Source organism: Oncorhynchus keta, chromosome 23 (genome assembly GCF_023373465.1).
Source record: "Oncorhynchus keta strain PuntledgeMale-10-30-2019 chromosome 23, Oket_V2, whole genome shotgun sequence".
NCBI lineage: Eukaryota > Metazoa > Chordata > Actinopteri > Salmoniformes > Salmonidae > Oncorhynchus > Oncorhynchus keta.
The window spans coordinates 46,498,525-46,570,613 of NC_068443.1; the positions used below are offsets into that span (position 1 = coordinate 46,498,525).

The 72,089-nt window shown below is 40.9% G+C and overlaps 1 protein-coding gene across 1 annotated transcript; it reads left to right on the plus strand.

Moving 5' to 3' along the window:
* The first annotated feature begins 1,037 nt into the window (after window positions 1-1,037).
* On the plus strand, window positions 1,038-46,070 carry basp1 (brain abundant, membrane attached signal protein 1). The gene is made up of 2 exons (XM_035800599.2): window positions 1,038-1,206; window positions 42,386-46,070. The coding sequence occupies exons 1-2, from the start codon at window positions 1,074-1,076 to the stop codon at window positions 43,072-43,074; spliced, it is 822 nt and encodes a 273-aa protein (XP_035656492.1). The 5' UTR covers window positions 1,038-1,073; the 3' UTR covers window positions 43,075-46,070.
* Window positions 46,071-72,089: the final 26,019 nt, after the last annotated feature.

The window sequence follows — 72,089 nt, forward strand, 5'->3', positions numbered from 1 at the left end:
CAGCAGGATCACAGTGGAGAAGGTGAAAAGCTTGAAGTTCCTTGGCGTACACATCACAGATGATTTGAAATGGTCCACCCACACAGACAGTATGGTGAAGAAGGCGCAACAGCGCCTCTTCAACCTTCGGAGGCTGAAGAATTTTGGCTTGGCCCCTAAGACCCTCACAAATGTTTACAGGGACCGAGAGACTGAAAAACAGTTTCTATCTCAAGGCCATCCGACTGTTAAATAGCCATCATTAGCTGGCTACCACCTGGTTACTCAACCCTGCACCTTAGAGGCTACTGCCCGATATACATGGAATCACTAGTCACTTTAATACATACTGCTTTACTCATTTCATATGCATATACTGTGTTATATTCTACTGTATTTTAGTCAATGCCACTCCGACATTGCTTGTCCTGATATTTATACATTTCTTAACTCCATTCTTTACTTCAGATTTGTGTGTATTGTTGTGAATAGTTAGATACTACTGCATTGTTGGAGCTAGGAACACAAGCATTTCGCTACACCTACAATAACATCTGCTAAATATGTGTATGTGACCAATAACATTTGATTTGATGAATGAAAGATGATAATTGTACAAGATGTGTAACCTCGCCTTTAAGGGGGCTGTGTAAGCTGCTTTGTAAACTCGTTAAGGGCAGCTGTAATGGCAACGGTTTCACAGACATCATTGGGATTAGGGCAGAGGGCTGCAAAAAAACGCAAGCAGTTTTACAAGCAGTGTGGTTTGTGTTGTTCATGCCTGTGAGGAGCATCTAATTGATCAGCACTCTAGGCTCCAAAGTATGACATTAGGTGAAGTCAAGAGCAGGTGCTGTGCATGTTTGACCAATGAGCAGAGTGCATCTTGTAAACCAATCAACCAATGTTTTAACGAGAACATTCGAGCTGATAACAACCTGGACCGATGGTCTCTACACATAATCGAATGCCTATCGTGGCCCACGTGAAAGCATTTGTAGATCAGCCCTCCACTTCTAAGCAGCGTCGCGCGCCCAAATGATCGCCAGAATGGAGTGAACCGTGTGCGTGCGTGTGCGTGCGTGGACGCGTGCATGACGCCAGAGAAATGCAGAGTGAGCCACGCAGAACACTACCATAATAGGCACAAGCTACCACGCGCACAGGCGAAGCCGCTTGTTAAGCTACACTTACTGAAAGGAGGGCTTTGTAACTTCACTGTCAACGGTAAGAATCACTCCATTGAATATTTATTTTTGAAAATCATTAACAATTGCTCAAGTTCGCTTTTTCAAACCGTTTTATTTTCCTGGTGTGTAGATTTTTGCTTTTCACCTATCCATTTGGATAGCTAGAGCGCACGTTGGATAATGGGGTGTATTTGACACAAAAAAAAGAGCACTTCTGAGCAAATGGACTTGACAATGATTACGTGGACAAATCCTAAAAATGTATGAGTAACGTTGTTTGCAATGGAAATGTCATAATTAGTCCGTTTTCCCTTCTATGCAATTCTACCGACAAAATGTCACGATAAAGGGGTGTGTTCTCTTTCTCGTGCACAATGTCTGGTGGAGTGTAGACCTTTTCCTCCATACAAGTGTTTTACATGTCTTGATGATAGTGTAGTTTATTAATGTATGAGCTCTTTAAAAGTAAATATGACTTATTACAAACATTGTGTGATAATGATGCACAAAGATCACAATTTAGGCTAACCAAATGCACAGAAACTCCACATTTTATAGAGATTGTGGAACATCTCTCCAAATGGAAATGATAGTAATTCCAGAAATAAGATTATTTGCCCCACCTCTTTTGTGTATGGAGGTGTGACACATTAGCTGTGCTATATGTAACACACACACACACACACACAGTCTTATCTGAACGCGACCGAATTGTCATAGGTGACTGATTTATTAATATCATATTTCATCTGAATGTGCACAAATAGGAGATGCTCAGTTCTTGGGTGGCATGTGTGATGAGAAGGGGGTGTAGGCTACTAGAGTGCCTATCCTTTCGCAAGACCTCTTTAGCATCATTAAAATATTTAGCATCATATCTGATTCTGTTAAATAATAAGTCAAATATCGTTATCATTTTTAGTGTCCATCGTTGCAATTACATCTCAAATACTATTGGGTTGGAGTCAAACTTCGATTAGTAATGCCAAGTCCTTTGTTTGGTTGGGACGCATGCGCATTGCTTTTAGGGTGTGGATGCATGATATTCCACCTTGCTTATCAATTGCCTGTCGCGTGTGCCGTAGATCGGTATCCTCATCGATAGCCTAAAATAATACTTTATTTCGAAAATCGAGAGATGTGAGAATGGGTTCTCTTTTTTTTACGACAGTGATTAGGGCGGGAATGAGACATTTCGAATTGACATATTATATTATCAAATGTATGACCTAAACATTTGGGTATTATTCAATGACAATTAAAATAGTTCGGTTTCCTTTAATGCATTTTTGTAGGCAATGCAATTTTGGTTTCTGCATCAAGCTACACTGTCACCTATACTTAAGCCACCTGTCAAGAAGCAGCAAAATGCATTTCAGTAACTGCTCTGCTATGGATGCATATTATTTTAACTCATCATTTTGGTATCATCATTACATCTGCAGGAGGGGAATTGGCTATAAATTGGAGACTACCTGGTGTCTTCGATGTTGCTATGAAATTATGTCTGAATAACTCATCCCATAAACTAAGATATAGCCTAGTGGGCACCATCCAAAGTCCATGGACTTTAAAATTTGGTCCGTCTGCCCCGGCTTTGATTTCAACGTCCAAAGTAATCCCTTTTTTCACCGATTGGGACTGGCCTTAATTTCAAACTCCACAGCCGTCTGGTGCTTCACTATAGTACTCTGCTGTGATCTACTGTCCAAACTCCACAGCCGTCTGGTGCTTCACTATAGTACTCTGCTGTGATCTGCTGTCCAAACTCCACAGCCGTCTGGTGCTTCACTATAGTACTCTGCTGTGATCTACTGTGCTGTCCAAACATAAACGTCTATGTTTGGGCCAAATCAAGGCCATTACAGACAGAAATACTCCTCAGTCCCCCCCCCTATTACTTACAATAGCATTCACACTGATATAAGGGCTATGGTTCAGGGACCGGTTTCCCAAAAGCATGTTAAGTTCATCATTAGATCCTTCGTAGGATCATCGTTAAATCTCCGAGCTGTTTCCCAGAACCAGCGTTAACGTTGTACTTGAAAACGAACGCAACCGAATGCCTGCCTCAGCGCTTTGTCATATACTGTTTTACCCTTTTTATTTATTTTACCTTTATTTAACCAGGCAAGTCAGTTAAGAACACATTCTTATTTTCAATGACGGCCTGGGAACAGTGGGTTAACTACCTGTCCAGGGGCAGAACGACAGATTTGTACCTTGTCAGCTCGGGGGTTTGAACTCGCAACCTTCCGGTTACTAGTCCAACGCTCTAACCACTAGGCTACCCTGCTGCCCCAAACCCTCCTGTGTCACTTGATTTATTTTTCTATCTGTGACCAGATTACTTCAGAACAAAGTTGACTGCAAATACAAAGTTGCCAATGTCTTTGCAATTGATACAAACAAGTATAAAAAAAATATGCTTTAAATGAGAACTGAGATGACTGCGTTAAAATAAACAGTAGGCTATTTGAATTATATTAAACATTTCATATTCAGTCGAGTTCTATTACTTGTAGGCTAGGCTACTGTCTGTAATTTGTCTCAATATATTTAATGATGTGTAGCCTAACGTGCCAAAACTGATCAGTATCGACATGTGCTCCCAACGATGCACTTAGTGACCATTCTATCTGTGTGATGTTTTGGGAAATGTATGTTACATATTCAGTCATTGTAGGAAAGATGCATTGTTAAAACCCTCGTAAACCTAAGATTCATCGCTATCGGGGAAACTGGGCTCTGCACAGAACAGTAATGTTCATACAGTAAATTAAGTGTGAGTACAGTATAGTAAAGTTCAGTATAATGTACTATATTGTACTGAACTCCACTCTACTTGACTGTACTCTATGAAGTAAACTCTACTGTAGGCCTACTCTACTGTATTGTGCTGAACTAAATGCAACTTTGCTCTACTGTGCTGTATTGTACTTAATCTATGATTGGTTCAGATTTGGCCCAAATATGGTCTTGTTTGGGGGTGAGTTCATTTAGAATAATACTCAGCATGCTTTGAAAGAGTACATTTACATTTGAGGCTTTTAGCAGAAATGTATCCAGAGCGACTTTTACAGTCAGTGCCTTTAACTAAGGTAGATAAACAACCACCCATCATATTCACAGCAAGAAACACATTTCTGTAACTGTTACGGAGAACGTTACTGATTAAATTGTGAAACTGTTGCAAAGTAGACTAAATGATTACGAATACAGGAATGGTGTTGCTGTAAGCTTATGGCTAGCTACATATGATCTTTATTTATTTTTGGGGTTTTGATGTTACCGGTAGGGTGCAATGCTATGTCTTATTTAGGGGATCCAATTCCACGGGTGGAAGCAGAAAATTCAACACAAATGGCTTCTTTGTTGGACTGCCAATGAATGGGATTATGTGTTTCACGTTCACATAATACTGTTTCTGTTTTAATTGAAAACCAAGCAGTTAGCACACTTGGACAGAGGGTACAGAGAATGTAGTAGGAACATGGACAGGTGCTCAGGACATTGCCCCTCACTGCTAACTCTAGCCACACCCACTAAACCTCTAATTAGCTTTTGGCTGGGATTCATGCTAATAGGCAGAATGTAAGTATATTAATTTAGATTGACAAACAAACAACCCAAACCAGTGTTGAAATAATCTAAAATGGCCCTTTGACTGCTACATTAGACCATTTTACAGTTAATAGGATGGGTTCCTTAGAATTTACTTGGAGTCATACATAGGGAGTATTTAATCATATAATGTTTATGTTTCTCGATCTAGAAAAAACAAAACAATTGAACAAATAGTATCCTGCACTCATGGTAGCCTATAGGCAATATGATTCCCTTCTCCTGCAAAATGTCTAAATGAAAACATATACACTACCTTTTCAAAAGTTTGGGGTCACTTAGAAATGTTTTTTTGGACCATTTAAAAAAAAACATCAAATTGATCAGAAATACAGTGACATTGTTAATGTTGTAAATGACTAGTGTAGCTGGAAGCTGCCAGTTCAGGACTTGTGAGGCATCTGTTTCTCAAACTAGACACTCTAATGTACTTGTCCTCTTGCTCAGTTGTGCACCGGGGCCTCCCACTCTTTCTATTATGGTTAGGGCCAGTTTGCGCTGTTCTGTGAAGGGAGTAGTACACAGAACTGTAAGAGATCTTCAATTTCTCACATGGAATAGCCTTAATTTCTCAGAACAATAATAGACTGATGAGTTTCAGAAGAAAATCCTTTGTTTCTGGCCATTTTGAGCCTGTAATCGAACCCACAAATGCTGATGCTCCAGCTCCTCAACTAGTCTAAAGAAGCCCAGTTTAATTGATGCTTTAATCAGATCAACAGTTTTCACCTGGGCTAAAATAATTGCAAAAAGGTCTTCTAATGATCAATTAACCTTTTAAACTGAAACTTGGATTAGCTAATACAGCGTGCCATTGGTACACAGGAGTGATGGTTGCTGATAATGGGCCTCTGTATGCCTATGTAGATATTCCATTAAAAATCAGCCGTTTCCAGCTACAAGTCATTTACAACATTAACAATGTGTACACTGTATTTCTGATCAATTTGATATTATTTTAATGGACAAAAACCATGCTTTTCTTTCAAAAACAAGGACATTTCTAAGTGACCCCAAACTTTTGAACAGTAGTGTATGTTTTATGCCCACTACGGTCATGCTTCAGATATAACAGCAATGCAACATTTCCTCATCCCCAGTCTCTATACTGTGAGCACCATCTGTCACACAACACCCTGTCTGCCAAGAAATCATGACTGCAATACAAACTGACAATGCGATTTAATGCAGCCAGAATTGGCATACCCTCAAACCGATTCAAGATACCTTGATGTGACCATATCCAAGACCGAGCCTAACTTTTAACCAAATTTGCTCTGCATTTGGTGTCAAATTCATCATTATCATTATATTTTCGGCTGGCACTAAGGCGGCACTAGTGTCCAATGCACGTTACTTTGCAATCGTCATGCAATACTGCCGCACTGGCATTTTCCAGCCCTAACGTCAGGTTTGGTCATTTACCTGTCTTACGTCAGCTTGCTTGCGCTCAGATGGGGGGGATATTTGAGGTGTGCCCTTAAACATGATCCAAATTGCTAATTTCAGGCAGCGCTGATGGATATTTAAGACTAACCAAAGGCTGCTTTTAGTGGTAATGCTGTTTGTTATATGAATAATTAATGTAATCTTGCTTATGGACCATGTCATGATTCAATTCACAGTAGGCCTAGTCCTTATATCAATGCGAATGCGATTGAAGCCATGCTATTACTTAGAACTATGTGGACTGCAAATTAAGTTAACCCCGAACTCCACCCCTACGCTAAATAGGTTAAGGTTAATATAGTTAGTTGAAATGTTACTGATAGTCTGTAGAGCATCTATAGATGGACTATCCAAATCAAGTGTAACTAAATGTCTTATTCCCTTCTTAATGCTTGGTAAAAGCTTAGCAAATCTGGTCCTAGGTTAGAGGTAGAGAGAGAGATGAGTGGCTTAAATCATGTAAGATATGATGGGATACCGTTGTGAGTCCTAGTTAAGTCAGCTTTCATTTAGTGTGTGAGTGTTCAAGAGTGGGTGCTGAAGAGAATATTACAGTATTTTCTCAACGTTTTTTTTTTTATAGGGCAAGAGGGGAATCAAAGGCTTGTCAAAAACATTCAATTGTGTGTGGGGGAGGGGTTATAGATGTGCATGTTGGGGTGAGTGAGCATTGTGTGCTTTGAGTGTATTGCAGAGAGAGCGAGAGAATGTATCTGTGTGTTAACAAGAAAGTGTGTGTGTGTGTGTCCGGACCCCTCTCTAGCATGGGGTTCGGAGTACAGTACCCGGTCTCCCAGCGCCTCCCCTATCTGCCTGGCCACTCTGCAGACCTGACCACTGTGTTGTGGCTTTGCCCATGTCTGCCCTGATGCTGCCCACTCAACCACACAGTGAAAGGGTCAATGAGAAGCTGTCTTAATAGGACCAGCCCTGTCAGTCAGAGGTAGAGTGATTTTAAATGTTTTATTTAACCTGTATTTTGACAGGGAGTCAAAGGTCTCTTTTCCAGATGAGCCCTGTATAGTACCACAAGATACATTAAACTACACATTCATATACACAGTAAAATATTTGTATTTTTTAGGGAAACCCATTGGCTGCTAATAAAACAAAAGAGAACATTATTATACCACTACATATCTACAATACAAAAATGTATAATACCACCATACAACAATATTACAATATCTGTTTGTATGAGTGTGTCTGCTCCTGTATCTCTTCAGTCTCCACTGTTCCATAAAGTGTATTTTCATCTGTTTTTAAATCTGATTCTACTACATCAGTTTCTTGATGTGGAATAGAGTTCCATGTAGCCATGGCTCTATGTAGTACTGTGTGACTCACATAGTCTGTTCTTGACTGGTGGCATGTCTTGTGGCGTATGCATGGGTGTCTGAGCTGTGTGCTAGTAGTTTAAACCGACACCTTGGTGCATTCAGCATGTCAACACTTCTTACAAAAACAAGTAGTGATGAAGTCAATCTCTCCTGTCATGAATGTTAGCTGTCTGTGTACTTTTAAGGGCCAGCCGTGCTGCCCTGTTCTAAGCAATTTGTAGTTTTCCAAGGTCCCTCTGTGGCACCAGACCACACGACTGAACAGTAGTCCAAGTGTGAAAAAACTAGAGCCTGTAGGATCTGCTTTGTGGCATGTCTTTAGTAATGCCAGTGGCATGTTTTTAGTAAAGATTGAAAAAAGCAACGGGCCTAGACGGCTGCCCTGGGGAATGCCTGACTCTTATGTTGAAGAGGCTTCCATTAAAGAACATCCTCAGTGTTCTATTAAACAGGTAACTGTGTATCCATAATATAGCATGGTGTGTAAAGCCATAATACATACGTTTTTCCATCAGTAGACTATGATCAATAATGTCAAATACCACAGTGAAGTCTAAAAAAACAGCCCCCACAATCTATTTATCATCAGTTTCTCTCAGCCAATCAGTCATTTGTGTAAGTGCCATGCTTGTTAAAGTGCTTCTCTATAAGCGTGCTAAAAGTCTGTCAATTTGTTTCTGTAGTATAGCATTGTATCTGGTCAAACACCAAGCTTACTAAGGGTTTATAACAGGCTGATTTTGGTTGGCTATTTGATTATGTAAACGGGGCTTTAGTATTCTAGCGGAATGACTTTTGCTTCCCTCCAAGCCTGAGGGCATACACTTTCTAGTAGGCTTGGATTGAAGATGTGGCAAATAGGAGTGGCAATATCGTCCGCTGTTATCCTCAGTAATTTTTCGTCCAAGTTGTCAGACCCAGGTGGCTTGTCATTGTCAATATCATCAGTAGTTTTCCATCCAAGTTGTCAGACCCCGGTGGCTTGTCATTGTTGATTGACAACAATATTTTTTTCACCTTTCCACACTCTTTACGGATTTCAAAACTACAATGCTTGTCTTTCATAATTTGATCAGTTAAACTTGGATGTGTAGTTTCAGCGTTTTGTTTCTGGCTTGTTTGCTAATCTTGGCAATAAAAAAAAAAAGTTTGTGGAAGCTTGTGGTCCAGGGCTTTGTAAACAAAACGTGCGTAATGATGTTATCTACGTTACTTCAGAGGTCCAGCCAACCTTTTGTTAAAGAATACAGTGATGAGTAATCAAACTTTAAGGGAGATATGAAAAACACCATCCAAGGGTTTAAGAGTAGAGACAGCTGCACTTTGACAAATAGTATCAACTATCGGTATGAACAAGAACCGGTAGAAGGGTTGCTCTGCTTCCTGTTGACTAGAGAGACAAGATCTCGTTCTGTAAATAAAGCCCAATTTTAAATCTCAGTTTCTTAACCAGCTCAATTGTATGTTTAAAAAAACAAAACAAATCATTGTCAATCCAAATAAAGTTATTTGTATACAGGGACTCGTTTTGATTACAGAACCATCCGATGAGTGAAGATGTAATCCATCTGAGACAACTTCCGAGAACTTAAAAACATGTATTTAGTTTTGCCCGTATTATGTAAGAGTTTTAAATCAGTAAGTGCACAACTGGACTCTAGCCTTGTCACAGCCAGGTCAGCATTTAGGGCAATTGCGGTCATAATATTAGCATTTGCAATTTTTATTTTTTCATTGTTGCAGATTGACCAATAGCATTTATATAAATAGTGAAAAGAACAGGTGCTAGTACCACCCCCTGTGGAACACCTTTATGTACTTTAAGCAATTTGGACTTAACCCCATCAATCACGATAGCCTGCGTTCTGTCACTAAGATAATCATGAAACCATAAACAGGCGTCAGAGCTCAGGCCTATCGAGGACAACTTATTCAATAAAGTAGCATGACCAACAATATTGAAAGCTCTTGACAGGTCCACAGACAAAGCAGCACATTTTATTTTAGAGTCTAGGTAATGAGAGAAGGAAGTGGGGTGGGGGTATGCTGTCGAGCCACGTTTATACCTGGTATAATATGCGTCCTTTGTCCTGATCTTGTCCAACTGATCTTGTGCCTAACTACCTCCATATACATTGTAGACAGATCTTGACCGTTAAACCATTTAAATCATCATTATCCAGCTTTCTGAAATCATTGACAGGTGGCACCACACTTATGACATAAATAAGTATCATTTTGAAGAACATCTGTCAAATGATTTGCGTACAGGGAGGCACCAGGACATTTAGCATGTGTAGATGCATATATGAAAACGTGGGCACAACCAGAATGTGAACAAGTTCGGGACAAAGGATTCATGTTAGCGCCAGGTATAAACAAATCTTCAATTTGGGTTAAAAGGCAACAGGCCTAAGGGATTGGCATGCAAAAAAAGAGCGTAGTGCGGGATGTGCTATTTTAAGACTGTATCGCTGAAGCGTTACAGATTGTGCTAAATGTATGAACTAACATATGCACCTTTTACCGTGAATGCAGTCAACGCTAATGCGGGAACATTATCTTTAGTGGATAAAAGCAGTAGGCCTGAAGCAAAATGTGTACCTTACGCAAAAACGCAATGCAAGAACGCAATTAGGATCGTCATGCTGTGTAGGTAATTTGTTTTTTTTGCATTGCGTACTTGCGTAATGTATAAATTAGTCTTAAGAGACACAGCAGGTAGACACTGGGATGTAGGTGTGCATGAGTGGCGTGTTGGAGGCAGCTGGGGGATCCAGTCTGGAGTAGTATTGCTTGACAGTGGATGCCTAGACAAAACCAAGGGATGCTAGTCATCAGGACTTTTCTTTACAGTGATTGTGGGAAGCCAAGTGGCGACCCTATATACCTGTACATACAGTTGAAGTCGGAAGTTTACATTAACCTTAGCCAAGTACATTTAAACTCAGTTTTTCACAATTCCTGACATTTAATCCTAGTAAAAATTCCCTGTCTTAGTTCAGTTAGGATCACCACTTTATTTTAAGAATGTGGAATGTCAGAAAAATAGTGATTTATTTCAGCTTTTATTTCTTTCATCACGTTCCCAGTGGGTCTGAAGTTTACATACACTCAATTAGTATTTGGTAGCATTGCCTTTAAATTGTTCAACTTGGGTCAAAAGTTTCGGGTAGCCTTCCACAAGCTTCCCACAATAAGTTGGGTGAATTTTTGCCCATTCCTCCCCCTGATAGAGCTGGTGTAACTGAGTCAGGTTTGTAGGCCTCCTTGCTCGCACATGCTTTAGCAGTTCTGCCCACAATTCTTTTTTTTTTTCTGAGGTTATGGCTGATTTTCTTTTGATTTTCCCATGACGTCAAGCAAAGAGGCACGGAGTTTGAAGGTAGGCCTTGAAATACATCCACAGGTACAACTAGCTAGCCATTTCACATCCGTTACACACCTTTTCCGCAGCAACCAGTGATCCAGGCCAACAGCATCAATAGGCAAAAGGCAATGCTACCAAAATACTAAATGAGTGTACGTAAATTTCTGACCCACTGGGAATGTGATGAAGGAAATAAAATCTGAAATAAATAATTCTCTATTCTGACATTTCACATTCTTAAAATAAAGTGTTGATCCTAACTGACCTAAGAAATACAGGGAATTTTTTTCTAGGATTAAATGTCAGTAATTGTGACACTGAGTTTAAATGTATTTGGCTAAGGTGTATGTAAACATCCGACTTCAACTGTATAGGCTTATGCGTAAGCTCTAATGTGCATATGGGTCTTTTTGAATGAATCATCACCTTTTTTAGAAAGCACTGTTCATTTCCCACTCAGTTTCAACCTGTTGTTGAACTTTTATGATACCGTTTTGATCATAAGTGTTTGATTTTTCGATTGCATTTGCATTGATGTCAGTGGTTCGAGGGACAATGGGTCTCTAATGGCATGGCACTCAGCGCTCTAACAGTTGCTAGCGAGTCGGGTACTACCAACACATGTACATAAGTGGAGTTTACCGGGACTCAACAGTCATGTGGAATTTGCTGTGTGGCTGTAATAAGGTCACTGCAACAGCCCTAGCCATACCGTATTTGTGGGCTTGAGAACAAACGTTGCGACCCCGCCTGAAACTCCTTCCATTCACCTCTGTTATGGTAACAAAACTGCCTCATTTGCGATATGATTTGGAGATTTTGGCGCAATTGGTATGGGCAGAATGTTAATCTTTTTGTAGTGATTTTTTTTTCCAATGAAAAGAAAATGCATTTTGCCTATAGCGAGTGCCAAACACTGACTGCACATTCCTCAAGATTGTCTATTCGAACAATTTAAAAGTATATGCTACAGCCCATACATGCTACATCCACACTACAGCCCACACAAATTTGTTCAATATTTTGTTTATCAAAAGATAGAAACGCAGTCTCCTGCCTTGATAAAGGCTATATCCTTTGCCAAGATATGCCACACCTGTCAGGTGGATGGGTTATCAAGAAGCTAATTTAACAGCATGATTATTACTCTACATTGTGCAGTTTTGTCACATCACAATGCCACAGATATCAAAAATGTCAAGGGAGCGCGCAATTGTCATGCTGACTAAAGGAATGTCAAAGAGCTGCTTCCAGATAATTAAATGTTAATTTCTCCACCATAAGCCGTCTCCAATGTTGTTTTAGAGAATTTGGCAGTACGTCCAACTTGCGTCACAACCGCAGACCACGTGGATCCACACCAGCCCAGGACCTCCACATCCGGCCTCTTCACCTGCGATTTTCTTGTTTTCCTCCACCCCAATGGCCATGCATCGCGCTGGACTGATAGGTTCTCTTCGATGGACTGGCCGCTGCTTGGAGGTGTTCGCTGATTCACCGATGGAGAATAGTCGGTGGGACCTTTTGTTGCTGAACCTGGCTGGCCGGGTGGGGAGACACGTCATCAGAAGTCGAGGGTGGCGTCCTCCACTTTCTGAGCCCTCTGCGGTGACGGGATTCATGACTGGGATGCCGACATTTTCGAATAGCTTCGCTGCTCTGGAGCCTGATGTCCCGGCGCCATCTTCTCATGGAGTGTTGAAGGTTTCTTCCGTATCTGCCAACGTTGTGATGGCATCGCCGGGGTCTAAGGTGGGTTCTGCTTTACCGGGGTCAACAGCGGGCTCTGTCATTGTGCGGGTCGAGTTAGAGGAGCCCCTGGTGGGGCTATGGTTGGGCTGAGGGCTCCGGCTCGAAATGGACAACAGCCATTATGGGAAGCTCCATGGTTAGATTGGAGGTCTGAAATACCCGTACACTTTGTTTTCCTGGAGCTAGGGTATTGGAGTTATCAGAAGTCAAGCCCACCGTCAAACAGATTCCTGCTCTGAAAGCAGTTGCGTTGCATATGTGTGTGAAATCTGTAAAGCTAAGAGACAATTTCTTACAGCTCTTGGAGAATGCTCAGAAATTAGCAGGACATATAATTGTCTCAGGCCCAATTCCATCTCCTTGCTGTTGCAGGACTGAGTCTTTTAGCCATCTTCGATCTCTTCACCCATGATTAATGCATCTTACCAAGGACTAGGGCGTGTCCTTCATTGACAACTTTGACTCTGGAATGGGCCTGGCTACTTTGGAAGATTGAATTCACCTGTTTGAAAATTGGAAAGGTTCTTGGTCAACTAAATTGATGCGAGGACAATATTAGCCTTATATGCAAGTCAGTTTTTACCATCTCCTCTTTGGTCACTATGGGAGTTCAACATGTTGTATCTGATTTGCTATTCCTACTTTTCCTAATAGGTGTAATCCAATCCAGTCTCCTGTTCTTAAATAAGTGACTTTTATTGAGAAACTGATTTTAAATCCAGAAAATGTTTGACAGTTTTTTACATCTTAACATTCATAGTTTATTACATGAAATGGATAATGTCAAGATCTGGCCCTCTCAGGCAGACCCTGAATTGTTTTTAAAATCTGAACTGGTTAACTGATAGCAACCTGAGTCCAGGGTTTTATGGATGGTTACGATGTGTTTAGGGCTGATACGAAAGGCAAAGGTGGTGGTGTTGCTATTTCTACAAATAATCTAATTTTTGTGTCTGTTAAAGGCTACCTATATTCCTAAACCATTTGAATGGTTGGCTTTAAGTCTTCAGTTAGATTCCATTTTTTTTTTAACCCTTCGACCAGAAGTATGTACTGAACAAACTCTTTTACTCTTTTACTACCCCAGAGGTGTTGATCGCTGGAGATTTTAATCTCGCATGGGGAACAGTCAGGCTATTTTGAGAATTCTGTGAGTAAAACCTAGTTAATAAAGCAAAATCTTAGTGTATTAACATAATAATAATATCTGAATGTACAGGGAACCCAGCAACATTTTGGAAAGCTGTTATGTCGCTTACAGGGGGGGGTCTCCTCTTCTCTTCCCCCTGAAAATGTATTTAGATTCTGGCCCTATTACCAACAAAATTGATATCATTAATGCATTTAATCACCATTTTTATCTCTGCGGGTTATATATTTGAATGTATTTCAAAGCCAATGCTCCAATTGTAGTTTGGATGGTGAAGATCTATTGAATGATTCAGAGTTTGACTTTGATAAAGAAATCCTGGATGCTTTGCTATCATTAGACAACAACCAACAATCAACAGGGGCTGTTAATTTGGCGCCTGGTGTGCTTAAGTGTGCAGCTCCCTTTTTTTTATTGCTGGCTCGGTAGCCAACGTTGTTAAATAAATGCTGTAAGGAAGTATTCCAAAATCATGGAAATCCACATATGTGCTGCCACTCCATAAGGGTGGCGCTACGAATGATCTTGACAACTAATCACCCCATTTCAAGACTACCTTCTTTAACCAAGGATTCAAGAATCTTAGCTAATGTACAACATTTGTACTTTTTTATCTGATAATTGTATTTTTAATATAAACCCAATAAGGGTTTAGGCCTGGACATAGTACTACCACAGCAGCCAGGCAAGTTGTTAATGATCTTGTCAATGACTTGGATGCTAAAAAGAGCTGCCTTGTTTATTGACCTATCAATGCGTTCGACACTGATAATTCTGTTTTGAAAGGAAATTGGCCTGGGATACAGTCAGCCACCAATTGTGCAAGTTCTCCCACTTCTTCAAAAGATGAGGCCTGTAATTTTCATCATAGGTACACCAACTATGACAGAGAAAATGAGAAAAAAATCCAGAAATCACATTGTAGGATTTTTTAAAATGAATTTATTTGCAAATTATGGTGGAAAATAAGTATTATTATTATTTTTTTTTAAAGCTGTGGCAAGAAGGTTTGCTGTGTCTGTCAGCGTAGTGTCCAGAGCAGGAGGCCCTACCAGGAGACAGACCAGTACATCAGGAGACGTGGAGGAGGCCGTAGGAGGGCAACAACCCAGCAGCAGGACCGCTACCTCCGCCTTTGTGCAAGGAGGAGCACTGCCGGAGCCCTGCAAAATGACCTCCAGCAGGCCACAAATGTGCATGTGTCTGTGTCAGAAACAGACTCCATGAGGGCCCGACGTCCACAGGTGGGGGTTGTGCTTACAGCCCAACACCGTGCAGGACATTTGGCATTTGCCAGAGAACACCAAGATTGGCATATTCGCCACTGGCGCCCTGTGCTCTTCACAGATGAAAGCAGGTTCACACTGAGCACATGTGACCGAGTCTGAAGACGCCGTGGAGAACGTTCTGCTGCCTGCAACATGCTCCAGCATGACCGGTTTGGCGAATGACCTTCAATGGCGAATGACCTTCAATGGCGAATGACTCTTTACGCTGGAGTTTACTACATGGGTTGGTCTTCCAACACACAAACATTGCCATTTACCTCCGCTCATTTGCCATCTACCCAGCTCTATTTCAAGACTATCAGTGGTCATTGGGTTAAAATGCAGTCAATCAATGAAACGGCTGTCCTATCATTGGTGCACAATGATGTCATTACTTGTCTTCAAATCGGTTTCTTTCAGTCAATACGTCCCGCGAAATGACCCACTAGGTTTGTTTGTGTTACATGTTTGGTTTCATTGCAATCAACTGGTTTGTGTTACAAACAAACCAGTTGATTGCAATGAAACCAAACATGACTGGAAAAGTCTAGTTCTGTGTGGGTTATTTACCTGGAATGTGTCGTCGTTAAATGGAATGAGACGGAATTCACGACACAAGTGGTTCACAAAATGTTTCGTGTTGGGCTAACACAAAATACCATTCATTGTGTAACAATGAGCATTGGGATTGCAAACAGAGGAAGATCGTCAAAGGTAAACAATTTATTTTAATGCAGTTTGTGGTTGTTACGTCTGTGCTGGTTGAAATAGTTGTTTTTTTATGGGGCTCTATGCTCAGATAATCGCATCGTATTCTTTCGCAGTAAATCCTTTTCGAAATCTGACAACGCAGTTAGATTAGCAAGATTCTAGGCTTTCGATACATGTGAGACACTTGTATTTTCATGAATGTTTAATATGACTATTTATGTTGCGATCGCCGTATGTTGTCGAATTTCATCCCGCTAAAGGGGTTCGGTGCGCAGAGGGGTTACCAGATGGGGTTAAATCTGAATTTCTTCACATTCAAAAAGTTGTTCCTTGGTTTTATTTTGGGTCCATGATTGTTCACCTTTTATATTAATGACATGGGAAACACTGTTAATACTTGTAACATTCATCTCTATGCAGATGACACAGATTTGTGTTCCTGTGCCACCTCGGTGCAGCAGGCCATTTGCGAACTTCATCAAGACTTTGATTCAATTCAGAAATCACTTACAGATCTTGAAAATTATTATTGTTAAATACAAGTAAAACCAAGCTCATGCTGTTCTCCAGGTCACGAAATGTTGACCCTGAGGACCTGCATATTTGCGCTACAAATGGAGCCCAAATTGAGTTTATTTCTCAATATAAGTACCTGGGTGTCTGGATTGATGACGGTTGTCCTTAACGCATATAGAAAATCTGACTAAGAAGCTAAGATCCAATATTGTTTTTTATTTCAAAATAAATCCGTATTGAAAATAGGAGAAAGATAAGTTCAAACAACGCTTTTCCCTGTATTGGATTTTGGTGATGTTTACATGCATGAGGCACAACCTCTGCTTTAAAATCCTTGGACCCAGTCTACCATTCTGCAATACGTTTTATCACAGGACAATTTTAGGACTCATTGTAGTCTGTATAAAATGTGGGATGGACCTCTCTGTAAGAAGAGAGCTGCATTCTCTTATTTACAAAGCAATCTGACAGAAACTACCTCCATATGTAACTTCATTAACTAAGATAAGAATCATAAGTTACCAAACCCGTTCTCAGGAATGGTTATTACTAGAGATCTCTTCAGTCTCCACAGATAAAGTCTTTGTTCCACAAATTAGGGGCAAAGAAACAAAACAATCTGCAGAGGAAACTGCCACTCAGGCGGTTTAAATTATTGATTGAGAACCTCTATGAATGTGATTGCTTTTATTAAATGTTTATTTTGCTATTGTGTTATACACGTATGTTATTGTAAAGAAACAAACCATTCTGCAGAGGAAACTGTGTTATACACGTATGTTATTGTAAAGAAACAAAACATTCTGCAGAGGAAACTGTGTTATACACGTATGTTATTGTAAAGAAACAAAACATTCTGCAGAGGAAACTGTGTTATACACGTATGTTATTGTAAAGAAACAAAACATTCTGCAGAGGAAACTGTGTTATACACGTATGTTATTGTAAAGAAACAAAACATTCTGCAGAGGAAACTGTGTTATACACGTATGTTATTGTAAAGAAACAAAACATTCTGCAGAGGAAACTGTTATACACGTATGTTATTGTAAAGAAACAAACCATTCTGCAGAGGAAACTGTGTTATACACGTATGTTATTGTAATGTATACAGGGCTCTTGTAAAATAGATGTTTAATCTCAATGTGTCTCCTGTTTTAAGTAAAGGTAAAAAAAAAAAACATTTTAAAATAAATAAATACAGATTATGGCCTAATTTATTTCAATTGACCGATTTCCTTCAATGAACTGGAACTCAGTAAAATCGTTTAAATGTTGCGTTTATATTTTTGTTCAGTGTATAGAAATATAATGGGTTGGGTTTTGATTTGGTGCCAATAGATGACACTGGGGGCTAAAATGATTTGTATTTTATCATATCCACTACACTGCACATACATACATACATACATACAGTTCCATGTGCAAACACACATGGATAAATACACAAATTATATGCAATACTTATACACTTACACACATCATATGAACAGTACGTGTAGATAATAGTGATTGGAAGCGCAATTCTTTTTACAGACTCAGAACTTTTCAACACGATCAGTCACAATATCTTGACTCATTTTGTCCTTTTTGTGAACAATGAACTAAACTCGAAAGATGCCTGATTTTACAAGTCTCTTGTTCACTACAGAGGGCTTATTGGAGCAGTCATTTTGACACTTACAGTAGTGTGAAATAAACTCGAAAGATGCCTGATTTTACAAGTCTCTCGTTCACTATAGAGGGCTTATTGGAGCAGTCATTTTGTGACAGACTTACAGAAGTGTGCTTCAAACAATGTTTACATTGTGACCGACCGCTTTGATTCCATCTTATGTAGCAAAATTTGAAATTGTGTTTTTTACATTTGCTAAAAGCAGATTCCCAGTGCTACAAAAAAATGGTACAATAGACATATTCTGCTTTGAAAGTTGAATAACTTTCCTCATTAGAGGAAAAATGAGACAGTAATTCAGCTGCTTTGAAAGTAAAATGAATAACTGCCTTTCCTCACATATTTTGTACCATTTGAAAAGGCCTTTGAATAATTTGGAATATAACACATACTGGAGATAATACAAAGCTACCATCTTTTGTCATCATGTATTATTCCACACCCATTCAGCATGTGTTTTAGACTGTCCAATGAACCATTGCACTCAGTTTTTTTTTGTATCAAGTCTTTTTCCAATTGTTTTTTTCACTTCCAAAATGACATACCTTTCAAATCTAACTGCCTGTAATGTTCTTGTTACTTACAACCTCATGCTAATCGCATTAGTCTACGTTAGCTCAAAGTCCCGCAGGGGACCCACCGATCCTGAAGAAATTAAGAGTTGATCTGAGCATTCTGTCCTAACAGCAGTCAAGCCCCCAATCTAACTGGATAGCGCTTGCTAGCGACTTCCAGACACAAATGAGAGAACAGCTCGCTTACCATTTTACTTGTCCTAGCAGAGCTGGTTAGGCTGTTTTTATGTTTTCCAGAGCGTCGGCGACTGCAACTGTGCTGCTGGCAACAATTTACATGTAGCTTGTTAAGAATGTAGCTAGATGAATCTGCAGGTAGCTAACCAACCAGGTTCAATGTTACCTACTTAACATTAGGCTATAACTAGCAAAGCAAAGGGCTCTGAGATATGAATAATAAGATCATACACGTAACGTTAGCTAGCGAGTCAGTCAGCTAGGGAGCCAACGTTAGCTAACAGTACACTAACTTGAAATGAAAACATCTTTATGTCACAATTTGAAATGTGTAATATCTAAATTTTGCTATATAGAGTATCTTACCCGTAAACATCATGAATGGACACTTCTGCCTGTCACGGATGCGACGGTTGCCCTTAGTTTGAAGATGTAATCCGGAGACTGGTGTTTTCCTCATCTCCTTCGCTATCATACTCTAATTCCACTGATTTCAAAACTCGGTCCTCCAGAAAGTGGAGAGCAACACTTATGCAGTTCTACTACGCAATATATATTTTTTAAAGCTGCGTTAGACATGATTACCTACACATACTGACCAGCTCGTGCTATATGGTAGACCAATCCAAACTCCGCTCTCGGCATGTCCAGCCACTCATTATCTCAGCCAATCATGGGTAGCGGGAAGGTTGCTGTCTTTCTGTGGCTAAACCAACTAGGCAAATTGTGTAACTTACTAGTATTTACAGATGGCATACAAGTTTGTATTTTAGGCACATGAAAGTTCACATGTTCCAGAAGGCATTTCTGCCAAAAACATGAAATTAAAGTTTACTACTTCCTGTGAAGTAGTTACATGCAACATACGTCTTGTTTCCTGAAATGAGTCACATTTGCGATCGCTAGACATACACATACGATTATTTCTTGATACCTTTTGAAACTAGGTCTAGTTGCAGACTACCCACATGAAAAATATGACAGTTTAACTCTGTAGTAATTACTATAGAATTCTGTAGTTAACTAGTATACTGTAGAATCCTACTCCACTCTGTAGTATCCCTCGATCGTGTAGTGCTTAATATGTGACCCGATTTCAGGAAACTAGGCATATGTCGCAAGTCACGACTTCACAGGAGAAAAAGTATTCATCAAATTTTTTTTTTTTTTGACAGAAATGCCTTCTCGAACATGTCAACTTTCCCCGCTAGCCAACCTTCCCACTAGGCATGATTAGATGAGATAATGAGTGGACTGGACATGCTGAGAGATGAGTTTGGATTTGTCTACCATATAGCACGTGTCTGTCTATTGAAGCTTTTCAGTATGTTTAGGTAATCGTGTTGGAACATGGCTTTAAACATTTTTTTACGCGTAGTAAAACTGCATAAACCTGATGTTAAAGTGTACTGTCAACTAGCTAACGTTAGCTGGCTGGCTCGCTAGCTAACATTGTGTATGCTCTCCTCTTTCTGGAGGACTGAGTTCTGAAATCAGTGGAATTTGAGTGTGATAGGAGATGGCGACAACCCCAGTCTGGATTACATCGTCAAACTAAGGCAACCATGCATGGCATCAGACAGGAGACGCATCCAACCATGATGTATACTGGTGAGATTTTCAGATATTATTGTTTCTAATTTTGACAAAGTGGTTTCATTTCAAGTGTACTGTTAGCTAGCTAACCGACCTATGGCAAGACCTGACATATTTTCACTCTGTCATTGTGGAGTATTGTGTGTAGATTGATTATATTTTTTTGTATTTTAGGCTGTAACAAAACAATCTGGAATAAGCCACGGGTATGAATACTTTATGAAAGTACTGTAAGATTTGTAATAGACGACTGAGGAGAATTGGTTTTTAAAGTTTCCCTATGTGGAAATCCATTTCCTGCTTGCAAAAATTCTAATAGTTTGCCTAATTTCAGTTTGTGACAAAACAAGCAAGTATAGCGTAGAGAATCATTGTACCATTACTAAGTCTCTGAAATATATATTTTCATAACCAAAAAGAGTTTTCAGCTGTTTGAAGCTGGTGTGCAAAACGGAAACTCCGAATGAGTAGCATGTAAATAGTCCACAGCACAGCTCTACCTCTTAGACTTGCTTTCAATCAATCTATAACTCACATAGGGGGCAAAAGTGAGAACACCGGGAGGCGTCCTTACATTTTTCAAATAAAAGCTAAATGAGTGCTGTATTAACATCCCTTTCAAATTCACCTTTGTCCTTCACCTTTCACCTTCATCAAACATGTTACACATTTACAGCTAACCCACATAAAAAATGTTTTATGGTATACTTAAGCAATAAGGCCCGAGGGGTTGTGTTAAATGGCCAGCTAAGTGCTGTTCTTATGCACGGCGCAAGAGAGTGTCTGGATACAGCCCATAGCTGTGATGGATTGGCCATATACCACAAAACCCCAGAGCTGCCTTATTACTATTATAAACTGGTTACCAATGTAATTACAGCAGTAAAAATAAATGTTTTGTCATTACCCGTGGTAAACGGTCTGAAATACCATGGCTGTCAGCCAATCAGCATTCTGGGCTCGAACCACCCAGTTTATAATATGGTATAAATACTCTACTACTACGATAGTATTCACTGTAATGTTTTTGCCAGAATGACTGTTGCATACTGTAGTATTTGCTGTAGTCTGTTGTGACAAAGCTCTTAAAAGAAAAGGAGAAAAAAATGACAATGCAATGGACTCTACCTTGTGGCAACAAATTATGTGAACCCTTTGGAATAACCTGTATTTCTGCATAAATTAGTCATCAAATTTGATCTAATCTTCCTCTTTTTTTACAACAATAGACAAACAGTGTGGTTAAACCAATAACAGACATTATTGTATTCTTGTCTATCTTGAAAACATTAATTTAAACATTCACAGTGCAGGTTGGAAAAAGTATGTTAAACCCTAGGTTAATGACCTCTCAAAAAGCTCATTGGAGTCAGGAATCAACTAACCTGGAGGACAATCAATGAGACGAGATTAGAGATGTTGGTTAGAACTAGAGGTCGACCGATTAATCGGAATGGCTGATTTAAACAAATTATTATTCGTTTGGTGTGGATATCAGAGAAATTAAGGTGTGGCTGAGGTGTGTACAGATACGCCATATTCTGACCTTGACCTAAATCCACCACCATAACGCTCAATGAGAGATGAATAAGGTCTGGCAACCTGTCGGTTTCAAGTGGAACAACATCTACTTAGTTTTCCCAATTAGAAGTATCCTCATTCTCCATGCATTTTAATTCACAAATTGATAAGAGGATGAGCTACTGATAATAGCTAGGTAAATAAGTAAACCGTTTGGTTGTAAATATAAATTACAATATAAATAGTTTATCTATTTGGCCTCACTGGAGACAAATGTGGAACCAGTAATTTGGCATCAAATGTAATCAAAACTACTGAGTTGATTTGTGATTTTAGAATCCCCAGATTTATAAAAAAATAAAATAAAAATAAAAAGTTACATATTAGCCACTATCGGTAGCCAACGTCAGATATACCCACAACTGTCACTTTAGTGTTAGTTCCCTTACATTTTACATCATTCTGTTAGGTTACCTTTCTTTCCTCTGTTGCTTTCTTGTGGTTGCTCCTGAGGATCGCTAGCAAATAGTGGATCATATCAAGCTAACGTATTAAAAAATGTGCAATAATTTGGGACATGCAGCCTATTTGAATCCTTATGGAACACAGACCATATGTAGCAGTTTAAACCTGGCGCACAGTTCACTACGACTGGACCGTTGTCATCACAGTTCCATGACTATTGAGGATTATTGTACTAGATTTATAGGACCAACCTATATTGTACACCTAAAAAAATGTTCATTTTATTTAATGAATTTGTTATTTTTCTAAAAAAAAAAAAAACTTTTCTCCACCATTTTCGGGGTATTCAATTGGTAGTTAGTCTTGTCCCATCGCTGCAACTCCCGTACGGACTCGGGAGAGACGAAGGTCGAGAGCCGCGCGTCCTCTGAAACACAACCCAGCCTTAGCCGCACTGCTTCTTAACCCGGAAGCCAGACGCACCAATATGTCGGCGGAAACACCTTACATCTGACGACCCGTGTCAGCTTACATTGCGCCAGGCGCAAAGCCAGGAGTTGCTAGAGCGCGATGGGACAAGAACATCCCTATCGGCCAAACCCTCCCCTAACCCGGACAATTGTGCGCCGACTCGAACCACTGCAATGCCTTAGACTACGGTGCCACTCTGTGCACTTTTCTCACCTTCCAATATCTCATGGAACATGGCAACTTTCAGGATGAATGAAAACCACCATTTTTGATTCCCCAATATATTTTTTTTGTGTAAAGGCTCTCCAAACCCTGTTTTTTTATTTTTTATTATTCATTAATACTTTCCTAAATCTAAATAATATACGAGATAGTATTTTTAAATATACCAATAGTGGCTGAAGAGGAGGAATATGTGTGTATTTAGGCCTACATGACTTTCTTTTATTAATATTTAATATTCTGAACCGTTCTCTTCCGTGTACAGTACATTCGGAAATGTTTCAGACCCCTTGACCTTTTTCCACATTTTGTTACTTTAGCCTTTTAAATCATTTTTTTTCTCTCCCCCCTCTACAATCTACACACAACCCCATAATGACAAAGCAAAATATATTTTTTTTTGCAAATGTATGAAAAAAAGAATACATTTATGTAAGTTTTCAGGCCTTTTACTCAGTATTTTGTTGAGGCGCCTTTGGCAGTGATTACAGCCTTGAGTTTTCTTGATTATGACGCTTCAAGCTTGGCACACCTGTATTTGGGGAGTTCCTCCCATTTATTATCTGCAGATCCTCTCAAGCTCTGTCAAGCTATTTTCAAGTCTCTCCAGAGATGTTCAATCGGGTTCAAGTCCGGGCTCTGGCAGGGCCACTCAAGGACATTCCGAGACTTGTTCCGAAGCCACTCCTACATTGTCTTTGCTATATGCTTAGAGTCCCGTTGGAAGGTGAACCTTCACTGAGGTCCTGAGCGCTCTGGAGCAGGTTTTCATTAAGGATCTCTCTGTTCATTCCTCCGTTCATCTTTCCCTTGATCCTGACTAGTCCCCCAGTTCCTGCCGCTAAAAAACATCCCAACCGCATGATGCTGCCACCACCATGCTTCACTGAAGGGATGGTGTCAGATTTCCTCCTGACATGACACTTGGGCATTCGGGCCAAAGAGTTCAATCTTGGTTTCATCAGACCAGAGAATCTTGTTTCTTATGGTCAGTGTCTTTTTGTAGATGTATTTTGGCAAATTCCAAGTGGGCTGTCATTTACACATCCATCTGGCCACTCTACCTTAAAGTCCTGATTGGTGGAGTGCTGCAGAGATGGTTGTCCTTCTGGAAGGTTCTCCTATCGCCACAGAGGAACTCTGGCCCCCTGTCAGAGTGACCATTGGGTTCTACGTCACCTCCCTGACCAAGGCCCTTCTCCCCCGATTGCTCAGTTTTTTTTTTTCTCTGATATTTTCTCTGACACTGTCAACTGTGGGACCGTATACAGATAAGTGTCTGCCTTTCCAAATCATGTCCAATCAATTTAATTTACAACAGGTGGACTCAAGTTGTAGAAACATCTGAAGGATGATCAATGGAAACCGGAAGGACCGGAGCTCCAATTCGAGTCTCATAGCAAAGGGTCTGAATACCTAAATATTTTTTTATACATTTGCCCAAAGAAATAAAACATGTTTTCGCTTTGTCATTATGACGTATTGTGTGCAGACTGAGGAAATATTTTTATTTAATCTATTTTATTATAAGGCTGTAACTAGTGATGCAATGATAAGACATTTTTGGCCGATACGATATCCAATATTTTATTTTCCAAAAAACCTGATACCGATACTTAACATTTTAGTGGCCTTTTAAGCATTCTAGTTAAATAGTTAGACCACTGTGTCCGTGCGTGTGTTAAGGCACTGCATCTCAGTGCAAGAGGTGTCACTACAGCCTCGTCCGGGTTTGGCCGGGGTAGGCCGTCATTGTAAATAAGAATTTGTTCTTAACTGACTTGCCTAGTTAAAGGTTACTCACACACACACTGACAAAACATTATTTTTGGGGGGCATTTACTTATGTCCCCATTACCAGTAAAAACCTATTTCTTTCACTTACTTGCTGTTTTGTTGTTCAGTTATTTCATTCTCAACCTGGATTTCTATGGAACGCCGTTTGGGTCTTTGCTTGTCAAGAAAATACACCTCAATAACACTATTTGACATGTCAAATAAGCTTGTTGACCAATTTAACGTGTTCATACATTTTTTTACGTAGTTCAGTATCACTCGTATTTCATGTCATAACGATTCATCGATATGTATGCTACGATGCTGGTAAAGTTGTCTCGTGTATCTACAGTGCTGGTCATAGAAAGAAACTAGCTAACTCTTGGATGCAAACAATGTTCTTCCCCAAAAACACAGCAAAATGACAATCTGTTTCAGTAGCTATAGTTAGCTAGCTAACTATATAGCTAGGTGTCGTCATCTAAAATAACCCCTCATTTGTAAGACGGTTCTTATTTTATTAATGGTGGTCGGACCCATCTATGTGAGGCTAGCCACATTAAGGATTCGCCAAAACAGTGGACTTTGCGGTTAGCCTTCAAAATAAAAGTATGTCATTGACAGTGATGCAAATTAATAAAAATAGTAGAATTATGCCATTAATAGATCATGCTAAACGAGGTTGGAATGTTATATAAAATCAGCAAAGGACAATTTGTGAATTTGACATATGAAATCTCACTGGATGTATTATACATTAGAATTGCATTGGGGGCAACATCTGTACAAAAATAGCGCACTTGGTAACGTTTTAGTGTACACAAAAGCCAACATCATCCATGACAGAGAACGGTTGATTGTCAAGGGCAATGAATTCCGTTTATCTAATAGACGTGTAAGCTAACATTTTTTTTTGTACGTGGCGTCATTGTCATGTACTTATGTTATATCGGTATGCACGTCAGCTTTGACATCGGTTTTGCACATCGGTGTGAAACTAGACATACCGATACCGATGTTGGCATCTTTGGCTAATATCGGCCGATTCACTGTTTTTTAAAACATTTTTAAGAAAATATTTAAGAAAGTATTTTTTAATACATTTTATTTTATATATATGTGTATATTTTAAAAAATACTTATATGTATATTTAAAAAATACTTATATGTATATTTAAAAAATACTTATACCTTAGCCAAATACATTTAAACTCAGTTTTTCACAATTCCTGACATTTAATCCTAGCAAAAATTCCCTGTCGCAGGTCAGTTAGGATCACCACTTTATTTTAAGAATGTGAAATGTCAGAATTATTTATTTCATTCATCAAATTCCCAGTGGGTGAGACGTTTACATACACTCAATTAGTATTTGGTAGCATTGTCTTTAAATTGTTTAACTTGGGTCAAATGTTTCGGGTAGCCTTCCACAAGCTTCCCACAATAAGTTGGGTGAATTTTGGGCCATTCCTCCCGACAGAGCTGGTGTAACTGAGTCAGGTTTGTAGGCCTCCTTGCTTGCACACGCTTTTTCAGTTCTGCCCACACATTTTCTATAGGATTGAGGTCAGGGCTTTGTGATGGCCACTCCAATACCTTGACTTTGTTGTCCTTAAGCTGTTTTGTAACAACTTTGGAAGTATGCTTGGGGTCATTGTCCATTTTGGAAGACTCATTTGTGACCAAGCTTTAACTTCCTGACTGATGTCTTGAGATGTTGCTTCAATATATCCACATAATTTTCCTCCATGATGCCATTAATTTTGTGAAGTGCGCCAGTCCCTCCTGCAGCAAAGCACACCCACAACGCGATGCTGTTACCCCTGTGTATCATTGTTGAGATGGTGTTTTTTGGCTTGCAAGCCATTTCATCAGCCCACAACACATTTGCCCAAAAGGTACGATCTTTGTCCCCATGTGCAGTTGCAAACCGTAGTCTGGCTTTTTTCTGGAGGTTTTGGAGCAGTGGCTTCTTCCTCGCTGAGAGGCCTTTTTAGATTATGTCGATATAAGACTCGTTTTACTGTGGATATAGATATAGGTCCTTTGCTGTTGTTCTAGGATTGATTTGCCCCTTTCGCAGCAAAGTATGTTCATCTCTAGGAGACAGGATGCGTCTCCTTCCTGAGCGGTATGACTGCTGCGTGGTCTCATGGTGTTGATACTTGCGTACTATTGTTTGTACAGATGAACGTGGTACCTTCAGTTGTTTGGAAATTGCTCCCAAGGATGAACCATAATTTTTTTTCTGAGTTCTTGGCTGATTTCTTTTGCTTTCCCCATGATGTCAAGCAAAGAGGCACTGAGTTTGAAGTTAGGCCTTGAAGTACATCCACAGGTACATCTGCAATAGGCAATCATCATTTGAGTCAATCAGAAGCTTCTGAAGCCATGACATCATTTTCTGGAATTTTCCAACCTTTTTAAAGGCAGGTAACTTGGTGTATGTAAACTTCTGATCCACTGTAATTGTGATACAGTGAATTATAATTGAAATAATCTGTCTGTAAACAATTGTTGGAAAAATGACTTGTCATTTGTGCACTTGTCATGCACAAAGTAGATGTCCTAACCGACTTGCCAAAACTATAGTTTTTTTTTAACAAGAAATTTGTGGAGTGGTTGAAAAACCAGTCTCAACGACTCCAACCTAAAGTGTATGTAAACTTCCTACTTCAACTGTATATATACTGAGAACATGTGACAGATCACGTGACACTTAGATTGCATACAGGTGGACTTTATTTAACGTGACTTCTGAAGGTTGCACCAGATCTTATTTAGCTGCTTCATTGCGAAGGGGGTGAATACTTATGCACCAAACCACTTTTCCGTTTAAAAAAAAAAACATTTTTGGAAACATGTTATTTTTCTCTCCTTTTACTTCACCAATTTTGACTGTTTTTACTGTTCATGACATGTAATCCAAATACACATCCATTTAAATTACAGGTTGGAGTGTAACAAAATGGGAACAACGCCAAGGGGGATGAATACTTAGACTCATCTAATCAGTGGAGCAGCATCAGCAAAGATCGATAAAGCCTTGGGTAATTTCTACTTCTAACCACCCTAGCCTTATGGGCCCTCAGCAAAGATCGATAATGCCTTGGGTAATTTCTACTTCTAACCACCCTAGCCTTATGGGCCCTCAGCAAAGATCGATAAAGCCTTGGGTAATTTCTACTTCTAACCACCCTAGCCTTATGGGCCCTCAGCAAAGATCGATAAAGCCTTGGGTAATTTCTACTTTCAACCACCCTAGCCTTATGGGCCCTCAGCAAAGATCGATAAAGCCTTGGGTAATTTCTACTTCTAACCACCCTAGCCTTATGGGCCCTCAGCAAAGATCGATAAAGCCTTGGGTAATTTCTACTTCTAACCACCCTAGCCTTATGGGCCCTCAGCAAAGATCGATAAAGCCTTGGGTAATTTCTACTTTCAACCACCCTAGCCACCCTAGCCTTATGGGCCTTCAGCAAAGATCGATAAAGCCTTGGGTAATTTCTACTTCTAACCACCCTAGCCTTATGGGCCCTCGTCAAAAGTACTGTAATGTATAATCAAAGTGTCGGTAGACCTTACAGTGAAATGCTTACTTGCAGGCATTAGTGCAAAAAAAAGGTATTAGGTGAAGAATAGGTAGGTAAAGAAATAAAACAACATTAAAAAGACAGGCTGTATACAGTAGCGAGGCTACATAGACACTGGTTAGTCAGGTTGATTTTTGATTGAGGTAGTATGTACATGTAGATATGGTTAAAGTGACTGCATATATGATGAACAGAGAGTAGCAGTAGCGTAAAAGAGGGGTTTGTGGGTGGAACACAATGCAGATAGCCCGGTTAGCCAATGTGCGAGAGCACTGGTTGATCGGCCCATATACAGGGAATTTGGTGCCATTTTAAGGAGAAGGCAACTCGTGCCTTCCATTATATCAATACAGTTATAGAGCCACGGACAGGCAGTTCTGCTCCTACCGTGTGTATTTAAGATAATAATAATAATAATAATAATATATGCCATTTAGCAGACGCTTTTATCCAAAGCGACTTACAGTCATGTGTGCATACATTCTACGTATGGGTGGTCCCGGGAATCGAACCCACTACCCTGGCGTTACAAGCGCCATGCTCTACCAACTGAGCTCTCCACCTCCTGATCTCAAGTGTACATTTTCTATTGACTCTGGAAGATTTGAACATCTACTCCCTACAGCAAAGTGACATTAACATCTTAACAGGTCATGTTTGCGTTAAGTACGCTCTTATTTGTGGCCCCGCGTGATCTCTTGATTGTGTTCTGGAGGTCAAAGTCATTGTCATGGTGGGATGACAAACACGATGATTGTTTGACTGTGTTCATACGATCTATTCCATTCGCCAGCAGCCATGTGTAGCTCTTTTTCTGATGCATTTCTGAAATGTTTGAGTTGGAATGTTTACATGTAAAACACTGTTCAAGGCATTCAGGACTTTTTCACAAAAGTGAACTTGGATTTCGTTGTTCAAAGATTGTCATATAGGCTCTTATGTCGACCACCCATTTGTAGAGTTGAGAGTCCTCTCACTTACATTACATTTACATTTAAGTCATTTAGCAGACGCTCTTATCCAGAGCGACTTACAAATTGGTGCATTCACCTTATGACATCCAGTAGAACAGTCACTTTACAATAGTGCATCTAAGTCTTAAAGGGGGGTGAGAAGGATTACTTATCCTATCCTCTCCTTCCGGCCTAAGGAATAACTAAAACTGCCAATGTTAGACGATCTATTATCTATAGAACAAAAGCAGAGAAGATCCAATAAAGCTAACAGAAAGGGCTGTGTATGGGAGAGGGGTCAGACTTGGGTCAAACACGTCAAATGATGTCTAATCCCAATGGAAAAGTTGCAATGAAAATACTTATTTAATATACATTGTAATTATAAAATAAGGCCACAGGTAAATTTAGTTGGGTTCTAGATGTACACCTGATGATGCTTAGAACTGTGGGGACATACAGAATAAAATGGAGTTGCGTGATATTTCAAAACACATCAATGTGTTGCTCAATGCTGCATTGAAAATACGTAAATATGATTTGGACCACGAGCACAGCAGTAGACTCAATCCAGCACTTAAACCTGTTCAAAACGGACACCTTATCATTGGTCTCAGACAGCTCTGTGTCGATCATCCACTTATGCTTTGTGCCAAGCCTACGAGATGGATCAAATGGCCTATTGAGTTGACATACACAGAGGGCTAGCCAGCAACAAAGATATGTTTTTTTTCTTTCCCCAGCTCTGCTCATAGTTGGTCCTACAGGAGCTCTGTTATTTTCCAGACTGCATACATTATTTTATAGATGGCTGACATCTGGAATCGATTGGAGGTCATATTTGAGATGGTGTTGATCAGAGTTTTGATTGAGACTATATGTCTATCGATTTCCTGAATTGGCATGAGTTTAAATAGAACGGATGTGTCATCTGTTTTTAAAGGAGTAGGAGAATACAAATAACTGACACAGTTAAACTGTGAAGGACCATCGTGATGCCTCAGCTCTTTGACATCATTAACATTGTACCACCCCCAGGAGACTCGGTAGGCAAGTTGTATCATGCCCTGGTACATAGCCTTGTTCTGGGATACAGGCTGAGGATCAGTCAGTCCCTTCCTTTTGTATCCTGGAGCTCGACCATTACATGGAAGATGCACCATCTGAGGCACGTCATTTGAACAGGTGATTGCTCCCTAGGGGGTGGCCATTCTGGCTTTGTTAGCGCAGTTACGGTTCATGTGATGCCAGTTTTACAAGGTGTCAACAACTGCCTCAAATGTGCAATGGCTCAGTAGCACTAGAGGAGCAATAATGTGTCTGAGTATGTGAATAAATTCCTATGTGAAATAATGATCACCCTAGTTAAAGGTTAAGTGAAATAAATAAATATGGTCTATGGCTTTTGTTACACGAGTGTGTTTAATATACTGTGTGTGTGTGTGTGTGTGTCTCGCTCTCGCTCAGGTTTAAATGACAGCATTGGTTTAGAGATACTATAGTCACTGTAACTACCCACCAAAAAAAACAAGAACCTTTCAGACTAGGGTTGTAAAAATTCTGGAAACTTTACAAAAAGATTCAGCTTTTCCAGATAACCTCCAAACCAGGTTATCAGAATTTTGCTTTGTCAAAGCTTGCCCTGTTTAAGAATATGGCCAACCAGTGTTGCCAGTTTAAACAGAAGCAAAAGGCTTCAAAAGTTTGTCATTACCACTTTAAAAATGTCAGACTTGATTAGCCCGAACTAAAAATGTATCATCCCCTACAAAAATATCCATTAATTATAATCCACACAATAATTCCCATTTACGATAGCTTCAGGATTTTTTAAATTTTTTTTACTACTGTGAGAAACCGGTCAAATTAAGATCCTATATCTGTAGCATTACAAGTTCAAGAAAAATAAAATTTAATGGGAACTAACAGCGTTTCCTTATCAAATCACAATACATCAACCAGCCTTACTTCCAAACCCACCGCATAGACTGCTGTAGGAAATAAATCACACGCGTGAAAATAATATATAATAATAATATATGCCATTTAGCTGACGCTTTTATCCAAAGCGACTTACAGTCATGTGTGCATACATTCTACATATGGGTGGTCCCGGGAATCGAACCCACTACCCTGGCGTTACAAGCGCCATGCTCTACCAACTGTGCTACAGAAGGACCACAAAAGCAAACCGTCTCCGATTGGACTTCTTGAACACTCGCCGTCATAGTCAGACTTAGTCAGACGTTTAGCTGTTTAGTCCAGGTTGGAAGGACAGTGGATGGCCATGTGGTTGGTTATGGGGGATTGTAAATACCATATAGCCCTCGGATGTGCTGGTAGCTTCAGGAGCGTGGAACAGGAGAGCTGCTGAATTGTTCAAGGAGACGTTGCGGACGACGGATCAATCCTGGCCCCCTCTGGGTGTCACACTTTGATACCTAATTCAATACATTACTGATGCTACCCTTACTATGTGACGATGCTCTATTTACAGTATTTGGCTTTTGGGTCTACGTTTGTATGTGGTTGCTGCACATTGGGGTTACTTGTTGTTACATTGTAATGTTTGTACGTTGTGGCTAATTGGCACAGACATGGCACTGCGCTAACTCTGTGCTTAACCATAACTGACTTGTGTAAAAAAACCTACGTTGGTTCTTCTGAATGTCTGCCCTATTCAGCCATTCAACGTGGCTGAAAATTGCTCTGCCTGTGTCCAAATTATTACCTAGTATTACCTCTAAAATACACTAAAATAATCTTGAAGCGATAATAGTGCAACAAATATCTGCTTGTTGTGGATTCAAGCCCTTACAGAGTCTAGCGAATATATTGTATATGCTGTTATCCCGCTGCTGAGGTTTGGTTACACCTGTCCATTAGTTTAAATGCCCTGAAACCCTGACCTGAATGTGTCAGACAACGTAGCGCAACACTGAAATCTTTCCCCCACTTTAAGGGGAAACAACGCCTGGAGCGCTCGCTTAAATTCACAATAACCCAAGATGGGATGTCAAATGAGGTACTCTGAACTGCTCACTTTGTCAGGGTTTCGACATATTTCTGTGTGTGTTCTGAATGTCGGTTGGGTTGGAATATCTCTACAGTTCAATGCAATATGTCAAACCTGTGAACAGCACATCAAATAAGATGTAGAAAGTGTATAATAAAATGCACATGGCAATTTCAATAATTCCTGACTACAAGGGACGTTTTGCTGAACTATTAATGACCAACATTGTAGATTACAGCAACCTGATTCTCTTTGGGCTGTCAACTACTGCACTGGTGTTACTTTAATGAGCTATTAATGACAAACATTGTAGATTACAGCAACCTGATTTACTTTGGGCCTCTTTTCAACCAACTGGTGTTATTGAAATGGTAATAAGCATAGTAGTGGATCTGTGGTATGACTGGTCTTTTCCTATGGTGGACTGACGTTATGACGTTGACAAGTCTAGAGGGAAAGGATTTTCAAATGGAAATGCCACAATATCTTGCGGGACTGAGATTTTAGTGCATATATTTAATTTCCTTTCTGTTGCTTTGCTTTCCTGTTTTTGTTTGTCATTTATTTCCGGCATAGCAGAATAGCAGACAAAGCGCAACTGGAACCGAGTCAGGTCAGCCTTGTTGAATTTTTTGGGGCTAAGATATCATTCAAACTGAAAATGGATCCGTGTTAATTCGCATTCAAACCAAAGCTCTCAAAGCGCATTGAACGAAAAGTCAAAGCTTGCTCACTCGCTCTCATCTTTGCTGAGTCCGTCCTTTGACTCCTAAGCAGCCACTGAACACACACAGATAATTCTTTCTCGGCGGCCATTTTGATCAATAGCCATTTCCAGCGAAGGAGTTTGCCCCAGCTCTGTCAATTTGGGAATTGATCCAAGTAAACACAAACAAATTGTGTATGTCTGTGTGTTTGCACATTTGTGTGTGTGTACTGCCTTGGGCCAAAACAAGCAGTTGACACAGTCTTAAATGTACAGTATGGAAAATTACTCCTTTTTTCAAATGTCTAAGCAATACTAGAAGGTGGACTTGAACTACAAAAGGTCATGATTGATTAGTGGAAGTTAATCTGAAACCAGAGTGCCTTCTGCAGAAAAAAAACAGGCATTACAGTATTTTTTTCAGTGATACATGATGGATAATACTGGTTTATGGAGTTGCAAAATGTTCAATAAATCTTGCTTGTTGCTTATTCCATCTTGATTACAATAATATTCCAACAAAGATTTTGGGAAAGGTTTCTGGAATTTTGCATCATCAGTGTTAATCTTAAAGGGATACATTTAAGTACTGTGTTCATTAGTCCACTCTGCTCTGTACTGGAAGTGTTTTATCGCACACTTGACTGCTGACATGCTACACTTTTGGGGATTATATTAATGGTGGACTGATTTTAACAAAGTACTAACCCTTTAAATACGAGCAAATGGTCTGTCCAGTTTTTTGTTTAACAACTTGTTTCAACTAATTTTGTTTATTTGAGTCGTGCCCAGAGCGCACAGGACCCCCTACCGGGGAATGAGGAACTGAAAACTCTCAAGAGTCATGATTCTACGAGCATGTCGTTCACCATAGGGAACTTATTAGAGCTGTCATTCCTGTCATGTGCTTTAAACAATGTACATTTGTTGATTTGCTAGGCACACAAAAAAATATTATTTCTTGATATTGCATAGCCTGGTTCCTCTCTAGGTTTCTTCCTACGTTTTGGCCTTTCTAGGGAGTTTTTCCTAGCCACCGTGCTTCTACACCTGCATTGCTTTCTGTTTGGGGTTTTAGGCTGGGTTTCTGTACAGCACTTTGAGATATCAGCTGATGTACGAAGGGCCTGTATAAATACATTTGATTTGATGATACACTTGAAACAAGGTCTAGTTGTGGCCGCAACCGGACTAGATTGTGAACGACTCTTGGCAGAATGCATTGCTTGACTGCAGTTTCAAATTCAGTCTTGTGTTTCTTTCTGTGAGCTGATATTTCTGCGTAGCAGTCCTGGAAGAGCTGCACGGCAGTCACGTGCGCACCTTAGAGGGAACACTGGTTATGGGTATGCTTGTAATTGTTAAGGACTGGGGTGTTTTTCAGGATAAAAAAAGAAATAGAGTTAAGCACACGCAATAAAAAAATTACCTGGTTCAGTCAGCTGTCCACCAGACCCTGGGAGATTTAATTCACCTTTCAGTAGGACAAAAACTACAACTACAAGGCCAAATCTACGCTCGAGTTACTTATCAAGAAGTCAGTAAATGTTCCTGGGTGGCCGAGTTACAGTTTTGACTTAAATCTGCCTGAGAATCTATGGGCAGACGTGAAAATTGTTGTCTAGCAATGATCAACAACCAATTGTGACTCAACACCTGGATTCGGTCTTATGTAGTAGCATCATTTGAATTTCTTTTTTTTTAAAGTAGAGAGAGCTACAAAATGGTACATCATACACTGCATTTGAGGAAACGATGGAAAAGTAATCATGTCCAGCCAACTCATATCAGCCAATCATGGCTAGCGGGAAGGTTGTTCACTATCTGTGGCTAAACCAGCTAGGCTTGTAATTTTAACAATTTTATTTGAATATACTAGTTTCCTGAATCAGGTCACAATTTACCGGAGCTTGAAAAATTTTGAAAATAATAATGGGCAAATATTGTACAATCCAGTGCAAAGCTGTTAGACATCAAAGGCTCTGCATGGTCAATACGACGTCTGCATTGGCTGTGCAGCATTTGCGGTGATGCGGCATCTGCAGAAGTCGGGGCATTCATAATTCTTGTGCTTTGCAAAGCAGCACAGAGCTGTTGGGCAGAGCTTTAGTGACGGAAGTTGTCATAGAAATTATAATATAAATAATTAGTTAGTTTATACAGAACCTCCAGCCCCCACCTACAGTCAACCAATCATGTAAATATGGAGCCCTCATTTTTACAAAAATTTGCATTAGAGCTCAATTTGGCTTCTGCATGTCTTCGGCGGTTCCTCAATAGCATCACACCCTTCATACGGCGCCCCCGACCACATTTTCCGATCAATTGTAAATTGATAGAACCAATCTGTAATCACCACCAAAGGTGATTCTAATGTATTGACTCTGGGGTGTGTATATTTATGTAAATTAGATATTTACACAACATGTTTTTTGAAATGTATTGACTACATTTTTAGTTCAGGCTGTAGCACCACTAAATGTAGAATAAATCATGGCGTATGAATACTTCTTGACGGTTCTGTATTTCAAACAACCAATGAGTAACTCCGCCGTTAATCCAGCTGTATATTGAACGTTGAGATTGCCGAAAGACCAATCTCTTTGTCACTGACATGGAGTGGAATGTTAGCTAAAAAAACTGGTACCCAGACTTGAGACGTTCAATCCTCTCCTGGATCAAAATCCCTGTTGCCTATATTAAAAAAAAATTAAAAAAATCCTTGTAATGCACTTTCGATAAATAAAACTGTATACTCCGGTATGGACCAGAAACAATACGAAAATCTGAATACCGCCCAACCCTTAACACACACACAGCTAGCTGGGTCAACCCACATAAAAAATAGATTTTACTATAGAATACTATAGTACTTACTATAGAATTCTAAAGTAAACTGAAGAATACTATACTACACACTGTAGTGTACCTAATATAGGATCTAGTGATATACTGTAGAATACTACAGTAAACACTACCATATTATCTGAAGAAAAACTGTCGTAAATATTACAGTAATGTCCCACAAACACTACACTTTAACTATAGCAAATCCTACAGAATTAAATTTGCATATATACTTCCCATTCCCCTTCCCCTTATCGCAATTTGTGCCACCCATAAGTGGGAAACCTACATGCCAGACAGTGTATATAGAAAAGAGCAGAAGCGCTGAGCTATCCATTCAGACCCCAGTCCGACTTACCTACAGGTAATGGAAAATGGGCTCTATTAGTATTCCTCCAGTAGGTTTCCTGAAGGAGTACTACAGTATCGATACCATAGTCAACTGTAAATACTACAGTATAAGTCAGTATACACTAAAGTATTCACTGAGGAGGAGGATTTTTTTTTTTGGGGGGGGGGGGATTTGGTCCACAAACACTACACTAAATACTACAGTAAAGTCTGCAAAAACTACAGTGAATACTATAGTATTTACACTTTAGTATACTATTGTGTTTCCTCTTGTGGGAAGACGACCAGGGAACTTGCAGGTGACGATTACTTCCCGCGCTCAGCAGTTGCTTGGACGAGCCACATCCCTTAACCCCTTCCCTCTTGGTTTACTGGTCGCATCCCAAATGGCACACTCTATTCCCTCTATAGTACACTAGTGTTGACCAGGGCTCTGGCAAAAAGTTGTGCACTTTGTAAGGAACAAGGTGCCATTTGGGATGCAAATGGCCAAGTTAGCAACGGCATGATTGATGATCCAGTATGCACCGCCAATGGCACTCTGACGTTGTCAGTCTAAATTAACATTTGATATGCAGAAGACTCAAAGCGATGGTGATTCAGCATTAAGGTTAGATGGTGTGGTTCCTTGATTAGGACAATCTTTTCTCTCCTGTCCTGTTGTCCCATGCAATCGTATCTACCGCTCGCTCTCCTCTCTCTTGTCTCCTTTTACAATGTCCATCTGTCTCACTGTTTCTGTCCTCATCTCATTTACCTGTCCCTTTTTTTTTTAACTGCTTGGTCTCTTCGTCCTCTCACTTTCTTCTGCGCTGGCTCCTTAGTTGCTTCTCTATCCCTCGCTCTCCACCACCTCCCTTTGTCTTGTCATCTCCCTTTTTGCTTCTCTGTCCCTCTCTCCTCCCCCCTTTCCTTCCTCCTTTCTTTCCTTCTCTCTGGTATGGGGCAGATGGACTTCTCTCCAGGAGGCCCAGAGGTCTCAGTAATCCGGTAGCCGTGGCAGGCTGGGGCGGCGGCTCCTTTCACCGGTGGTCTAGGATGACACACTGAAGGTCAAGGCTGTCATCCTGAGATGCCCTCCCTTCCTGTCTGGCTACGCTACTGTCATGACCATGAGCCAGCCATGTTACAGTGCTGTGGGAAATGCAATAGGCACAGCCACAAAGAGGCACTATAAGTACCATGCTAACAAGGGTTTATAAGCATTAATAAGCCCTTAATAATCCATTAACAAGGCATTTATAAGTGTTAAGAAGTTACCAGTATTGCCACAGATAAAGACAGCGAAAGGCACAGTAGAAGGCAAGGTTCCATGCCAACAACAGCTTATAATGTGTTATAAGGCACAAATAACTCCCATAACAAGACACTAATGTCGAAACACATCAACTCATTTCAAAGTACTCGGCGCTGCATCTATTTTCAATACGTGATTGGAATACAACAGTTAAGTGCACAACTAGCTACACCCTAAATAAATCATTGACACCCATGGATATCGCAAAATAAGATGTTCTAAAATGCAATTCCACTACTTCACTGAAGGGGGGGTAGTAATGGAGTCATTTGACGTTAGTGCTGCAAATTTGTGTTGTTAAAATGGCGCCTTGAGTATAAGACTTATACTAAGAATTATTTGCTCTCTACCCTTTCAACCATCGTGCTTGTCATACATTGGTCCTCCAGATGAGGGAAATGAGGACGACATCAATTGGTAGATAACGGATACTGTGTGACCTTAGTGGTCATTTTGAGATTATGTGTGGTGACTCAAGTACTCACGATTTGGAAGTTGAAACGGTGATTGACGTTAACTGCTATTTGCTCTTGCAGTGATTCCTGAGACAAAATACTTGCCCTCTAGCTAAGTGGTCATTCATATAGAGTTTTGGTTTGTGTTTGTGGTGTGTAAGAATTTCCCACAATCAATTACTAATTTTAAGTAAAAAATATATATATATTCCATATGTGTTATTTCATAGTTTTGATGTATTCACTATTATTCTACAATGTAGAAAATAGAAAAATAAAGAAAAACACTTGAATGGATCATAACTATGAAATAACACATATGGAATCATGTAGTAACCAAAAAAGTGTTAAATAAATCAAAATATATTTGAGATTTTACATTATTTGCCTTGATGACAGCTTTGCACACACTTGGCATTCTCTCAACCAGCTTCACCTGGAATGCTTTTCCATTAGTCTTGAAAGCGTTCCCGCATATGCTGAGCACTTGTTGGCTGCTTTTCCTTCACCCTGCGTTCTAACTCATCCCAAACCATCTCAATTGTGTTGAGGTGGGGTTATTGTGGAGGCCAGGTCATCTGATGCAGCAATCCATCACTCTCCTTGGTCAAATAGCCCTTACACAGCCTGGAGGTGTGTTGGGTCATTTTCCTGTTGAAAAACAAATGATAGTACCACTAAGTACAATCCAGATGGGATGGCTTATCGCTGCAGAATGCTGTGGTGGCCGTGCTGGTTAAGAGTGCCTTGAATTCTAAATAAATCACTGACCGTGTCACCAGCAAAGCACTACCACACAATCACACCACCTCCTCCATGCTTCATGGTGGGAACCACACATGCGGAGATCGACCGTTCAACTACTTTGTGTCTCACAAAACAGGGCGGTTGGAACCAAAAATCTCAAATTTGGACTCATCAGACCAAGCAATTCTCTTCTTATTGGTGTCCTTCAGTAGTGGTTTCTTTGTAGCACTTTGACCATGAAGGCCTGATTCATGCTGTCTAATCTGAACAGTTGATGTGTTTGTTACTTTAACTCAGGGAAGCGTTTTATTTGGGCTGCAATTGCTGAGACTGGTAACTCTAATGAATGTGTCTTCTGCAGCAGAGGTAACTCTGGGTCTTCCTTTCCTGTGCCAGTCCTCATGAGAATCAGTTTCATCATAGCGTTATAGTTTTCTTTTCTTTCAAAGTTCTTGAAATGTTCCTTATTGACTGACCCTCATGTCTTAAAGTAATGATGGACTGTCATTTGGATTTGCTTAGTTGAGCTGTTCTTGCCATATTTGACCAAATAGGGCTATCTTCCTTCCACCCACACACACACACACACACACACACACACACACACACACACCTTGTCACAACACAACTGATTGGCTCAAACTCATTAAGAAGGAAAGAAATTCCACCAATCAAACATTAACAGCTTTTTTTTCTAAAATAAAACATCCTCCGCAATCTATACCTTTTCCCCCCAGATCTCACTTCTCAGCCGTTGTTGAAATGGATTCCCCCATCAGTTCAGCTTGAAAATTCCTCTAATCTTTGGTCACCATAAGCATCATTCTTGACCGTCAACTGTGGGAACTCAGAGACGCGTGTCCGCCTTTCCAGATCATGTCCAATCCAGTTGTAGAAACGTCTCAAGGATGATCACTGGAAAAAGGGATCCAAGCACAGTGGCCGCCATCATTCTTAAATGGAAGAAGTTGCTTTGTATTTATGGGGTATTGTGTGTACACTGATGAGTGGGGGAAATGATTTAATACATTTTAGAATGAGGCTGTAATGTAACCACACGCCTGAATGCTTTCTGAAGTGTGTGTGTGTGTGTGTGGTACTATGCGTTCAAGGAAAAATAACCATGAAATATTGGTTTGATTGCAATGGAAATAGAATTGGCTGAGCCCTGTAGTTAAAGCTTGCGTTTTCTATGGCTCCACGACAAACTTCTGTCATGGAGGAACGGTCGTGAACAGTGACTACATACCTGAACAAGTCCGATCTCTCTTGGATTCGTATGTAGTGGCTGCTGTTTGCAGGTTAAATGGACTCGTTTGTGTCTGAATTGGAGCCTTTGGTCTGGTTCCGGCCCCTGCATATACACTAAACCACATGTTTAGAGCGAGACACTGCGTCTTTGTGAGAAATTCATTGTGTGTGAGAATGTTTGTCAGGGATTGTGGCCACACAGGCTGCCAGTCAAATGGGTAGAAAAGAGTCCCTATTGTCATCTGTAATAACCCGTGACGGGAACGGTATGGAGTCTGTAGACATTCAGAGCAATTCACATGACAGTGAAATATTAGGGATTATTGGACATGAGGTTACATCACAATTCGTGGGCCTTTAGCGAATGGGCCACAAATATCTTAAACATCGGTCTACACCTCTCAACGTCTTCAGTTTTGATGTTTATTTATTTATTTGACCTTTTATTTAACTAGGCAAGTCAGTAAAGGACAAATTCTTATTTTCAATGACTGCCTAGGAACAGTGGGTTAACTGCCTGTTCAGGGGCAGAACGACAGATTTGTACCTTGTCAGCTCGGGGATTCGAACTTGCAACCTTTCGGTTACTAGTCCAACGCTCTAACTCGTAGGTTACTCTGCCATGTAAAGCACAGTGCACATTCAAATTTTCCACCAGTACACTATGAAATACATTAGTAAGTCAAGAGTTTGTAAATGGTTTGAAACCTCTAGGCTGCACAATGAATTGCCCTACTGGGACGATACATATATTGGTTCATCTATCGATTGATTCTCATCAATCGATAGATTGATTTTAAGTTCATCATAAAGTGCCTTTAGTATCTCGCTACATGAAATGTGATAATGTGGAGAGTATATGTAATACTCTGCTATATAATATTCTCTCATATATGTGTGTGTGTGTGTGTACTCTGCACCTGTTAGGTCTATTGGATGTGCATATGGATGTACACTATTTGGATACATTTTTAGGTATTAAAAATCCTCTTCCCCATAGCGGAGGCAGATGGTCACTCGGGTTCAATTGCGTTATAATAGATGGAGAGAGCCAAGAGCCTGCAGGTATGTGTTCAGCAGAAGCCAAGTCAGACACTAGTCAGACACTGTCTGACTTCTTATATAACTCAATTGTTGGAGGAGATACCTGAAGTGCCCTCTTATCCTTGTCACTGATCCCAAATCCAACTCATTGTTCAATGGAAAGGTATTAATAACCCTGTATTTGGACCATTCACCATTAAAAACATGTTTTCGACACTGTTAGCATGATGTAATACATCAGAGTCAAGATTTGACAACTGACTTCAAACAGTCACGACAATGCCACTAATCACTAAGTCTATCAAGGTTACTAGCTGATGGAGTTGCCATGGAAGCCACGTGCAATATTGTACAATATTAGAAAATAAATATAGACTTAAGCCTCCTTGGCTGCTCATGATAACTATTATATCATGCTTATTACAGTATAATTGCAGTTTTATGACAGGAGTTTCAAGTCCATCGGTACTACAGAAGGTTGGTCATCGACTTGACACCTTAACAGATGTTTATTCATATTTGTAGTAGAAATTTCTCCTTCGCTCCCCAGTCCTCTGAATCAGTGTTTCACCAATATGAACGAAGGGTTGAATGTGTGCATGAGGAATGTATAGCTTTGCATCATCTGTTGCTGAGAATTCCATTAGCCGGCTGCAATACTCTTCAGAGGGACTTTAAAGGTGCTATTTGATAGGAGTGCATGTGGTTAGGAGTAAGAGATTTTAATTTCCACTCGCTCTTGGCGTCGGAGTGACGGGAGTGCTTTTTGCATACTCAATAAAGGGACTGTGATGTTTTGATTAACTGGCACATATGAAGCGAGTGAAGTCTAGCTGTGTAAGACGAAACTTGCTGAAAAAAAATCTGTCTGCATACTGAGAGGTAGAAGTAGCCAGATGCGGATCAGTGGCCGTATATCAAGGGTTTCAGAGTATGAATGCTGATTTTTTTTTTTTAAGATCAGTTTTGCCTTTCGGATCTCAATAAATAACATTACAGGGACTGGAGGGACCTGATCCTAGATCAACATCAACACTGAACGACTTTTGTGTTTGCAGGCAGTAGCATTGTGAAAGATCTTAAGCATTGCTGCAGCAGATTTTTAGAAATCCATCCCTCTGTTGGTTCATAAATTAAGTTGAAAGCAGTACATTTTCATGACTTGTATTGTAATTGCTGAAATGCATACATACATCCTACTTGGTACATCAATGTTGAGTACCAGAGTGCAGTGCATCAGTATATCACCACAAGCTTTTCCAAAGTCTAAATGAATTCCTTTCTTTTTGATCTTTCAGAGACTAAAATGGGAGGCAAGCTCAGCAAAAAGAAGAAGGGATACAATGTAAACGATGAGAAGGACAAGGAGGCCAAACCAGAGGGTGCAACATCCGAGGAGAGCGAACCTCAGAACGACAAAAAGGACGAGGCCCCTGCTCCCGCCGAGACCACCGCGATAGCTAACGACACAAAGGATGTGCCCGCAGCCGATACCACGGTGACCAAGGAGGAAGAAAAGGGCGCCTCCCCTCCCGCCAAGGAGCCGGAAAAACCTGCAGCAGAGCCCAAAGCGGAGGTGTCTAAGGCTGCGGAAGTCACCGACCCTGCCCCCATAGCCAAGGAGAAACCAGCCGCCCCTGCGAAAGAGCCAGCCCCCTCCACTAAGGAAGCCGCCCAAGCTCCAGAGGTCAAGGCCCAGGCGCCTGCACCACCCGCAGCCCAGGCTGAAAGCAAAGACGAGGCCGACGCTAAAAAGACTGAGGCCCCCGCAGTACCAGCGGCTAAAGCCGAGGCGGCCCCTGTTGCCGCTGCCCCCCAGGCCAAGCCCACAGAAGCAGCAGCGGCGGTCCCGGCCAAGGAGGCCCCAGCTGCTGGTTCAACAGCAGCACCACTGGCTGCCACTGAGCCCGCTGCCCTGGTCAAGGAGGCCAATGCCACAGAGGCCCCAGTTCCAAGCAAGGATCAAACCGTAGAAGTTCAAGATTAATGGACACCTCTTTTAAGAAAATACATTACATTAAACAACAAAAATGAAGTAAAATAGAGAAATGTAATAAAATATTAATATTAAAATAATAATGATTTGTTGGAGGAGGATGATTGTGACAACAACCTGGAGAAGGATGATGCTGCTGCCGATTTATTATTGTTATGGTTATTCTATTTTTTTTCTGCTGTAGTATTTGAACTTTAATAAAAGTCTGTGTCAGCCATATGCCCCTCCATTCCAAGCATCATTCCTCCATCCATTTCTGGGATTCAGCATTCTCCGCCTTCATCTCTCTCACAGTCCTCTCAGAGACCTCTGTAGTCTGGGGACCATACACGTACATTTCCCCTAGACAGTGTGCTGCCGATGTCTGAAAAGGGGGTTGAATCTATTTACTAGCTGGACATGCACTCTGTCTGTCCCATCCTCGACTCACCCCCTCCCCCATTCCCCAAACTCTCTCCTCTCCAGAGTGCCGTGTTCTCTGCTACCGTACCTGGCACGTCTGTTTTTTAGCGCCACGTGAGTTCCCTTTGCTGTTCCCGTAGTCGGCAACTTATTTGGTATTTTTGGGTTGTTCGTGCTGTATATGGTCACTCGGTTTCTTGTCGCCTGTTTCACCACAGGTTCACCACCTCGTTCAGACGCTGTCAGAGTTGAGAGGAAATTCTGCGACTTTCCTAGAGGTACAATATGTCGACGCATTCTTAGGGATATGAAAATAACCTAAAGTTTTTTTTTTTTCTTGTTTTGTGTGTGTTTTTTTTTTACAACATTCTTATACCTTAGTTTTTCTAAGAAAAACATTAGTTGTTGATGATCAGGCCAGTTTGAAGCATTTCTTAAATGTTCCTAGAAATCCTGAAAAGCTTTGTAGATTTTTCTCGACGTTCCAGCTCTGAATTCGCAGACATTGGGAATTCTCAGTTCATTTGGGCCACTCTGACTGCAGCAGAGACTCTCCCCCCCCACTGTCTTATTTCAATTGAAAAATAAGACCTATCTACTGCGTTTAAATCACTAACTCAATGGCTCTCAGCCTATATCACAAAGGTGCAATACATTTTACACCCTAAAAAGGGATTGTGCCCAGCTGACAACAGTAGTAGTGTTGTCTGGGGATGAGAGTTCTAAATGAATGATACTGCATGAGGCATCTACAGCCTACTCAGGCTGCCATGGTCCCTGTAACCATGGCTACCATGTGACATGTTCGAGTAGTAAGATGGAAGAAACCCGCACAAGGAAGGGAGCCTCTAATCTTGTCATCTCCACCCACCATGCATTTTTACTCTTTCTGCTCATATATGTTACATATATGTAGGTATACAGTACCAGTCAAAGGTTTGGACACACTCATTCAAGGGTTTCTCTTTATTTTTTACTATTTTCTACATTGTAGAATAATAAGGAAGACATCAACACTATGAAATAGCACACATGGAATCGTGTAGTAAACAAAAAATTGTTTAAAAAAAAATGTGGAATATATTTTATATTCTTCAAATAGCCACCCTGCCTTCATGACAGCTTTGCACACTCTTGGCATTCTCTCAACCAGCTTCACCTGGAATGCTTTTCCAACAGTCTTGATTTGTGGAGGCCAAGTCATCTGATGCAGCACTCCATCACTATCCTTCATGGTCAAATAGCTGTTGCACAGCCTGGAGGTGTGTTGTCATTGTCCTGTTGAAAAGCAAATGATAGTCCCACTAAGCGCAAACGCCATGCTGGTTAAGTGTGCCTTTTAATTCTAAATAAATCACTGACGGTGTCACCAGCAAAGCACCCCCACACCATAACACCTCCTCCTCCATGCTTCACAGTGGGAACCACACATGCGGAGCTCATCAGTTCACCTACTCTGCGTCTCACAAAGACACGGCAGTTGGAACCAAAAATCTCACATTTGGACTCATCAGACCAAAGGACAGATTTCCACCGGTCTAATGTCCATTGCTCGTGTTTCTTGGCCCAAGCAAGTTTATTCTTATTGGTGTCCTTTTAGTAGTGGTTTCTTTGCATCAATTCAACCATGAAGGCATGACTCACGCAGTCTCATCCGAACAGTTGATGTTGAGATGTCTGTTACTTGAACTCTGAAGCATTTGGGCTGCATTTTCTGAGACTGGTCACTCTAATGAACTTATCCTCTGCAGCAGAGGTAACTGGGTCTTCCTTTCGTGTGGCGGTCCTCATGAGAGCCAGTTTCATCATAGCGCTTGATGGTTTTTGCAATTGCACTTAACTTTCAAAGTTCTTACATTTTCCAGATTAAGAAGGAAAGAATTGCCACAAATAAACTTTTAACAAGACACCTGTTAATTGAAATGTATTCCAGGTGACTACATCATGAAGCTGGTTGAGAGAATGCCAAGAGTGTGCAAAGCTGTCAAGGCAAAGGGTGACTACTTTGAGAATCTCAAATATATATATATATGATTTGTTTAACACTTTTTTTGCTTACTACATGATTCCATATGTGTTATTTCATTGTTGTGATGTCGTCGCTGTAGTTCTACAATGTAGAATATGGTATAAATAAAGAAAAACCCTTGAATGAGTAGGTGTGTCCCAAACTTTTGACTGGTGCTTTATATGTAGATGTATTCACTTCATTCATTCATTGAGACCTTTTCGGTCAGTTTCTCCCAGTTGACGCACAACATTTTTATTTTTGCCCAACAATGTAGAAACGTTGCGAGAATGTTGTGTGTCACTTGGGGGATTGTCTCTTCCTCTCTTGACAAAGTAATTGCATGTCCGTGGTTGGGTAAACCTGTGTAGTCCTGTCTTTCGGTGAAGTGCAAAATAGCTTTTTTGAAGTCTGCATTCATGGCAATTACAGTTGATATTTCATTCCATGTCTTACCGCTATCTTCACACCACCTCTAATTCAAACAAAGTCAAATAAAAATGTAAGCATTCAAGTGATATGTACTTGTATAAATGGTGCAGCAGTAATAAAATGTAAGAAATTGATTGAAACTTCAGGCCTCTAGCAAGACCATATTTTTTTCCCCCAGCTTCTTTCCCAAAATACTATCTACTTTTGAACTGTCTCCATCTGATCAGTATTTGGCGTCGGGCTTGGAAAGAGAGCTTGACATGAACATTCAAGCTTTTTAGTTCTGCTCAAGCTAAGTATGCCATGAAACAACTTTAGTTCTGCTCAAGCTAAGTATGCCATGAAACAACTTTTTAGTTCTGCTCAAGCTAAGTATGCCATGAAACAACTTTTTGACTGCAGACCTACTGTATTTGTTGTGTATAATTCCTTGGCTGTAGATATGACAAACGTCACTATTTGCTTAGCAGCTTTGCTTCCTTCCCTATCTGGGTACACTATCCTTTAGTGCTGAATGATTAGTGCTTTTGGAGGTAGTTTCGGTTATTTAAAAATAAGCATGGTTTTCGATTTCATTTTAGATAATACAGTTTTTTTAAACAAATTGGTTTTTTTTCAAGGAAATTCAAAAGCCAAAAACAGTGAGGATTTAATTAGAAAAAAGTAACTTTCCCTTGTATATTTCCACATTGGTAGACATCAACAGAAAAATAGGAAATTACTATGAAATAATAAAATATTTCAGTTGAAGACTATCTTTAATGCCATAAAGTCACCATCTCATCTCTGGCATTAGCAGCCAGTCAGAAAACCATCTCTGTGCTCCCCGTACTGTAGTCTTTGAGCTAGTAGCTTCCTAAGTATGCTGCAGAGAATTTGACTAGTTCTTCAAAGTACATAAGGCATACTTACAAGACTGCTTATTACAAACTACTAAAACTATCAATTGGGTAGAGCTACCTCACGAACTTTCTCTCTCCCTCTCGTCGTTGTTACTTTCCTCTCTCATGACCAGTGTTGCCAACTCCTCAGTAAGGAAAGTAGCTATTGGCTGTCCTAAAAGTCGCTAAATGACGCCATCACCTAATTTGCGTAATTGGCCATGTGCATGTAATTGTGATGGACCCTGTAGGAGAGAGGAATAACTCCGTGGGAGAGACAAAAAGGGAGTAAAAAAACACTCTAAATATGTTTAGAACTACAAATGAACTTTCTTCTGTCATTCTTTTTTTTTTTTATTTTTATGCACAATTCCAACCCTTCTCCTTTATCTGGGCTTGGGACCGGCAAACGTGACCCAAAAGAGACACTGGCAGTTATTTTTTTGTTTTTTATTTTTCTTAATTTGGTTTGGTTTTTAACCTTATGGTCCACTTAGGAGCCTACAACAAGTCACAGTAAAGCATTAACATTTTTAACCACTTTTTTAAAACATTTTGTTTGTATACGATCTACATTAACAATCTAAATGGACCAAAAAGAGACAATAGAACAAAACTGTCAATGGCAATATGAGAACATTACGGTAACTTGTCTGGCCCTAATTCAGGTTAATTGTTTTCTTTAATGTAAGCCAGGGCGGGATCAGTGCTTTCACGTCAGTCTCCAATAACACCAGAAAAAGTTGCTAGATTTTGTCGCTAGTCGCTTTTTTGAAAATGGGTCACTAGAGGGGTCTGAATACTTGCTAAATATAGCGCTATATATAGCGCTAAACCACACTACAGGCTGATCCAACTTTGATGTAATGTCCTTAAAACAAGTCTAAATGAGGCTCAGTAGTGTGTGTGACCTCCACGTGCCTGTATGACCTCCCTACAACGCCTGGGCATGCTCCTGATGAGGTGGCGGATGTTCTCCTGAGGGATCTCCTCCCAGACCTGGACTACAGCATCCGCCAACTCCTGGACAGTCTGTGGTGCAACGTGGCGTTGGTGGATGGAGCGAGACATGATGTCCCAGATGTGCTCAATTGGATTCAGATCTGGGGAACGGGCAGGACAGTCCATAGCATCAATGCCTTCCTCTTGCAGGAACTGCTGACACACTCCAGCCACATGAGGTCTAGCATTGTCTTGCATTAGGGGGAACCCAGGGCCAACCACACCAGCATATGGTCTCACAAGGGGTCTGAGGATCTCATCTCGGTACCTAATGGCAGTCAGGCTACCTCTGGCGAGTACATGGAGTGCTGTGCGGCCCCCCCAAAGAAATGCCACCCCACACCATGACTGACCCACCGCCAAACCGGTCATGCTGGAGGATGTTGCAGGCAGCAGAACGTTATCCACGGCATCTCCAGACTCTGTCACGTCTGTCACATGTGCTCAGTGTGAACCTGCTTTCATCTGTGAAGAGCACAGGGCGCCAGTGGCGAATATGCCAATCTTGGTGTTCTCTGGCAAATGCCAAACGTCCTGCACGGTGTTGGGCTGTAAGCACAACCCCCACCTGTGGATGTCGGGCCCTCATACCACCCTCATGTAGTCTGTTTCTGACAGTTTTAGCAGACACATGAACATTTGTGGCCTGCTGGAGGTCATTTTGCAGGGCTCTGGCAGTGCTCCTCCTGCTCCTCCTTGCACAAAGGCGGCGGTAGCGGTCCTGCTGCTGAGTTGTTGCCCTCCTACGGCCTCCTCCACGTCTCCTGATGTACTGGCCTGTCTCCTGGTAGCGCCTCCATGCTCTGGACACTACGCTGACAGACACAGCAAACCTTCTTGCCACAGCTCGCATTGATGTCCCATCCTGGATGAGCTGCACTACCTGAGCCACTTGTGTGGGTTGTAGACTCCGTCTCATGCGACCACTAGTGAAAGCACCACCAGCATTCAAAAGTGACCAAAACATCAACCAGGAAGCATAGGAACTGAGAAGTGGTCTGTGGTCACCACCTACAAAGCTATGGAGAAGTACAGATCAGGGTTGGGTTGTAAAACATATTTAACTTTGAACATCCCACAGAGCACCATTTTAAATCCATTATAACAAAAAAATGGACAGACTATGGCACCACAACAAACCTGCCAAGAGAGGGCCGCCCACCAAAACTCACAGACCAGGCAAGGAGGGCATTAATCAGAGGGGCAACAGAGACCAAAGATAACCCTGAAGGAGATGCAAAGCTCCACAGCGGAGATTGGAATATCTGTCCATGGTGGGGGGTCGTTTTCCATTTTTTCTTTTTTTCTTGTTTGTTTCACAAATATTTTGCATCTTCAAAGTGGTAGGCAAAAAATGTTGTGTAAATCAAATGATACAAACCCACAAAATATATTTTATTTCCAGGCATCAAAATACGAAAAATGCCAAGGGTGGGTGAATACTTTCACAAGCCACTAATGTTTCTCTTTCTGCTGGTCTGCCTTCAATGACTCAAACTCTGTCTTCAAAGTTTGAATCTGATCCACGTGCACCTTAATCAGATGAGCAGAATGGTACCGCCCTGAGCCCCCGTCGATTACAATGGCCTATGGCATAAACAGTAGATCAATTAAAAATTAAACGTGACTCCCAACACGCAAATGCTGTGTACACATTCTAACAAAACGAACTGCTTTCTTTTGCTCTGCAAAAACACATTCAAGTTTTTCAGTACACAATTGTTTTATTTAACCTTTTTTTAATTATCAATGTTATTACACACATTGTTTAACTTTGGTCGGAAGTTTACATAAAAAACACTTAACCAAATACATTTAAACTTAGTTTTTCCCACCTCCTGACATTTAATCCTAGTAAATATATTCCCTGTCTTAGGTCAGTTAGGATCACCACTTTATTTTAAGAATGTGAAATGTCAGAATAATAGTAGAGTGATTTATTTCAGCTTTTATTTCTTTCATCACATTCCCAGTGGGTCAGAAGTTTACATACACTCAATTAGTATTCGGGAGCATTGCCTTTAAATTGTTCAACTTGGGGCAAACGTTTCGCGTAGCATTCCACAAGCTTCCCGCAATAATTTGGGTGAATGTTGGCCCATTCCTCCAGACAGAGCTGGTATAACTGAGTCAGGTTTCTAGGCCTTCTTGCTCACACACGTTTTTTTTCAGTTCTGCCCACAAATTTTCTAGGATTGAGGTCAGGGCTTTGTGATGGCCACTCCAATACCTTGACTTTGTTGTCCTTAAGCCATTTTGCAACTACTTTGGAAGTATGCTTGAGGTCATTGTCCATTTGGAAGACCCATTTGCTTTAACTTCCTGACTGATGTCTTGAGATGTTGCTTCAATATACCCACATAATTTTTCTCCCTCACGATGCCATCTATTTTGTGAAGTGCGCCAGTTCCTGCTATAATAATGATAATATAATTAATAGTATTGATGCTATAATTTTGCTAATATAATAATAATAATAATAATAATAATAATAATAATAATAATAGTTGCTTTGTTTAAAAAAACAAAGATATTTTGGCGACGCTTTCAATTTCAAATAACCTAAAGTGAGTGAAGAAAAAGGCCATTCTTGAGACATTGTTAGTAATTTAATATGCAGCATACCACCCTGCATATCACTGCTGGCTTGCTTCTGAAGTGGTGTTGGAGGGCTAGTAGTTGGCACTCTTTCCTCTGATCTAAAAAAATATCCTACTGCTGCCCTGTGTTAGGGTGCCGTCTTTCGGGTGGGACGTTAAAACGGGTGTCCTGAGTCTCTGAGGTCATTAAAGATCCCATGGCACTTATTGTAAGAGTAGGGGTGTCAACCCCAGTGTCCTGGCTAAATTCCCAATCTGGCCCTCAAACCATCACGGTCACCTAATCATCCCCAGTTTACAATTGGCTCATTCATCCCTCTTCTCTCCCCTGCAACTATTCCCCAGGTTGTTGCTGTAAATAAGAACGTGTTCTCAGTCAACTTACCTGGTAAAATAACGGATTACATTTTTTTGTAAATAAAGCCAGTTTGTTATTTAGAATAATTTATTTCTGTTTTTAGAGGGAGAGAAACCAAAAGCCTGCCGTCGCCTCATGGGTCTCCTGGTCGCAGCGAGCACGTGTATTGAACCAGCATCTGTAGCAATGCAGTTTGCACTGCAATGCAGTGTCTTAAACCGCTGCGCTACTCGGGTGCTGTACAACGTGATTGGTCGGGAGTAGGTACGTAAGAGCAAAATAATCCTAACATTTCCACAACTTAATTGTAGTCCAAATTTCTCCGAGTAAAAACCTTAGTGTAACAACAGTTTTAGTAAGTAATATTGACGGGTAGTAACTTTTTTTTCTTCAAGTGTGCGCTGCAGGACAGAGGAATAACAAATCCTACACGATTGTTCTAAATTCAATCACCTTCTTCATCCCCATCATTCAGTTTATTGAAATTCAATTTTGAAGTCACAATTATCCGTTTCTATTTGGTTTATGTCGTCCAATCATTGTCAGTTAGAGACACAGTAGAGCCTTGGGACCCAAAAGCATAATCAGTGCTCTAACTCCCCCTTGTGGTGGTCTGGAGCAATGAAGTGGTGACGCAGGGTACTGTACTAAACCACAAATTACCTCTAAGTCCCGCAGCATAATTGCAAAACTTTTAATTGAGCGACCACTGTAGCAATTTGAATGCAGGACTGAAGACATTTCAAGCTGTGGCATGAGGTTACAGTATGGTCTTTAAAGGAGAAGTTCACTTTATTTGAACCAAATCTTTATTTTCAATGTAAATGGCATATTCTACAAGTCCCCAGGCACTTTTTGTGTGATCTTTCCCATTCAGCGATATACTTCATACTCATTCAGCAGTTGTAGGGGCACAGACATTTATTTTTATTTTTAAACACGGCATTTTAGATACAGCAACGGTCTCAGTATAGTGAGGCAGGTGTTTAGGTGTTGTACACGTGAAATTGTGTTATTCCAAACTTGATCCTTAATGTTAAATTCCATTTGTGCAACAAATAGTGATACATCCCAGTGTGGTCCACGATAGTTTTCCATGAGCGCAATGCCGCAAAGCTGAACAAATGGAGTCACACAAAATGTAATATAACTGCTGAAACTCAATACATTTGGTTGTGAATTATTGATGGACAGCAATATTGTGTCTATGGCTAAAGAAAAGGTGTCATTGTCCCGCTGAAAAATAAAACTATCCTTGGATTAGTTTTTTAGAAGACAAGCATACCAATCACATGATGCTACTATACAATACTTGAATACTTCACGTTCCTAGGAAATTATGCAGTATTTTGTGTTATTTCTTACATTGGTTTTATTACATACAGTCTGAGATATAAGAGCAACGTCAACTCACCATCATTACGACCAGGAATACGACTTTCCCGAAGCGGATCCTGTGTTTTGCCCACCACCCAGGACAATGGATCAGATTGATGAAATCTGAGCACGGGTAGCATTCCAGAGAGACATAAGAGACATAATGTTCTTTGCTTCACGGAAACATGGCTCACTCGAGACGCGCTATCGGAGTCTGTACAGCCAGCTGGTTTCTTCATGCATCGCGCCGACAGAAACGAGCATCTTTCATCAAATGGTTTTTATGTCAGGAAATGTTCCTGTCCTTTACTTCTCCACCATGTTATCCTTTATGCCATGAAATTCTACACTGTTAGAAAGTTCCTGTAATTTTACGGAACACTACAGGCTATTGGTTGCAGTGAAAATTTGGTAAGCAACAACAAGTTACTGCATTTTGTGCCAGCTGTCAGTGGAAGTGTTGTACCAGCTTAAGTGGTTGACGGTTATGTTGTCAAATGTTGAGCACCTCTTAACACTGTCTGCTCTACCATATTTGTAAGAGCATGTGACAGAGCTGCACTGTCAAGAGGTTACTGTGCATTCCACATTAACGTAATGGCAGTAAAAATTCAGAGTAACTTAATAGCCAGTAACGAACTGTACTTTCGCTGAACTTTTCGGATTACAAAATATTTGTTGACAACAAGTAAGCATTCTTTGTGGTGAGCACACTTGGGTGAGCCTCACCTGGCCTCAACCTCTTGGTTGGCAGCAAACTGACCTTCCTGCCACACCATCAGGTCAGTGAGCGTTAAAGATCAGCTACAGAAAGTTAGTGAATTTTACAATAATTACTTGCGGCAAGCTGACAGTAAATTATTTACAATTAATCATGACCTTCCTGGTTACCAACTGTCATTAAGTTACTGGATATTGCACCTCTTAACAGTGCAGCTCCTGATTGATACAAGCATTTACAAAGATTGTAGAACTGGGAGTGGACAAATGAGGTGCTCAACCTTTATCAACATAATGATTAAAACACTTAAACTCGTATAACACTTCCACTAATGTTTGGCATGAATACAACAATGTAGGCCCCCAAATTTGCTAATGAACACATCAACTATTACCTTCCCATGAAGCATTGTTACCTATCACTCCACAAAAGCCACAGCACTTGCAGAGCAAAGGAAACAAATTCATGGTTTCAGAGCGAGTGATGACATCGATTGAAACACTATTAGCACGTACTGCTAACTAGATAGCTATTTCACACCAGTTACACATAGAACCCAATTGGGTTCCCCCACAGGGCGAAAACAAAGCACCCACCACCTAGGGTTCCTTGTGAGAAGGTACTAAAAATCTAAGGGTTCTACATGGCACCCAAAAGGCTTCCTCCATTGGGACAAATGACAGTCTACTGGTTCTAATCTCATTCATACCCACAGACCAGGTGGCATAGCAGGAAATTCAGGTCACTGGCAACCGAGAGGTTATGAGTTCGAAACAAAAGTGAGTTTCTCTCCCAAGTAATCAGAACGCAACAGCATACTGTCCTTTTCAGCAATAATATCTTAATCCAGCTCAAAAAATATAGTAACCTTTTGTACATTTACCATATGTGGCTCGACTCGATCTTATGTAGCAAAATTACAAATTGTGTTACGTTTTTATTGGATAAAAGTAGTGACTAGAAAATTGTTTTATCATACACTACAGTTGAGGAACAACGGGAAAGTAATTTAGATATTTGGTATTTTATTAGGATCCACATTAGCTGTTGCAAAAGCAGCAGCTACTCTTCCTGGGGTCCAACACAAAACACGAAACATGACATAATACTTAGCATTAATAGACAAGAACAGCTCAAGGACAGAACCACATACATTTTTTTTTAAAGACACATGTATACTACATATCAATGCATACACACAAACTATCTAGGTCAGATAGGGGAGAGGCGTTGCTTTACCTGTTTTTTTTTAAAAACCAGGTTTGCTGTTTATTTGAGTAATATGAGACGGAATGGAGTTCCATGCAACAATGACTCTATATAATACTGTACGCTTTCTTTTTTTTTTCAATTTAATGTTTTATTAAGTTTTCTTGTTTTTCAATCAACCAACAAAACACATTCCACATTCACAGATGTGACAGGCTTAAAAAAATAAATAATAATAATAATAATAATAATAATACATTTGAAAAAATACAATTTAAAATGAATGATAAAAACATTTATTTTTCTTAATCTATTTATTTTCCTTGGTGCATATATATATATATATACGTACATACATACACACATATACATACATACGGACATACATACACACATACATACACACACACACACACACACACACACACATACATACGCACACATACTCAAAAACTAAATTAAAATAAAAACACACAAAAAAACATATAACACTTGCAGCAGCACTATCAAGGTTCTTATCAGCTATTTCAAGCATTCACTGAGACCACGGGCCAATAATTCGTTTTTAGGTTTTACAGTACCTTACACAACATGTATCTGCACATTTCCCTAGTCACCACGTTCACTCTGTCCAGTTTGAAATATAGTTGAATAGTGGAGACCAGAGTCTATCAAACTTGGGCTGTCTCTTGTGGAGGTCATACGTGAGCTTTTCAAGAGGAAGAAAGTCAACAATCTGGTCAATCCACATTTTAAATGTAGGAGGGGTATTAGAGGCCCACAATAGAATAATACATTTCTTAGCAAAGTATGTAATAGTCATAAGCAAAATTTCTCTGTCAGGATCAAGAACAAAGTCCTGCTGGGCATTAAGAAAATAGATACACGGGGTCATATCAAACTGTACCTCTAGTATTTTCTGTGCAGAATCTGGCAATCTCTCTACAGCTCCAAAATACATGCATATAGGTTCCACTTTCAGAGGTACATATTTTACAGTTAGGAGAGATATCTGTTTTCATTCTATGGAGTCTCAAAGGAGTATAATAAAATTTTACAAACATTTGTAATTAGATTCTTTCATTTTTACACTGGTAGAGGAGCAGTATACCCTGTCGCAAACCTCTGCCCATAACTCATCACTGATAGTCAGACCAAGGTCCTTTTCCCAGATTATTTTCAAAGGAGTAAAGGAGGAGCTTCCTTTCTCAGAAAGGAGTCTATAGATGTAAGATATTTAGCCTTTAATGGATTGTGCTGTGACAAGAAGGGTTTCAACTTCATTCAACTGAGTTCTAAACCTCCTCTTGGAGGTAAATGAGGAAATTACATGTCTAATTTGAAGATATTTTTAAAAAATGGGATCTTGGCACATCGAATTCACTGCAGAGCTCTTGAAAGGATATCAGTGTAGTGGTTTTCTGATGAAATAGATCTGAAAAGGTCCTGATTCCTAGAGTATGCCAAAGATTAAAGTTGGCATCCCTCAGGGCTTTTGGCAAGTCTGGGTTGCCTACTATAGGCAAGTGAGAACATATTTGGGAGGAAATGCCCAGGTATTTCTTACAGTCCCTCCACGCTAGTAGGGTGCTGTAAATCACAAAGGTTTTGGCTATGTTGCCCACTTCACTAAAGTTATTAATGAATATAATTGAGCTTAAGGGCAATGAACCACAGGATTGGGCTTCTGTCTGAATGCACGTTGACTCTTGTCTGTTTGTGATCCATGTTAGCATGTTGCGGATTTGGGCAGACCAGTAGTACAATTGAAGGGAGGGAAGGGCAAGACCACCCTTAGATTCAGGTTTCAATAGAGTGGAAAACTTGATCCTAGGTTTTTAATTGCCCCATATAAATTTGGTGATGCATTCGTTAGTTATTTTGAAGAAGGAAACTGGGAGATAGCATGGGAGCATCTGAAATAAGTAGTTCAGTCTACATTTACATTTACATTTAAGTCATTTAGCAGACGCTCTTATCCAGAGCGACTTACAAATTGGTGCATACACCTTATGACAACCAGTGGAACAGCCACTTGCATCTAAATCTTGTTGGGGGGGGGAGAAGGGGGGTGAGAAGGTCTAGGGAGGACGTTCATACGGATTACATTAATTCTTCCTACTAAGCTAATTGGGAGAGAGACCCAGGTTTGGAGATTGTTCTTGATTCGATCCAGGAGTGGAAGATAATTTTCCTTGAAAAGGCTATTCAGATCTGGTGTTATGAAGATCCCGAGGTATTGAAACCCCTGTGTTTACCATTGGAAAGGACAAAGTGTCTTCATAGAGCTGGTGAGTGTAATATTGAGAGGGCAGACAGTGGATTTGTTAGAATTGATCTTATAACCTGAAAACTTGCCATACTGAGCAATTGTGTCTAAAATGAGAGGGAGGGATTTCTCAGGGTTGGATATGTAGAGCAAGACATCATCCGCGTAAAGCGAAATCTTGTGCTGCAGGCCGCCTGCAGAAACACCCATAATACTTGGACTGCTCCTTATCAGCTCTGCCAGAGGCTCCGCCCCCAACAAGTAGAGCAGCGGGGACAGCGAGCACCCTTGTCTTGTGCCCCGCCAGAGTTCAGTCGATTAGTAGTCACCATGGCATTTGGCTGAGAGTATAGTGATTTGATCCATTTAATAAAATTTGGGCCCATATTGAACTTTTCTAAGACTGAAAACAGAAAGCTCCACTCCATCCTGTCAAACGCCTTCTCAGCATCCAGTGAAGCCAGCAGGACAGGGATCTTCTGTGCGTTTACTTGATCAATAATATCAAAAAGACGGCGAATGTTATCAGAAGAGTATCTTTCTCTAATAAATCCGGTTTGGTCCGCTTTTATTATTTTGGAAAGTAGAGTGTTTAGTCTTTTGGCGAGCAATTTGGTATTTATTTTATAAGCTTATGGGCCGGAAAGACGAGCAGGATAGGGGGTCCTTGTCCTTTTTTAGCAACACTGTAATGCGAGCTGTGTGCATTGAGTCTGGGAGAACTCCGTTTTTGCAAAAATCCTCCAGCATTGGCATGAAGATAGGGCGGAGCTGGGGCCAAAAAGCTTTGTAGAACTCTCTGGGGAATCCATCTGGGCCTGGGGACTTAATAGGTGGCATGGAGGTAATTGCCTCCAGGATCTCCTCAGGAGTGAAGGGGGAGTTGAGATCTTCTTGGTCGGTCTCTGATAGTTTAGGGAGCGAGATTCCCTCTAGGAAAGAGTGGAGTTCTGCCTCCGTGTGTTTTCTCTCAGAGGTATATAGTTTGCAGTAAAAATCATGAAAAGTTAAATTTATATTTTTTGGGTCATATGTGACCTCGTCATCTGCTGTTCGGATAGCCATGATTGTACGCTCTGACGGCTCCTTTTTTAATTGGTAAGCAAGCAATCTACTGGGCCTATTGCTATACTCATGGTATTTCTATTTAGTAAAGAACTTTTTTTTTTATCTCCCGAGTGTAGTCCAAATTCAGCTTGGCTTTGGCTGCTTTAAGATGACTCCAGGAGGTGCTGTCTAGGGATTTGTCTATGTATTTTTTTCACAGTATTCCAGCTCCCTCTCAAGATCTAACCTGTGTGCTTCCATTGCTTTCTTCTTAGAGGAAGCATATGCAATTAGATTACCTCTTAGTGTGGCTTTAGCAGCGTACAATTATTTGAGAACAGCGCCCAGCAGACAAATCATTACAAACCGCAACCAGCAAAGTAGAAGAGTTACACAAGTCAGAAATAGAGATAAAATGAATCCCTTTGATGATCTTCATATGTTTGCACTCAGAAGACATTAATTTATTCAATAAATGTTCGATAAAGTCTCTCTACATACGAAAACCTCAGTTTTGTTAGCGTTTTCTTCAGTAATCCACAGGCTCAAACGCAGTCACAACAGGCAGACAAAAATCCAAATTGTATTTGTAAAGTTCATAGAAACATGTAAAACGATGTTTATATTCAATCCTCAGGTTGTTTTTAGCCTAAATGATCGATAATATTTCCACCAGACGATAACGTCGTCAATATAAAAGGTAAACCAGAAAGGCACTCTCTCTGGTTGCGCGCATCAAAAAGCCCTGTGACACAGCAGGGTCCACTCATTCAGACTGCTCTTACGCCCTCATCTTTCAGAATACAAGCCTGAAACCATTTCTAAAACTGTTGACATCTTGTGGAAGGCATAGGAACTGTAATTTGATTCCTAAATCAATGGATACTGTAATGGCATTGAATAGAAAACTACAACAACAAAATAATTCCTACTTCCTGAATGGATTTTTCTCAGGTTTTCACCTGCCAAATCAGTTCTGTTATACTGACAGACATTATTTTAACAGTTTTAGAAAACACTCTAAAGTTTCCATCTAAATCTACTAATTATATGCATATCCTATCTTTTGGGCCTGAGTAGAAGGCAGTTTAATTTGGGAATGCTTTTCCAAAATTCCAAATGAATTTTAACTACCCTATAGAAGTTAACTGACTTGACTAGTTAAATTTAAAAAGTAAAAACATTAGAGAATCTTCCATTAACCATTAACCTACAGCTACCTCCCTACTTTTTTTCACACACTGTTGCTGGTATTTTGGCCCTTTCCTCCATGCAGATCTCCTCCTAGAGCAGTGATGTTTTGGAGCTGTTGCTGGGCAACACAGACATTCAACTCCCTCGAAATATTTTCTATGGGGTTGAGATCTGGAGACTGGCTAGGCCACTCCAGGACCTTGAAATGTTTCTTACGAAGCTACTCCTTCGTTGCCCGGGTGGTGTGTTTGCGATCATTGTCATGCTGAAAGACCCAGCCACGTTTCATCTTCAATGCCCTTGCTGGTGGAAGGAGGTTTTCACTCAATCTCACGATACATGGCCCCATTCATTCTTTCCTTTACACGGATCAGTCATCCTGGTCCCTTTGCAGTCACCAAACTAATTCATATATAAACAGCTGAAGATGCGCTTTACCAAAACAATGCTGTGCGTAACATGCGTGGCTACTTCCGGTATGAATCTTCAATGGCGAATGAACCTCTTTACGCCGGAGTTTGCTACATGGGTTGGTCTTCCAACACATAAACATTACATATTACTGTTTACCTCAGCTCATTGGCTATCTACCCAGCTAGATTTCAAGACGATCAGTGGTCATTGGGTTAAAATACAGTCAATCAACGAAACAGCAGTCATATCATTGGTGCACAATGATGTCATTACTTGTTGTCTTCAAATCGGTTTCTTTCAGTCAATACGTCCCGCGAAATGACCCATCAGGTTTGGTTGTGTTACAAACAAACCAGTTGATTGCAATGAAACCAAACATAACTGGAAAAGTCACGTTCTGTGTGTGTATTTACATCGAATGTGTCGTTGAAAATGGAATGAGAAGGAATTCACGACACAAGCGGTTCACAAAATGTTTGGTGTTAGGCTATAAAAATTGATTTTATCAAACAAAAGACAATTCATTGTGTAACAATGAGCATTGGGATTGCAAACAGGAAGATCATCAAAGGTAAACAATTAATTTTATTGCAATTTGTGATGTTACGACTGTGCTGGTTGAAATAGTTTTTTATGGGGCTTTGTTCTCAGATAATCGCATCGTATTGTTTCGCAGTAAATCTTCTTAATCTGACAACTCAGTTGGATTAGCAAGATTCTAGGCTTTTGATACATGTGAGACACTTGTATTTTAATGAATGTTTAATATGACTATGTAGCGATCACCGTTTGTTGTCGAATTTAATCCCACTAACGGGTTCGGTGCGCAGAGAGGTTAAAGAAAACCCTTTGAGTTCTATTAGATTGCCATATATTAGATTCAGAGCTGAGGTTGAAAAGCCATAACACATATATGTGTTCAACAGTAGGTCAAGGTTATGGTCAATAATATCAAAGGCTGCACTGAAATCTAACAGTACAGCTCCGACAATCTTCCTATTATAATTTTCTTTCAACCAAATCATCAGTCATTTGTGTCAGTGCAGTACATGTTGAGTGCCCTTCTCTAGAAGCATGCTGAAAGTCTGTTGTTAATATATTTACAGGGAAATAGCATTGTATTAGGTTAAACACCATTTTTTCTAACAGTTTGCTAAGTGCTAGCAGCAAGCTTATAACCAGTAATGGCTGCTTTACCACTCTTGGGTAGCGGAATTACTTTGGCCTACCTCAAGGCCTGAGGACAAGATTTAAGATATGACAGATAGGATGGTAGCTGACTCTATAGCCACTCCTAAGTAGCTTTCCATCTAAGTTGTCAATGCCAGGAGGTTTGTCATTATTGATCGATTACAATCTTTCCACCTTTCCCACACTAACTTTACAGAGTTCAAACTTGCAATGCTTTACTTTCATTATTTGTTTTTTTTTATGCATGAATATGATGGCTCACTGTTCATTGTTGGCATTTCCTGCCTAAGTTTGCCTACTTTGCCAATAAATTATTCATTATTCATTAAAATAATTGGCAACATTAAATGGTTGTGATAAATAAGCCATCTGATTCGATGAACGATTAATTTGTCTTTCTGCTCATAATACTCTTTTATATCATTGATTTTGGCTTCATAATACAATTTGTCCTTTTTGTTGAGTTTAGTCACAACTTCTCAATTTGCAGCCAGTCAGATGTGCAGCCGGACTTATTAGCCACTCTCCTTTTGCCCCGTCTCTTTCAACCATACAGTTTTTAAATTCCTCATCAATCCATGGAGCCTTACCAGTTCTAACAGTCAGTTTCTTAACAGGTGCATGTTTATCAATAATTGGAAGAAGCAATTTCACAAATTCATCAAGTGCAGACCAACATATTTTTTTTTTTTACCTCATCCACATAAATCACAGCAAAATGTTTTGTATGATCTCTTATACACTATTTTAAGCCCAGCTGTTGGAACTTTGGCATTCCTGGAGATAGCCACTGTATTGTGATCACTGTATCCTATGGGTATGGTTACAGCTTCAGAACAAAGTTCTACTGTATTAGTAAAAATGTGATCAATACATGTGGATGATCTTGTTCCTGTAGTGTTTGTAACATCCTGGTAGGTTGATTAATAACCTGAACCAGATTACAGGCACTGGTTACAGTAAGAAGCTTCCTCTTGAGTGGACAGCTTGATGAAAACCAGTCAATATTCAGGTCCCTAAGAAAGTAGACCTTTGTTCAAATCACATACACTATCAAGCATGTCACAAAATATTATTTGGATACTGATTGTTCACACTTGATGGCCTTTCCTGGTATCTTATCAGAGATGGACATAATCCTGAAAATAGCAAACAAAGCATGATAGTAAAATATACATTCAGCAGTCCATTAATCAATTGGTGTTTGTGAGGCAGGGTGGAAGCTACGAATCCATGGCTCTCTCATCCCCTCCAGGCTTTTTGGAGGGAGGGTGGACAATGAGCCTGTCATAGCGGATGTTTGCAATGTCCCCACTCGCTCTGGCAGCTTTCATGGCTGGGATCAGTTCTTTCCTCTTCTGGCGCACAGATTCAGGATGGTCCTCGTTGAGGAAGATATACATTCCTCTCAAGTTCTTGGCTCTTTCCAGAACCGCTACCTTGTCCTTGAACCTCAGGAACTTGACCACTATCGGCCTGGGCCTGTCATCTGGGCCGGTGGTGGATTTTCCAGTCCCGTGGGCACGCTCCACCTCAATGTTACTGTGGTCCATCTTTAATTTCTCAGAGATCATTTCCCTCGCTTTGTCCTCAGACTCCGTCCAGGTCTCGTGGAGATTCTGCAATTCCGTCCACAACCATGTTTTTCTGCCTTGATTCCGCCTCGATCTGATTTATCCGTCATTGTTATCATATCATCACATACAGAACTGATGTCCTCTCTCAATGACTTAGGGATTGCTGTTATCTTGTCGTTCTCCTGTTTCAACTCATCGAGCAGACTCTGACCTCTCTGGTCAGATAGTCCATTCTTTTATTAGTTGAATCCACCAGTATTTGGACAAAACACTTGAAGCTATTTTCTTGTTGTTGTAACAACCGCTTGTAAACTCAGCAAAAAAATGAAACGTCCCTTTTTCAGGACACTGTCTTTCAAAGATAATTTGAAAAAATCTAAATAACTTCACAGATCTTCATTGTAAAAGGTTTAAACACTGTTTCCCATGCTTGTTCAATGAACCATAAACAATTAATGAACATGCACCTGTGGAACGGTCGTTAAAACACTAACAGCTTACAGACGGATTGCAATTAAGGTCACAGTTATGAAAACTTCCGACACTAAAGAGGCCTTTCTACTGACTCTGAAAAACACCAAAAGAAAGATGCACAGGGTCCCTGCTTATCTGCGTGAACATGCCTTAGGCATGCTGCAAGTAGGCATGAGGACTGCAGATGTGGCCAGGGCAATAAATTGCAATGTCTGTACTGTGAGACACCTAAGACAGTGCTACAGGAAGACAGGACGGACTTCTGATCGTCCTTGCAGTGACAGACCACATGTAACAACACCTGCACAGGATCGGTACATCCGAACATCACACCTACGGGACAGGTACAGGATGGCAACAACAACTGCCCGAGTTACACCTGGAATGCGCAATCTCTCCATCAGTGCTCAGACTGTCCGCAATAGGCTGAGAGAGGCTGGACTGAGTGCTTGTAGGCCTGTTGTAAGGCAGGTCCTCACCGGACATCACCGTCAACAACGTTGCCTATCGGTACACACTTAGTCGCTGGGCCAGACAGGACAGGCAAAAAAGTGTTCTTCACTGACGAGTCGTGGTTTTGTCTCACCAGGGGTGACGCGTTTATTGTCAAAGGAAAGAGCCTTACACGGAGGCCTGTACTCTGGAACAGGATCTATTTGGAGGTGGAGGGTCCGTCATGGTCAGCGGCGGTGTGTCTCAACAAGCTTCGTCCTATGCCTGCAATGACAGCATCAATCTCAACGCTGTGCGTTACAGGGGAGACATCCTCCTCCCTCATGTGGTACCCTTCCTGCAGGTTTATACTGACATGACCCTCCAGCATGACAATGCCACCAGCCATACTGCTCGTTCTGTGCGTGATTTCCTGCAATACAGGAATGTCAGTGTTCTGCCATGGCCAGAGAAGAGCCCGGATCTTAATCCCATTGAGCACATCTGGGCCATGTTTGATCGGAGGGTGAGGGCTAGGGCCATTCCCCCCAGAAATGTCCAGGAACTTGCAGGTGCCTTGGTGGTTGAGTGGTGTAACATCTCACAACAAGACCTGGCAAATCTGGTACGGTCCATGAGGAGGAGATGCACTGCAGTACTTAATGCAGCTGGTGTCCACACCAGATACTGATTGTTACTTTTGATTTTGACCCCCCCCCCTTTGTTCAGGGACACATTATTCCATTTCTGCTCGTCACATGTCTGTGGAATTTGTTCAGTTTGTCTGTTGTTAAATGTTATGTTCATACAAATATTTACCCATGTTAAATTTGCTGAAAATAAACGCAGTTGACAGTGAGAGGACATTTTATTTTTTGCTGAGTTTAGAAGTATTTTTGTTTGTTTAAAATATTCTTCATGAGTGATAGACACCACTTTATCATGTTAGCTAGCAATACGCTGTTTACGCTGTTGCTCCTCACAGTTCCAGACCTGTCACAGAGAAGATTGAAAACAACAAACTGCAGGGATATAGACAGCCACAAAACTGGGACAATCTGCGGTCCCAGCCACAATGGTGTTGAAGCCCTCAAGAAAACCCCGCTAGCTGCAAGCCCAAATAGCTCCTCACTGGACAGAGACGCAGTCCCAGCAAATTATGCCAACTATGTCGCGGGTTCCAAACTAAAACGTTAGCTACTAGGAACTTTCCAATACACTTTCAAGACAACAAGCAACAAACTTTGTTTGTTTCCGGAAGTTCTGCTTTGAATGTTGATAAACTCGTGAGGTCACTTTTTTAAGAAAATAGACCTTGAATATTTTGGTACCTACTGGAGAGCGCTTCTTTATCTACAGTGCCTTGCGAAAGTATTCGGCCCCCTTGAACTTTGCGACCTTTTGTCACATTTCAGGCTTCAAACATAAAGATATAAAACTGTGTTTTTTTTGTGAAGAATCAACAACAAGTGGGACAAAATCATGAAGTGGAATGACATTTATTGGATATTTCAAACTTTTTTAACAAATCAAAAACTGAAAAATTGGGCGTGCAAAATTATTCAGCCCCCTTAAGTTAATACTTTGTAGCGCCACCTTTTGCTGCGATTACAGCTGTAAGTCGCTTGGGGTATGTCTCTATCAGTTTTGCACATCGAGAGACTGAATTTATTTCCCATTCCTCCTTGCAAAACAGCTCGAGCTCAGTGAGGTTGAATGGAGAGCATCTGTGAAAATCAGTTTTCAGTTCTATCCACAGATTCTCGATTGGATTCAGGTCTGGACTTTGACTTGGCCATTCTACAGACCAATATTTACAGCATTTTCCACTGGGTTTGCTGGAGGCCAAAAATCCTAGGAAATGCTCTTTAACTGACACAAGATTGCTCCAATCAATAACTCAATGTCTGGTTGTGCGTGAGTGTTTGTTGGGGAGATCACCTAAACTAGGGGAGGCGTAGCCTGAGCATCTTAATTGCACAAAGCCTACGATTTGGTAGGGAATACTATTGGTAGATGAGTGATTCTACACCTTGCTCAAGCTGATCCTCTCCAACAGGGCAATACCCCGCTGGGACGCTCCTTGCAGACAACAATATATTCTTCAAAACCTACAGATTTGAGACTAAATCAAATGAAATTGTATTTGTCACACATGGTTAGCAGATGTTAGCAGATGTTAATGTGAGTGTAGCGAAATGCTTGTGCTTCTAGTTCCGACAATGCAGTAATAACCAACGAGTAATCTAACAATTCCACAACTACTACTTGATACACAAGTGTAAAGGGATAAATAATATGTACATAAAGATATTTGAATGAGTGATGGTACAGAACAGCATAGGCAAGATGCAGTAGATGGTATCGAGTACAGTATATACATATGAGATGAGTAGTGTAGGGTATGTAAACATAAAATTGGCATAGTTTTAAAGTGGCTAGTGATACATGTATTACATAAAGATGGCAAGATGCAGTAGATGATAGTACAGTGTATACATATACATATGAGATGAGTAATGTAGGGTATGTGTCAAAGTCGTGTGTGTATAGGCGGCAGGGAAGTCAGGCGCAGGAGAGTCAAACGGAGTGTAAATGGAGTCTATTATTATAAGTCCACTTAACATGCTCCAAACACTAAATACGTACATAAACGAACATGGGTACGAGGACCCGTCGCGCAGGACCCGTGTACTCCAGATTGCACTGGTCAGTCCAGATGAGAAAAGGGTGTTTAGCCCCCTCAAGCCAATGCCTCCACGCCTTCAAGGCTTCTACGACAGCTAACAGCTCCCGGTCCCCCACATCATAGTTTCGGGCTGAGCTTCTTCTAAAAAAAAAGCACAGGGAAGCTTCAGTGACGTACCCGAACGCTGAGAGAGCACTGCTCCTATTCCAGATTCGGATGCGTCCACCTCCACTATGAATGGCAAAGAGGGACCCGGATAAGCCAACACAGGCACCGAGGTAAATAGAGTCTTCAGGTGTCCAAAAGCCCTGTTCGCCTCAGCTGACCACTGCAAGCGCACCGGGCCCCCCTTTAGCACTGAGGTAATGGGAGCAGCAACCTGACCAAAACCCTTCCGGTAGTAATTGGCAAACCCTAAAAAACGCTGCACCTCCTTTACCGTGGTTGGAGTCGGCCAATTACGCACGGCTGCAATGCTTGCGCTCTCCATTTCCACTCCTGAAGTGAAAATCCGATGCCCTAGGAAGGAGATGGATTGTTGGAAAAACAAGCATTTCTCAGCCTTGACATATAGATCATGCTCCAACAGGCGACCAAGCACCCTGCGCACCAGGGACACATGCTCGGAGCGTGTAGCGGAATATATCAGAATATCATCGATATACACCACTACACCCTGCCCGTGCAGGTCCCTGAAGATCTCGTCTACAAATGATTGGAAGACTGATGGAGCATTCATCAACCCATATCATTGTGTTTACCTGATAGCTACGTACACAAATAGCGTGCTAGAACAAAGGTTTAATTAGATACATTCATTAAAAAGATTAAAAGCCGTACAAACAAAAGTTGTCCAAGGTACTCATAATGACCTGAGGTGGTGCTAAATGCCGTCTTCCACTCATCACCCTTCCGAATACGCACCAGATTGTACGCACTCCTGAGATCCAATTTTGTTAAGAAGCTTGCCCCGTGCATTGACTCAATAACCGTATTTATCAGAGATAGCGGGTAACTATATTTCACCGTTTTTTTATTTAGACCCCGATAATCAATGCACAGGCGTAAACCGCCATCCTTCTTTTTCACAAAAAAGAAACTCAAAGAGACGGGTGAAATGGATGGCTGAATGTACCCCTGACGCAGGGATTCCGAGACATATGTCTCCATAACCACCGTCTCCGTCTCCGCTTGCGACGGGATACACGTGCCTCCTGGGATATGCAGCGTCTACCAGGAGATCTATCGCACAACCCCCCCGTCGATGGGGTGGTAATTGAGTCGCCTTTTTACAGAAGGCGAGAGCCAAATCGGCATAGTTGGGGGGAATGTGAACGGTGAAGACCTGGTCTGGACTTTCCACCATAGTAGCACCAACGGAAACCCCTAAACACCCTCTGTGGCCAAGAAACAGTGGGGTTATGACAAGCTAACCGGGTTAGGCCTAGCACCACAGAATACGTAGGAGAATCAATAAGGAAAAGACTAATCTTCTCCTTGTGACCCTCCTGCGTTATCATACACAAAGGTGCGGTAACCTCCCTGATAAACCCTGACCCTAATGGTAGACTATCTAAGGCATGAATAGGGAAAGGCATATCCACAGGAACAATAGGGATCCCTAAACTATGAGCTACATTTTTATTAATGAAATTCCCAGCCGCGCCTGAATCTACTAGTGCCTTATACTGGGAATGCAGGGAAAAATCCAGAAAAGTGACAGAGACAAACATTAGTGCAACAGAGGGCTCTGGATGAGAATGGTGCCTACTCACCTGGGGTGATGCCAGAGTGCCCTGCCTGCCTTCTCTATTCCCAGAGGAACCAACCCAGCACCAACTAGCAGTGTGCTCTCTGTGACTATAGATGGTGCTCAAGCGGGAACCCCCTCCAGTCTCCCTGCGCACCATCCCTCCCAATTCCATAGGTTCGGGAGAGAGGGTGCCGGAGGATGGAACAACCAGACCCCGATCTAGACGTCCACGAGTAGCCAGCATGTTGTCCAGCCTGATGGACATGTCCACCAACTGGTCAAAAGTGAGGGTGGATAAAGGATAAAGTAATCCTTCTCAACCCCCCCCCCCTTAAAAGATTTAGATGCACTATTGTAAAGTGGCTGTTCCACTGGATGTCATAAGGTGAATGCACCATATTTGTAAGTCGCTCTGGATAAGAGCGTCTGCTAAATGACTTAAATGTAAATGTAAATGTGTCTCTACAGGCCAGCTCCCGACGGCCGTCTTCGCGTAGAATACAATGGTAATGGTCGATCAGGGCCCTGTTGCTCCATCCAGCGCCGGCAGCCTAAACTCCAGATCAAACTCCCGTGCACTCCTTGTCTCCTGCCTCAGATGATAGAGGCGCTCACCCGCCTCTCTGCCGTCGGGTGGATGGCAAAATCCTCAAAATGGTCCAACGCCGCATCCTGGCCCACTCCGGGGCTTTCCCGGTGAGGCATGAGACGAGGGCGCAACTTTTCTCACGGTCCGATGGTACTGGGGAGACCGTGGCCAGATACAAGTTCAGTTTAAAACGAAAACCCTGGCAGCCGGCAGTATCTCCATTGTATCCTGTGGGTAGGAATAAATTATCAGGGAGGAGACCAAGAACCTGATGGTCATTCTGACAGAGCTCCAGAGTTTCTCTGTCCAGAAGGACAACCATCTCTGCAACACTCCACCAAATAGGTCTTTATGGTAGAGTGGCCAGACAGAAGCCACTCAGTAAAAGGCACATGACAGGCCGTTTGGAGTTTGCATAAAGGCACCTAAAGGACTCAGACCATGAGAAACAAGAATCTCTGGTCTGATGAAACCAAGATTGGACTATTTTGCCTGAATGCCAAGCATCCCGTCTGGAGGAAATCTACCCTATGGTGAAGCATGGTGGTGGGAGCATCATGCTGTGGGGATGTTTTTCCAGCAGTAGTGATTGGGTGACTAGTCAGGATCGAGGGAAAGAGTAATGGGACAAAGTACAGAAAGATCCTCAATGAAAACCTGCTCCAGTGTGCTCAGGACCTTAGACAAGGATGAAGGTTCACCTTCCAACAGGACAACAGCCCTAAGCACACAGCCAAGACAAGGCAGGAGTGGCTTTGGTACAAGTCTCAATGTCCTTGAATGGCCAAGCCAGAGCCCATGCTTGAACCCGATCGAACATCTCTGGAGAGACCTGGAAATAGCTGTGGGCGGTGCTCCCCATCCAACCTGACAGCTTGAGAGGATCTGCAGAAAATAATGGGAGAAACACCCCCAGTTGTGCCAAGCTCGTAGTGTCATACCCAAGAAGACTCAAGGCTGTAATCGCTGCCTAAGGTGCTTCAACAAAGTACTGAATACTTACAGTACCAGTCAAAAGTTGTCTTCTTTATTTTTCCACATTGTAGTATAATAAGACATCAGAAAAATGAAATAACACAAATGGAATCATGTAGAAAAAAAAGGGTTACACAAATCAAAATGTATTGTATATTTTGATTCTTCAAAGTATCCATCTATTGCATTGACAGCTTTGCACACTCTTGACATATTCTCAACCAGCTTCACCTGGAATGCTTTTCCAACAGTCTTGGAGGAGTTCCCACATACAGTTGAAGATGGAAGTTTACGTACACTTAGGTTGGAGTCATGAAAACTCGCTTTTTCAACCACTACATAAGTTTTTTGTTAACAAACTATAGTTTTGGCAAGTCAGTTAGGACATCTATTTTGTGCATGACAAGTAATTTTTCCAACAATTGTTTACAGACAGATTATTTCACTTATAATTAATTGTATCACATACACTAATTTGACTGTGCCTTTTAAACAGCTTGGAAAATTCCAGAAAATGTTGTCATGGCTTTAGAAGCTTCTGATAGGCTAATTGACATCATTGGAGTCTATTGGAGTTGTACCTGTGGATGTAATTCAAGGCCTACCTTCAAACTCAGTGCCTCTTTGCTTGGCAAAATCAAAAGAAATCATCCAAGACCTCAGAAAACAATTTGTAGACCTCCACAAGACTGGTTCATCCTTGGGAGCAATTTCCAAACGCCTGAAGGTACCACGTTCATCTGTACAAACAATAGTACTCATGTACACCATGGGTCCACACAGCCGTCATACCGCTCAGGAAGGAGACGTGTTCTGTCTCCTAGAGATGAACGTACTTTAGTGTGAAAAGTGTAAATCAGTTCCAGAATAACAGCAAAGGACCTTGTGAAGTTGCTGGAGGAAACAGGTACAAACGTATCTATATCCACAGTAAAAACGAGTCCTATATCGACATAACCTGAAAGGCCGTTCAGCAAGGAAGAAGCCACTGCTCCAAAACCGCCATAAAAAAAAGCCAGACTACGGTTTGCAACTGCATATAGGGATCAAGATTGTACTTTTTGGAGAAATGTCCTCTGGTCTGATGAAACAAAAATAGAACTGTTTGGCCATAATGACCCTCGTTATGTTTGGAGGAAAAAGGGGGAGGCTTGCAAGCCGAAGAACACCATCCCAACCGTGAAGCACGGGCGTGGCATCATGTTGTGGGTGGTGCTTTGCTGCAGGAGGGACTGGTGCACTTCACAAGATAGCTGGCACCATGAGGAAGCAAAATGATGTGGATATATTGAAGCAACATCTCAAGACCTCAATCGGGAAGTTAAAGTCGTAAATGGGTCTTCCAAATGGACACTTCCAACGTTGTGGCAAAATTGCTTAAGGACAGTAAAGTCAAGGTACTGGAGTGGCCATCAAAGTCCTGACCTCAATCGCAAAGAAAACATTCGTGGGCAGAACTGAAAATGCGTGTGCGAGCAAGGAGGCCTTTACAAACCTGACTCAGTTGCACCAGCTCTGTCAGGAGGAATAGGCCAACATTCACCCAATTTCTTGTGGGAAGCTTGTGGAAGGCTACCTGAAACATTTGACCTAAGTTAAACAATTTAAAGGCAATGCTACCAAATACTAATTGAGTGTATGTAAACTTCTCATCCTCTGGGAATGTGATGAAAGAAATAAAACCTGAAATAAATACATCTGTTTCTAGGATTAAATGTCAGGAATTGTGAAACACTTCAGCCAAATATATTTAAGTTTATGTAAACTTCAACTGTATGCTGAGCACTTGTTGGCTGCTTTTCCTTCACTCTGCGTCCAACTCATCCCAAACCATCTCAATTGGGTTGAGGTTGGGTGATTGTGGAGGCCAGGTCATCTAATGCAGCACTCCATCACTCTCATTCTTGGTCAAATAGCCCTTTAACAGCCCGGAAGTGTGTTGGGCTATTTTCCTGTTGAAAAACAAATAATACTCCCACTAAGCGCAAAGCAGATGGGATGGCATATCGCTGCAGAATGCTGTGGTGGCCGTGCTGGTTAAGTGTGTCTTGAATTCTAAATAAATCACAAACAGTGTCACCAGCATTACACCCCCACACCATCACACCACCTCCGGCATGCTTCATGGTGGGAACCACACATGCGGAGATAATCCGTTCCCCTACTCTTCCCCTACTCTCATAGAGCCACGGCAGTTGGTACCAGATTTGGACTAATTAGACCAAAATACAGATTTCTACCGGTCTAATGTCCATTGCTTGTGTTTCTTGGCCCAAACACATCTCTTCTTCTTCTTATTGGTGTCCTTTAGTAGTGGTTTCTTTGCAGCAATTTGACCATGAAGGACTGATTCACACAGTCTCCTCTGAACAATTAACGTTGATGTGTCTGTTACTTGACCTCCGAAGCATTTGTTTGGGCTGTAATTTCTGAGGCTGGTAACTCTAATGAACTTATCCTCTGCAGCAGAGAACTCTGGGGCTTCCTTTACAGTGGTGGTCCTCATGAGAGCCAGTTTCATCATAGCGCTTGATGGTTTTTGCGAATGCACTTGAAGAAACTTTCAAAGTTCTTGAACTTTCCAGATTGACTGACCTTCATGTCTTAAAGTAATGATGGACTGTCATTTGTCTTCACTTATTTGGTCTGATCTATCCTCTGTATACCACCCCTACCTTGTCACAATACAACTGATTGGCTCAAACGGATGAAGAAGGAAATAAATTCCACAAATGAACTTTTAACAAGGCACACCTGTTAATTTAAATGCATTCCAGTTGCCTACCTCATTAAGCTGATTTGAGAGAATGCCAAGAGTGTGCAGAGTGTGCATTCTTCTACTTTGAAGAATCTGAAATATATTTAGATTTGTTTAACACTTTCTTGGTTACTACATGATTCCATATGCATTATGTCATAGTTTTGATATCTTCACTATTATTCTACAATGTAGAAAATAGTTTTTTTTTTAATGAAAATCATTTGAATGTGTATGTGTCCAAACTTTTGACTGGTATTGTATTTTTATTTTTTATTTTTTTTATTTTGTTAAAAAATAAAAAGTGTTTTCACTTTGTCATTATGGGGTATTCTGTGTAGATTGATGACGTTTTCGAGCAACTCAATACATTTTAGAATAAGACTGTGACGTCACAACATTCGGAACAAGTCAAGGGGTGTGAATACTTTCCGAACGCTCTGTATAACACACTAGTCTGTGTCAATAAACCCTCTACTAGTGTTACGGAACACGTCTCGCCCCTTGTCGTATGTGTCATAGACACTGGGATGAGCGGGTTGACTAGTTTACGAAGGAGGTTAGGTGTGACTCCCCTTGGCTCCTAGAAAAAGTCCCAGAGATACCTAAGCCCCTAGCAACCATTTGTTAGCATGAGTCATTCCAGCAATAATT

What these genes read in the sequence shown, in the direction of transcription:
- basp1 (XM_035800599.2), top strand. Translation starts at nt 1,074, where the DNA reads ATGACGCCAGAGAAATGCAGAGTGAGCCACGCAGAACACTACCATAAT. An exon ending in TTGTAACTTCACTGTCAACG is followed by an intron (nt 1,207 to 42,385) that starts GTAAGAATCACT and finishes TTGATCTTTCAG; the next exon opens with AGACTAAAATGGGAGGCAAG.